Source organism: Pecten maximus, chromosome 18 (genome assembly GCF_902652985.1).
Source record: "Pecten maximus chromosome 18, xPecMax1.1, whole genome shotgun sequence".
Lineage (NCBI taxonomy): Eukaryota > Metazoa > Mollusca > Bivalvia > Pectinida > Pectinidae > Pecten > Pecten maximus.
The window spans coordinates 26,997,835-27,069,923 of record NC_047032.1 but is presented as its reverse complement, the minus strand read 5'-3'; the positions used below and the strand labels follow the sequence as shown (position 1 = coordinate 27,069,923).

Sequence of the window (72,089 nt, the reverse complement as noted above, 5' to 3'; positions counted from 1 at the left end):
AGTATTGGATAATTATTTGTAATTAAGTGGTTCATATATTTTAATCATTTGATACACAAATCTTAAATGTGTGAGTCTAAAATATTCAAAATCTTCATTTGATAATTCATAATAAAATGTACCTACCACAAAATATTAGTTAAATCAAAGTCTGATGAATCATATAGATAAGTAAAGAAAGTTATACCCACGTTTCTGATTAAATAGCACCACAGTTCGTCTCAACATATTCAGTTTTATCACAGTGAAGAATTACATGTATTAATATGGTATCATTGTATAAAATACCACAGTAATGACACAATTCGTTGTTGTTCAACAAGCAGACAGCCAGACAGACATTCTTTATTTCCTCTTCAACAGAGATTTTGTATGTCAAACAGTTTACATTTCATATAATGTGATCTGACTTAATATTGAACATGGTAATATACATATCCATTCATACATGTACATATGTATTTATAAAAATAGATAGATAACTTACGATATATTCCTGCATTGTAATTGTACAATACAATAAACTAATTTTAGAAAACAAAAACAAATACGCTGTTATCTTATACAATAATGGACATCTTATGATAAGAACTTTTATATTAATATTTCATATTTTAAGCTAATTATAATAAAGTCTCCATCAACATTCCATTGATATATCTAGACATATTTAATAACAGTGCTTCCCATTCTATATCTGATAAATATACATTTGAGCGATCACCAAGTAAAACACTATATTGATCTTCATTGCTTAATTCTGAAAATTTTACATACGATAGTACTTCTATAGCATTAACAAAACCATCCATCATTTTATCACGACTTAAATATAAACATGGACATTCTAGAAAGAAATGCGGAATAATATCTTCACTTATTTTATCACATAATTTTATTAGCTCTCCATCCTAAATAATAAAAATCATACAAAAATCTAGTTATGAAATGCTCTCAGCACGTTCTTGGGGGTACGAATATATTCAGGACATAGTCATTAATAAACGATTCTAGATTAAATTTAATCATTATGTTACATATATCAGGCAGGAATCCTGAATCTTGCTGATGAGCTACTATACATAAACTGGCAAAGCCTAGTTATAAAAATAGTTTTCCACAAGAACTTAACACCACCTAAGAACAATTTATTCCAAAACAATAATTTCAGCCTCTCCACTTCGCCCCACATTTCAAACGATCCTAAGCATTGGACTGTTACTGCTGACGAGGAAATTTTGGGGAGACCAATACAGCGTCTACATGCGTACCTATGTGTACGTTCTAATTCTTCTACAGCTTTCTTGGTATAATAGTTCCAAATCTCACAACCATAGAACATGCTTGAATAAACAATACTTTTAACAATATTAAAACTTGATACAGGGTTCAAACCATTAGGATGAATTCTGATACATAGAAGCGAGTTTAAAATAGTTCTTCCTTTTACACAAGCATCACTAATACTACTACTTGAATGTAAGCTACTGGTAAACATGATCCCAGTGTACGTTTTCTGTGAGGCTATTGGAATGTGATCAGAACCAATTTTACATTTTGATAAAACATCATTTTGTACGTTTGGATTGAAATATTACTAACGAGCTCTTAGCAGAGTTATAGTTGAGATGCAAATGAGTAGAATACGTGCACAATATCAAACTCACGTTGAAGAAGTCCTATTGATGCTGACAATACTAGGGTGTCGTCAGCTAGGAGTACACATGGTACACGAATATCTTTAATTAATAGACCATTACCTACCTAGTCTATCTAATTAATTTGCTAGATCGTCAATCATGACAAGGAAACACCAAGCAGAGAGAACTCGGCCTTGACCGACACCTTGATTTATGGAGTACATAAGACTTAGTTTGCCATCAAAGATCACTGATGCTTTAACGTCAACAAATGAATCATATAAGATCCTCAAGAATTTACCATTAAATCCTAATCTATACACTTTATACAGCAATCCTTTAATCCATACAGTATTGAACGCCTATTGAAAGCTGCATAAACTTTTGATTTTCTCTCAATATAGTAAGAGATAGATAATCTAACAATGAAAGCAGCTGTCATACTATCTCTTTTTTCCCTAAACCCTTGCTGCAATTTATGCGGGAAATTAATCTCATCGCATTTCTCAGTTAATCTGAAGAATAAAACTTTTTTTCTAAGATTTTCTGTAACACGGGCGTTAATTATTCATTGATAGTCTATCTCGTTTTTTACCCTTATATAATGTAACGACAATACCATATTTAGAGTGTTCTAGATAGCTCTCGCTTTCAATGATGCTATTAAGCATACATACAATTTTTCCATCATTTTGCTACTGATATATTTTATATGCTCTAATACTAACCCATTATTCCCCCCTGCTTTACCGCAGCTCATTTTAGAAATAGCACGTTTTACCTCAAGTAAAGTTAAAGGACGATCACATATGCCATCCAAATTATTAAAACTTTCATCACTCGTGTTACTACGGCATTTTCAATATAAATCCTAAAGTTTTCATTAAAATGTGGTTGTCTTTCAGGACATGCGAGTCTACTGAAATGCTCGTACCAGGCTTGTCTCAAAACATCTGGATCGCGCGATATTTCCCCGTTAACTAACAACTCACACGAGTGGTATTTCCCCCTGTAGATCTCTTCCTTCCAACGGCTTGATAAAAGGTTCCAATGTCTACTTCTGCCAATGACTCCAATTCCGCAAACTGTTTACGCTCGTATTCATCGCGAGATATATGTAATTCATCGCGAAAGTTTTTCTTCGCCAATTTATAATCCGAATAGGATTTGAACTCAAAGCCTCTCGGCCGACCTTCACTAATCCAGAGTAACCTGAGATTTCTCATCCTGGTGTGCAATGATTTGACCTGACGACAGTTCCAATACGGTTTTAAGGAATGCTTGAATTATTTTACAGGCAGTGTGCGTTTCACTGCAATGGAAAGCCAATCCACTATAGTTCCTACGTTATTAGACCGTAAACAAGTATTTTCAATCACTGTGTCAATTGCTTGTTTATAGTTATTTATATCTAACTCTGTGACTTCTTACAGTTATCAGAGTAAGTAGGAGTAATAGGTCGACACTTTGTATGTATAACGCGTAACGTAAGTTGTATAGGTCGATGATCGGATATATTTGTGAGTCTAAAATATTCAATATCTTCATTTGATAATTCATTATAAAATGTACCTCCCACAAAATATTAGTTAATACCACAGTAATGACATAATTCCTTGTTGTTCAACAAGCGAGAAGTTACGCACACTCTAAGAATAAAATCAATATATCTATAATACTGTGGGTATTTCACAGCAAGTTTCTATAGATAATGCGATTCAAGCTTATTAATAATTGATTAAAATCTGATAAAATCGATATCTTTTGACATACGTTCTAACCATGCATTTTCTTGTCCTATAGATCTTTTTATAAACAAGTTTTTTCCATTGTAACTTTCCTGAAGAGGACCCAAGTTTTATATAATTAACAAAAATGTCATACAATGAATATTTCTTCATGATACGTATAATATCGGGTATAAACCCCTGTTGCTTTCCACTATTGAAATTAAACATAAAAAATCTAGTAAGAAATATTCTATGTACAAATATACTACTATCCATATAATAAATTCGTCCTAGAAATAATAATTTCTTGATATCAATATATGATTCAATGCTTGTCCAGCCAAGCAATGGTACACACATATCTGTTCTGGTTCTTTTTTCCAATCCTTGGATAGATTCAACTATAAATTTTGTGCTCGTTTCAAAATTATAACTTCAGTTTTGGAAAGTAACCAAAGTTCACACCCAAAATAAAGCAGATGGATAAACTTTAATCTTAACTAACTTAGCTACTGTGGGAGGGTTGAGGGCACTAGGGTGAGCACCAGACTTGAGAAGAGACATAATATCAGTTTTTAATTTACAACATGCTCTAGTAGTTCTTTCAAACGCATTTCTTTACAATTTAACAATATCCCTACATGTTTAATTTCTTCAACTACTGGTAAAACATATTTGTATAAACATATAGTTTGCACGTGATGTAGTTTATTGGAAAACAATACAAATTTATTTTTGGCAGAAGAGAACATAAACCTCCACTTTTTAAATCGTCTCTTCGAAGAAGAGTGAGAGTTTATGTTGTCACTACGGCGTCGGTTTTTCAAATGTTAAGTTTTTGGTGCGGTGCAAGTGTTGAAAGGCATAGTAATTTATGGTAATATGGTCCCTGTGGGGGTTAAACTATCCCCTGCCGGAGTTAAACTAAAAGACTTTTTGGGGGAAAACCAGATTTTTGATTTTTTTTTGAAAATTTGTGCGTTAAGGTTTTGGTGCAAGTGTTGAAAGGTATTAATACATCACTTTATAATTGTACTAGGGTAGCTGATAATTGGCAATAGAGTCCTTTTGGAGTAAACTATCCCTTGCCGGAGTTAAACTTTAAAAAATGGATTTTTCCCTTTTAAATCTGTGTTTTTCGTTTTTTGTTTTTTGTTTTTTTTGTTTTAAATCTTTGGACTTTGTGTTAAGTTTGTGTTGCGAGTGTTGAAAGGCATAGTAGTACATGGTATTAGGTTCCCTGTGGGGGTTAACTATCCCTTTCCGGAGTTAAACTGAAAGATTTTTTTGGGGGAAAAACAGATTTTCTAATTTTTTGGTGCAAGTGTTGAAAGGTATTAACACATCACTTTATGATTGTACTAGGGTACTGATATTTTGGTAAAAGAGTCCCTCTGAATTACACTATCCCTTCTTGGAGTGAAACTGAAAAAAGCGATGTGAAAATGCTCACATTAGACAATGTATACCGGTCCACATGTTTCAAGGGAGACAACACTTATAAGGATAATATTTTATCAAAAAATTGAAGAAATAAGTCCAAAAAGCAATTACATACAACAGCATAGCTTGTCTCCCGAATAATAAATAATTTATATATATATAAATAGGTATGGTTTTGAAAATTGCATGGAGTCACAAAACATAATCTGATCAAGTAAATAATATAAATATTATTAAAGCAATTTGCGAAACCATACCAATTATTATATTTTAATTATTTATTGACAAACATTTGCGAGACGAGGTATGCTGTTCTCCAACAACTCTTGTTACTATAGTTTTCACATATGTCGACCATATTTTGTAAACTTTGAAAATTTGTACTTACGAGGCACATATCGTCCGCTTGAGTTGATACATTTACTTTTAAGTCAATAATTATAGACCCTTTACCACAAGCTTCTATTTCATTCAATAATTCATTAATAAAAATCAAGTACATTTTTGCGGACAAAGATCCACCTTGTAAAATCCATCTTTCCATCTGTACACTCTTTGACTTTAAGCCGTTAAACAAAATACAACTTTTCACATTTGTATACATTTCTTTGAGAATAACCCATATTTTGCCTCCGAGTCCCATTTCATGTATTTTGAACAATACACCAGCGTGCCATACCGTGTCAAAGGCCTTATTGCTGTCTACAAAAGCAACATAAACATTCGTGTAAGTTAAATGATGTACATAGGCTACAAAGGTTATTTTGGTAAGCGGACTTCTGTCTGATGGGAAAAGTGTTTGAACATATAACAGAGTTGATTCTACTTAATAGTGTCATTAAAAAAGTTTAAACATTACTGGTAGTAATGTAATGCCCTCATAACAATTAGTAACTCCTTTACACCGTGTACCCAATTAAAACATAAACCAGTGTTTTTACTTAATAAAAAAATCATATGCAGTATTCAAAATACAGTTTTTTGTGTCGAGTAGTTTGAACCAATATTTAATAATTCTATATCTGCGTGTATATTCTAAGGGAAAACGACCAAGTTCCCAGTAAACTGTTACATTATTTGTTGATTTTTTAACCTTAAGTAATTTCTTACAAAACAGAACATGTACATTTTCAATATCTCGTCCTTTGGTCGAGCCCCACACTTCACATGCATAAAACAGGATACTACTTACATAAGTATCAAACAAACTCAACATGGTTTTACAATTTAAACTCATATTTGAACATTTAGAAAATAGGGGCAAACATGGCTTTACGTCCTTGGTCTGCCAATTTTTTTTTTGTAAATTCGTTAATTTATTGTTGTATCTAAGGTTTACACCAAGGTAAGAAAATTCGTCAACACTATCAAGTTTTTTCCCCGTGGTAAGTCCACGATTCATATTTCGAATTTTACCGCCTTTACGGAAAACCACAACTTTTGTTTTTTCACTATTCACAGTTAATTGCCATTGTGAGCAATACTCGTCCAGGTTATCTAGTAGGTTCTGTAGACCTTCGACAGATTCCGAAAACAGGACTAAATCATCAGCACATAACATAAGAAATAAACTTAACTCTTCAAAATCATATTTGCTGTTGCATTTAGAGATGAAAAAAAGACTCAAATTCATTAACGTACATAGAGAAAAGTATTGGAGACAAAATTTCGTCTTGTTATAAACCGATATTGTTTTCAAAAAATTCAGACAGGTATCCTTTGAATTTTACACAGGATTTAACATTACTATAAATTGATTTAATAACATGTAGAAGCTTGCTTCAGACTCCTAATTTTGACAGTTTATACCACAGGTTTATTCTGTCTACACTATCAAACGCTTTACGAAAATCAACAAAACAACAATACAAGCGTTTATTTTCACTAAACGTTTTTGTTATAATTGAATGTAGAGCAAAAATCGCATCTACAGTACTGAGACCACTGCGAAATCCAAACTGAGCATCCGTGATAACATCATATGATTCAGACCACTTCAGAAGTCTCGTATTTAAAATAGACGTGAACAATTTACCAAGACGACTCAACAGGCTAATGCCTCTAAAATTATTAGGGTTTGTTTTTACACATTTTTTTTATAAACCGGAGTTATAATAGCGACGGACCACGTGACCAGCCAGTAGGGAAGCATCCGGAGTCCAAAATTTTATTAAATAATGTACATAAGGCAGGCAGTAATACATTTTTACCAACTAAAAAACATTCATTCAAAATTCCATCAATTCCATGTGATTTCCCCGATTCAAATTACGAATAGCTTGATCAATTTCATCAATAGTAATAGGGCAGTCTAATTCTTCAAACAATGGCACAGAGCTTTTATTTGGATCGTTTACAAAAAATATTCGCAGAAAAGTTTTCATCTCTTGCCTCAGCAGCCAGATCTTTAAAATGATTATACAAAACACTCATACTCATTTCAGGACCGGATGCTTTAGAAGTTGAAAATTTCTTGAAGAACTGTTTCGGACTAAATTTCCACATGTATTCCAACATGTTCCCTTCAAATCTAATATAGTTTTTCTTTTTAATGACTTCTGTCGATTTATACAACCTTTTTTTATCAATAAGATTTTTGTGATTTTCTGTAGATTTACATTTGTTAAATATATTCAAAGCGTTTTTGTAACTATAAAATAAACGTTTTAAATCAGAGTCAAACCAAGGTTTGTCCTCGTTGATGTGTGTGCCTCTAGACACATTTGTCTTGTCACGCCTCATTGCACCCTCGGTATTTCGATTCGAATTAACACGGGCAATAAATGGATTCATAGCACAGTTTAACTCCTTAGTAAAGCGGTCAACACATGTATCGATATATTGCTGTGTTATCTCACCGGTCAGTGTAACGGACGCGTTAATGTTTTCGATATTATTTGCTAAAGTATTCAAAAAGAGTTCGCTATGGTCGTCATTCCAGTTAAAAGTTGTCATCTCGGTACACACGTGCGCGTCCGCGTGCGGAGTACTGTGCTCATCCAATGAGAATCGAGTAAACATTTGCAAATGCAAGGGGGCGTGTTCAGACAACACATTGAAATTACACACTATAAAGTGTTTAATAACATTAAAAAGAATCGGTTTTAATAACAAATAGTCAATTACATTATGACCACAATATGTAAAATCATTAGAAAAACCATCCGCATCCCTACCGTTAAATATGCGTATACCTGTCGTTTTGCAAAAATCGATTAATCGATTCCCAAAATGGTTGACAGTGATGTCAGGATTAAATCGGGTACCATATTCATCGTCAGGGATGTAGTCAAAAACATTTGAGAGTCTCCTCTCTAAACTTATGTGAATCTTATCGTGTTGGACACAGTCATGCTTAGTCCCAGTACGACTATTAAAGTCACCAATCAACCCAATTTCACCTTTATTTGTGTATCGGTTCACACTATCTTCAAGTTCATGGAACAGGTCACAGTTATATTTGTTATAGTAAACAGAATTTTGAGGCGGTATATAAACACCGGCTAAGAAAACATCTCTATTTTCAACTAACAGACTCTTATCTATCTTTAATCAGTCATGTATGATTTCACAGATAGAAACAAATTGTTTTAAATTAGATTTTATCAAAATTACTATACCGCCACCCTGGGTAGCAGTAGTAAGCTTTCTAGGTATTATATATGTATCAAATCCGTCAATATCAACATGGTAAGCATTAGGGATCCAACACTCTGTTAGGATAATTATATTATAAGTTTTAATGAAATTAGTTAGACTAGAAGATTTCAGTTTTCTATCGAAGCCGCCATTAATATTCCAATATAGCAGGCTTATACATTCAGACCCTGGGTCGTTACAAGACCCGTGCTCCACGTTTTCCTATTAGTGACGTTTGCGTGTGTGTGCACCTTTAGGGGCACCCCTAGGGTTGCCAGGTGCCTGGACATTTGCGGACGGAACGGACGGGTCCGGACACTTGTACAAAACACCGTCAATATAAAGTTTGTCTTTAACAAATACTGCCCTCTTTTTGTCGTCACGGGCCTTCTTCCATATCGGCCATAGCTCCCTCCTCACCTCCTGTACTTCCTTTGGGTATTGGTCAAAGATATAAATGTTTGAACCTTTCAGTTTATTGGGGTTTTTTTTTCAATCGTTCCTTTTGCTGAAATTGATTAAATTTGGCGACGATGGGTATCACCTTCCCTGTTGTTTTTGGACCTATCCTATGGGCCCTGTCGATAAGCAGGTTCTCCGTAAAGTCCAGCTTCTGACTCGCTAGTGTTTTCAGTTTATCAATACAGTCCTCATTGGGCACACGTTCCGAAATTCCTGTCGTAGGATCAGATCTGTCGACAAAGTCGGGTCCCCCCTCCTCCGGGATTCCAAAAATAATAAGTTCTCTCTCATAGAACGACACTTTAGGTCAATGACATCATCGTGTAATTTACTGAGATCCGTATGGTAGACCCGGGTTTCCTCAAATTTTCTATTTATAAAAGTTGGAGACTCCTCTATATCGTCCAGCCGAACTTTCAAGTTCTTGACGTCTTCATGGAGGTCACGAAAAACCTTTTCAAGTGAATCTATATCATATCTAACCGTAGTATATCGCTTATGGTCACTGTAGCTAGCACAGTGACCTGCATAAACATCTGGTGTTTCCGTTACTTTAACCTACAAGTTTTTTAGTTACTAAATGTTACTGTGAAATGCCAGGAGTTATTTGTCAAAGAGGAGAAATATGTAATATGTGAGCTTGTTACGCAATGTCACCAGCGCGCGCATTACTTCACGTGCTGTAAATGATAATTGTTTTGTAAGGAAGGGACCATTACCAACGCTCAAGTCACTCCACCTCTGACCAGCAAATCCAACACAGCTAGTTTTCCTGGTAAGATACATGCATTATGCTCCATGTGATGTGTCTTCGTCCTAGTAGATATGAACCGAACCAACCAGCCTTTGTCATGTTCAAACAAAACGTCACAAGTACAGTGGACCCTCGATAATCCGAACACCTTCGTTCCCAGTCCGAACCGTCCGGATTACGAGTTTTCCGGACTGCCGAGTTTCGTCTACCAGGTAAAAAAAAAATGGTCGTGTAAGAGTTACCTCCCTTTACTATATACAATGTGGGACTTACTATACTACTCTGGTGGAACGTAAACATTACCTAGGCAGGACACTTCCTTAGGGTCATTTCAGACGGACAGCTGACCCTGTACTACATTCTATAAATAGTCGGTAGGAAGGCTGTGTCCTTATCTCTCCAGACAATCAAGCAGACGAAACAACAGAACCAGAAACTGGGCTGCACAGCGGGAATGTTATAGAGTAGGGACTTGCCTGAACAGGGCTTCACTCTGTCTGCAGTACCTGTAGCTAGTCATCGCCAGTGTCTCTTTGGGCCTGTGCAGGCTTGATTATAGCTGTAGTTTTTATTTATTTATTTATGGGTTTTACGTCCGCTATTACGGCCTTACGGCCTTTCAGCTGACGAGAACAGATAGGAAATTAAGTAGAGTGGGTACAGTATGGATTGAAAGGAGAGAGTGGGAAAGAAGAGAAGGGGGTCGGTTGGAGAACTTATGGGTAATTTTGAGTGTGGGGCACGTGTATATATTGTGAGTGTAAGTGAGACCCGATCTGACCCAGTTGAATATCCCCCCGAACAGCCATTAAGCCTATAAGGACAACGGAGCGGTCAGCAGTGCAGTGGGCAGTGTGTAATGGTGTTAATACATGTTATCACTGTAGGGTTTAGCAGTGTGGTAAAGCACTGTGCAAGGAGCGGATACTACTGAGTATATATGTAGTCCGTGGTGGGTGTGGACAAGCACCGGGTATCTTGCGGGGTCTAAACAGTTAGCTCTGTAGCTGTTTTAGCGTTCAGTTAGGAGTACAGTGGTTTAGCGCGGGGAGGCTGAGCAAGGGACGTTTCTGTCAAACCCGGTATATATCGTAATTATCATTGTTTGCATTTGTTATGATGTAAATAGGAAGAGTGTTCTTGTACTATTTGGTAGTCTGTAGTGGGAAATAGTTGTATAAGTTCCATCTACTGTATTTTCGTGTTTAGTATGTTCCGTATATATTGGCATAACGGGCTATTGTTGGGATCTATAGTGTGACGGACTATAAGATCGGACCCCCGATACGTTACACTTTCATAGATTGTCAGTCTTTTTAAAAATAAATATACTTATGTTTCTGATATGATTCTTGTTTTGTTTTATTTTATTGAAACTAAAAAATAAACAATGTTTTTAAAAGAACATGTATTAGGTGAAAGTTGTTTTATTCAAACCGATGTTTCTGAGCAACACCGTGCAATATAATCTTCACTTTGTTGTGCATTGTATAATGTGACCCTTATGAAGCGTTTTAACTATACCTGTACTTGTATTTGTGCCTGAATCGGGTAAGTCAGTCAGAACAAGCACTCGGATACCGATGTGACCTACAAACAACACACGTGTCACGTTCCGGAGGTTCACAAACGAGTAGAAATTACAAACGTTAAATACCTGAAATAAAAGACCCGATATGTACAACTTATTAATAGTCCATATTTTTACGGTTTTTTTTACCGTAAGTTAAAACACTGAGATGAAAGACCGGCTATTTTACAATGTACGTTTTTTTACGTAAATTAGAAGACCTGGTTTTTACAACTTACTAACAGTCCGTGTTTTGCGGGTTTTTTTTTTTACATTAGTTTAAAACCTGAAATAAAATGACACGTTGTTACCACCAGTCCATGATTTTATGATTCTTACAGAAGTTAAAATCCTAAAATAAAAGAGTCGTAAAGAAAAGCAATGTACCGTTATAAAAACAGAGCTACATTGTAACACAGGTAAACATCCGGGGCTACCTGGCAGCGGTCGCTATGACTACGCACAGTGTCAAGCGATTGTCTGGTACAGTTGTCGACACTGGTGACTTGCCCCGACATTTTTCTCTCTGCGAGGTGAAAAATTTGTCCGGATTATTGCGGGAAATTTACTAATGAAAAGTATGTTCCGTTCCAAAATTAGAGTTCCGGAATCGGAATCCGATTTTCCGGACTGGTGAGTACAAATAACATTACAGAAATCCGTTCCCGTGCATTTCCGTCCGGACTGTGAGTTTTCCGAACTATCGGCGTCCGGATTATCGCGGGTCCAACACAGCTAGTTTTCCTGGTAAGATACATGCATTATGCTCCATGTGATGTGTCTTCGTCCTAGTAGATATGAACCGAACCAACCAGCCTTTGTCATGTTCAAACAAAACGTTACAAGTATACCCAGTCAAAATGAGGCACCATCGTTAAATATAGTTATATGTTGTACATCGGCGTAAGAAAACACTCAGCTTCACTTCACATTTAATTCTATAAATGGATAACCGTGTGCTGTAAGCTCAATCGCAACATCTCGGGGAAATTTCCGGCAACACTCGGAAATCTAGATTTCCGAGTGTTGCCGGAAATTTCCCCGAGATGTTGCGATTGGATTCACAGCATGGCTTTCGGGCGCATGCATTCGAGGAAGTAGATTTCCGAGTGTTGCCGGAAATGTGTAAGCTGTAAGCTGGATCAAATCTAGTTATGGGCCGTCAGTGTGCTTAGTGTAAGTAATTAAGCATTGGACTGTTACCAAATGGTAGTATACAGTCGATATGGATATAATTTGGGTGACAGATAAATAGAATGTCGCCCGTTTGCTTATATTTACATTCATATATTTTATTTAATGCAGCTTATGACGCGTTTAAATTTGACGCTCACCGCTCACCATATCATGTCACTGACGCCATCAAGTTTAAATACCAGAACAGCCGAAATTTCCTGAAGAAAAAAAATATAGTCCCTCATGTCGTTATTAATAGCAAACACATAAAATGGCTTTGGTACAAATTTGGCTTTATTATATCTTTCGTATACGTTTGTAGATATCGTAAAATTGTTCACAATTGCATAATTGCTGATTGTTTAAAATTAAAGGGTTTTTTTTTCTGCGCAATGATATACGGTTATCATTTAGAAGTGATGCGGCGTTGGACGGGTATTGCACCGGCTAGACTCGATTCCTCGGAAACACTTAATTATGTTTCTATCGACTGGTTTACGCTATTTTCAGAAGAATGTCAGCTCGTAGATTCTAAATGTTAGTCGTATTGTTAGTAGATGAAAACTATTCTATGGATGTTTCGTTCGAAACAGATTCCAGTCTAACCCGTCAAATCAATGTCGCGGGCTCAGCTTGAAGCAGCTAGAATAATAACTGGTCTACCATCTTATACAAGTAAAGAATTTTTATATTTTGAAACATCTTTGGAACCACTTTCAGACAGAAGAGCTAAAAGAAATCTTCAATTACTTTATAAAATAAAAAATAATATGAAATTTCAGAATTCCAAATTACAGACTCTCTTCTACAATAAACTCCTTCTTTCCCTCTACTTTAAGAAACTGGAACAATTTAGACGACAATGTTAAATCCCTTTCTCTTTCTTCTTTCAAACTAGCTCTCTCTCAACCTATTTCTACTAATCTGCCTTGCTACTATAATTATGGTGAAAGAAAGTTTAATATAATACATACAAAATTAAGATATAAGTGTAGTTCTCTTAAGGATGATCTTTTTCGTGTAAATTTGGCAGAGGACTCTATTTGTGTAAACTGTGGTAACATTTGTGAAAATGTGCATCATTTCTTTTTTGAATGTCCAATATATGCTACTGCTCGTGCTGAAATGTTCCAATATTTTAATGATTTAAATATACATGTAAATTTAAATTTGTTATTATATGGTAATGAAAACTTGGCTTTGGAAGTGAATAGTTATGTATTTGGATATGTGCAGTCTTTCATAAAGTCCAGCAGAAGATTTTGAATATATACACTTGTATCTCTTTATTATGTAAATGTACATTGTATGTTAAATTATCCATTTTTCCTCCTAAATGTTACATGATTGACTATATATTATACCTATGTCATTACTTGTAAATATTAACATGTTGAGTGGAGAAGTCTTCATAAGTTGTAATAACTTGTGCCTAATCCTATTGTTCTTGTTTAGACAATAAAATGTGTTTAAAGTCAAGTCAAAGTCAATGTCGCTAACTTAGCAGACGATGTTCAACTTCACAGAGGTAAGGTAGGTCTTTGATACAGTGAATGACCACTGCACTAGAATCCTGTATACATAAACATTCAGAATCCATGCCGATACTCCCGATTTTCCCGATTAATTTATTAATACTGGACTTTTAATGTTGTCGTGTCTTGCATTTTTCAAAATTCTGACTCGAGACTGTGAGTGTGACGACGTTGACAATTTGGTAATTGTGTATAGATCAAGAATTGCGCTTATAATAATTTTGCGATGACTATATTTTTTATAATGAAATTTTACTGGGATAACTTGTGAAGTTGCTTTTTTCCTTGTGGTGGCTTATGTAAATAAGTTCTAGTATTCGAAAGCTCTCTATAGGCCGAAAGTAACTGGCGGCCATTATTTTAACCTACAACTCCTGGAGCTGTATTCCTACACTGACCGAATTACTGTAAATTGTAGTATACAATCTTTTATGGCCTAATTTCTTATTTAACTCTTTGAACTTCTTATCGAACCTTTTATGTATTATAAAGAAACCTAAACACTATTTAGTGTCGGGTATCTTCCAAGGGCTTCTACTTCCGTGTAGGACGTAAAAAGTAGTTCTCGAATTTTACATCCGAGCACGAATACACAACCGATAGGTTTGACATAATGTCTGTTTGTCTTGATCTCTATCGCTCTCGGATTGGTCTATTTTACCATTGTATTTATCCCATGCCGTTGGATACTTTTACTAAACTAATCAATGTGTATTGATATATTTGTTCTGACTTTAGTTGTTATAATCCATGTTAATGTTTGTAATTAATGTAATTGTGCTTTAGCCCGACCAGAATGATCTCTCGCGTTGTCCTTTTCTTGGAATATTCGAAGTAGGTGATCCTATTTGTTCATAGGTGTGTCAACCTAATTGACATTTCGATGCATGTAGTACCTAAGACACGTGGCACTTTGTGGATTAAATTAGCCGAATATTGACACAATACAAGCAATTTGTGTACAGTGAAACAATATGTAATGTGATTACGTTTACTGAACCTAATCGTCTCGGTGTCACACGCTCAATGTTCCTACACAAACAGGTAAAATAATTATATTAAACGATTGATACGGTTGGTCATATGTATATGTTAAATAACATAAGATGGTTAAGCTTATCAAACCTATTTACATATGTATATTTCAATTATCAAAATTTGCAAAACCGAATGCACTTGGTCGTTGGGGTATCTCGTTGAACGTCGTCTGATATGATAATAATCGAATATTCAAGATGCCAGCAAGGATGAAGACGATAATTGAGGGTAGAATTGAAAATCTCTAGGTTAGGCGGTGGCGCTTCTGTTTATGTTAATAGCAATATTTACGCGTCGAATTTATCTAAGATTACCGCAATCGAACTGATTTGAATACATTTATTCATAGGAAAGAGCAGCATACTTTTAAGTGACCTTTTCTAGTCCTCCGCATCCCCCTGTATCATGAGATAACATAAGTCTTGCTGTTGGTTAGAATTTAAACCCCCTTCAGAGAGGCTTTAGAATGCCACCGTAGTGGTACCAATGGTCACCTTGTAAGACTCGAGTCTTTTGTACGAGACGCATTTGCTAAGAAGGAACACCTTGTGGCAGATGGAACAGCGATAACACATGGCAGTAAGGCATCAGGAATGATCTGCACGAATACGGTATGCGTTGCAATCTCCCGGGTTTCATCTCCAGCCATTTGTCAGACAGAAATTTGGAATAGATTCAACTTCTTCTGAGGGAACAAAATAGGAGGAAAGTGTCTCCCAAGGGGGCATTCTATCTGTCACATTGTTTGGTCTGAAGTGTAGTATAGTTAAATGTCTGGGATCTTATACAGAGGAGTAATGATTTGTCACCGATCGAAACATATACACACAATCAAACGGCAGCTACACCACCAAATTACATAGAAATGCCAACTAACTTTCCTCTAGTTACCGGGAGTCCGGGACAAGTATCCCACAACAACCTTTTTGCGAAACATCGCTATCCCTAGCGGGAAAGGAAACTATATAATAGTGTCCATTCATATGGCAAACTAAACGTTTCGATCATTAGTATTAAGAGTTACTACAAACACTTCAGTTTTTCTTGTATTTCCATTAGGCGCGAGTTTCTGTACGTTTATGTTGTCAAAACTATCAAGGTCAAGTTGTTTATACAAATGACCTTAACCTGCATTCAAGGTCATAGTGATCAATATAAAACATATCTGGCTTGTTTGCAATAGCCAAGAGGCCCATTATTGATACTGGGTCTGTATCATGCTTGGATTAAGTGCTACAACGTTTGTTTAAATGAATTATATTGACTTACATTCAAGGTCGCATATGTGTTCAATTATTTAAAATCTTTAAACAACTTCTCAATAACCAAGAGGCCCAGATATGATACTGGGCTTGTTTCATGCTGCAAAGTTCGTTCAATGAATGACCTTGACTTACTTTCAGTGTCATAGGTGTCCATTGTGAGCGAAAGATATGGGCTCATGATAAGGCGCAGGCGTATGATAGGATGAAAGGCTTCGACTTTGTCGAAATTAATAAACTTCTAGTCTACTCTTATATTTAAATGAAGAATTATTCATCTCAATGTCCACATAAATGACATATAGATCAACTTTCAACTTGCATAAGTAGTAGGCGAGCAATACAGACCAATTGGGCCTCTTGTTCTTTATCAACAACGTGTTATTATTGTAAAGCTGGTAGTAATAAATAGTGCACTTAGCCAACAAAGGAATACTGACACTGTCTACTATACAGCTGTGATTATGAATATAAGATATACTAAATAGTAATATATTCCAAGCATGATTTAGATAGCCCCACTCAGGCCGTGACTGATAAACAAAGTAAATGACACACATACAACGCCTAGGGCAAACTGGTAATATATGATATACGGACACTGTGAGTTCGGTCCATTATAATACATGTTGTGCCCTCCGCCATCTTGTCATTCAAGTTGCAATATGTATACTTAAGCATTGAACTGCTTTCATTTGGAAGTTATGGGCTGATGAATGCCAACTGGAAAAAGGCAAATTTAATGAAGCGCGCTAGCGCTTCATGTTGAATTTGCCTTTGTTCAGTTGGCATTCATCAGCCCATAACTTCCAAATGAAAGCAGCTCAATGCTTATATTTACATTTGACAACGAATTTGAAAGACTATATCCAGGAATTTTACTCTGATAATGAATAAACAACTTATTATCGTCAAAGACGGAACAGCCTTTTCAACAGCCATCTTTCGTTATCGCCGACGTGACAATTATGACGTCACTATAATAATGACGTCATAATGAAGATTTGGAAGTTATGGACTCATAACTTCCAAGTGAGCTTGGTAAAGTTATATAGTGGGGCTGCAGTGTAAATGTAAATATATATATATGAATATTGTGTTATCCTATATGCTGTGTTGCATTTGGAATAAATAAATTGAATTGAAATACATTAGTACATTTTGTACATTTCCTTTTCTGAATGAAGAAATGCTAGAATATTCCTGTGTTTGGGATGTCTGCTTTGTACAAATGTCTGATTCCATAGAAAAGATAATGTCAAATCCTGTGTATCTTTTCAGACTTTTAAGAATAACATTTTTCGTTAACCTTCATGTGCCGGATTATTTGCATACTGGAAAACGCTACATTGCCGATGGACCCCGTTGTAGTAGTCTACGGTCAGATTTATTTAGAGAAGGACTCTGTCAGAATGTGCAGATCGATGTAAGCCTGAACTTGTATGTGTATGATTTTCAGAAATTCTGGAAGAGACTAGAGATTATAGTAAGTTAGGTGACATTTTGTTTACCATTTTGTAATACCGTGTTAATTTGTGTTTTAGCGACTACTTTTTCCATCTTTCCTAATAAAGTTAAATATTTTCCGTCAGTCCTCTGAAGGAGGTCTTGTTATTTCTAGGTCATCAGTTAATTCAGTATAATCTATATATTCCAATGAACTTGATTAGGAATGCATTTAGCTAAACTACTTTCCTATAAATTCGTTTTCTTGACCTTATTAAAGTTCTTACATATATGTATATCATTTTACATACAAGTGGAGTCGTGGGACACGGACAGTAATTAATTTGTTAAGGGTGCAAACTAAAGCACGTGCACTATGGATTCAGAAATTGACTGCATCTTGTACAGTAGACTGGCCACCAGCCTGTAGTATGTTAAGAGTTGCTCAGCTATATTCTAATACTAGGTTATTTCCCACTATTTTGAAACTTAGAATCAGACATTTCTAATTATACATATTTATCATGAAGAGAGGAAGATGATTCAGTCAAGTTTGTAGGTTCGTCCACTGTATCGGATGATAACGTCTAAATCATTGATTCTTAACAGCCTGTTAATACCTGTAGTATTCAACGAATGTTCATTAAAGTCTCGTGTTATAAAGATATTACTAACATTTGTATCCATTTATAGCTCGATCTATAGAGTGTATAATATGTCATACTTCATTCCTCGAGTTTCGAGGTGTGTAGAAAGTTCCAATGTGGATGCTGATATCGTTTATATTTAACCGTAGCCGAAAAACATTCTAAATTGATAAGTCATTACGTCTCCGTACAGTTATATAATTAGCATATACTGCTAATCCCCGGCTGTGCGATTACTTAAGTATATTCATCTAGATATATAGATAAATATTAATTAATATTATATATAAATATCAAAATTGGGAGTGATCTAAGATTATGAAATCAAAACAAGTTTATCATCAACAGGAAATGCGGAAAGCGTACTCATGTCCCATGCATACCAGTTCTAACGCGGTGATATATATATACATTGTATATATATATATACACATATACAGTAGTACGTTATTTTGTATTTGTGTTAAATGGTTCATAAATCAAGAACATTTACATGTAATAGTGTCTCGTAAGCCAAATTGACCCAACTTATATTTATGCTTAAGTGAATAACGTAATTGCATGTATTTTATGTATATTTTATGTATCAGTACGTGACATTTTATAAACATATCTGATCTGCAATACAGATAAAACGGTAAATTTCAAAAGTACAATGTACTTGAATGCGAAAACCACGAAAAAAAGAGAAGATTTGGACTACCTGTCTTTGCTGATAAATCGCCATTTGAGCAAGAGGACTAAAAAAATTTTAAACAAACTAGGAGGTGTGTCGTAATTTTTGCATCGCGCGGTTGTATCGGTCTCGAGTTCAAACCCAATTCCGTGTTCTAATCGCCAGTTTAATTAGCCACCCAATAACACGCGCCAGTCTCTTCGTACCTCCATATTTTAAGAAATTCACGCACTCAGGTTCTGGAGTAAAGGAGAAATGAGATTTTCATTAATCAAGTGATGAAGCCAATCACTTTTTTTAACAACTGGGCCCAGGTATGTTGCCCGTAAGTTATTTCATTCGTCACAGGAGTCCGACACGATTTGTACTCCTCCTATTCTCCTAGAAGAGTTCTTCTGGGCGCGCGATTTGAACTCTTCCGTTTCCAGAAGCTCTTCTGACTCTTCCGCGGCAAAGTTAGAAGACCAAGAAGAAAACATGGCGGACACAGTATACAAATGCTCAGAATGCAATGTCCACTTCTACACTCTCTCAGCATTTGATGCACATGATTGTGCAGGTAAGTTATATTTTATGAATGTTATGTCACTAAAGATTTAAACGGACTAGGGACCTAATATTAGACTGATATTAGAGTCAGGATCGTCGTAGCGGCCTTTATGCACTTCAGGCACGTGCCCGCACAAAACTTTATTATGTTACAATTAAAATATTATTTAACTTTCACTAAAAGTTGTATTTAATACATTGTGTATCAAGGGAAATTTAAACTATAAGATCATTTAATGATTTATGAACACATTTTCTGATTTCATAAGATCAAATTCGACCAGAATGTCAGCATATTGTTTCGACCAAGTCCAAGCATGTTTTTTTTTAAACAGACAAATAATAATATACATGTATATATGCAATGAAAGGGGAGGCAGGGTCAAAGAGGCATTACTTCTAATTATATTATAAAGTGCATCATTGCTAACACCTCCATCCCTAACATACATTAATTAGTAAAAGGTGTGTCGCCTAACTTCCTCGCCCCTAAAATCTTTGTTTCCCATTTCCTTACGTAACCATCAAAATCATGAAAATACTAGTAACTACCCACCCAAAAGATATTTCAATTACACTATAAAGTGGATCATGTCACTCGCATGTATTTGCGGACTAGGCCTAGATCTAGTTCTTAATTATAACGTTAAACCTTTTTGTATTTTTAAAATTTATGTCTCCAATTTCAGGACCAGAAGCCATGGAAAATTCATCAAATTCGAACATCGCCACATCCATCAGCAGTACACCCATGGCCAACATTTGGAACGACACAAAAACGAGAGAGTTGTTGGCTGAGTATAAAAACATGCAAGACCGATTCCATAACCCAGCTTTTAAAAATAAAAGGTTATGGGAGGAAATGACAAACTTTATAAACGCCACGACCAACTCTAATTTTGTCAGTACACAGGTGGAAGGGAAATGGAAAACAGTATTGGCCCGTTACCGCCGCTTCAAAGACTGCCAAAAGCAGACTGGGGCAGGAAGAAAAACCTACGAGTATGAAGCAGAAATGGATGATATAATGGGTGAAAACCATTCAACAACTCCTACATTTCTGTTTGCATCATCAGCACCTGCAACCTCGTCATCGTCAACTGCAGCTGCATCAGCGTCGATTGAGTCAGACAGCGACGTCGACACATCCCCTGAGCAAGGTACAAAACGCAAAGAAACAAATGAAAAGAAAAAGGAAAAGAAAAGGAAAAGTGTGTCAGGTGCATCACAAATGATCTCCTTTTTGGAGAAGTATACGGAATCAGTTGATGAATCCGTAAACGACAGGAAAGGAGGCATGAAGAACAAATGAATTTACTAAAGGATATGACAAATGCAATCACCAAACTTGTTGAAAAAAAAATGAAAAAATGATAAAGTTTAATATGAGTTTGTATAACACGTTTAACGAATTACCATTGTATGCGAAGTAGAGCGACTAGTAAAATATCTCCAGTGAATCTAAATCGCCTGCAGTTGTAGTGTAGGATATAAATTCATGCTATTTTCGTCTATCTCTAATGTCGACTGTATTAAACTTATAGTCTAGATCTATACTTAAATACTGTACTTACATAATACTCCGACTGTTATAGTAAAAAAAACAACATTAATTTCAGGTCCCATCAGCTCATGTGATGAAACCATTATGTACACTTCAGGAAGCGAGTACGATACTGATGCTACTATACCCTTTGATCAGGAACTAGTCGAGCAAGAAGTTTGACTAGAAATTCTAGTGCTCACTGACATTTAATATGTTTAATGTTACAAATTTACAACTCATATGATACATGTTTATTTTTTTGTTCATTTTCTGTTTATGAACAAAATCATGCTAGTCAATGGTGCTGTTTTATTTGCAGGGTCGAAGTAGACCAATTTAATCTGTTATTGTTATTTCAATGTTTCTTTATTCCTTTTATATTCCCGCTTTAAAAAAGTGGGTATTCATGATGTCCGTCTATTCGTACGTCATTCCATTGATTTGTCCGACTTGCATGTACACCATTAATAAGTCACTGCAAACTATTTTGACCTGTGGCCTCGATATTAGCGAAAAAAACTGTTTTCTAGAGCATACCTCATTATTATACGTAGGATCCACAAAACTTCTAACCTAACCAGACATAAGTCACAGTGACCCATATTTTAACCCTGGTTAGCGAAATTGGTTGTCGAAGAATATCCCCACTAACAAACAACATGAAAATAATAAAAAGGGGTATATGTAATGATGTTCTGCTCAGAATTACATCTAGTCTAATTCAATTTTACATATTTTAAATTTTTTTTTCAATATTTATTTTTGTAACTCATGATCAGGTGACCGTTATGGCCCATGGGCCTCTTGTTTTATACCTAATTTTGATCAGAGGTTGGAGACTGCAGTGTATATGTTGCCTTGTTGTTCCATACTGGCCAACTTTCCCCATTTTGGAGGGAGACTCCTGATTTTTACCTTCATTTTAAGCAAAATTGATCAGCAAAACTTTTTTTATTATTCAAAATTTTAAGATTCTATTCATCCACAAAACAGCAATACGAAAGATGTCGTTTTAAGCTATTAGTTTGTCAATAGGGGTTATATGAATGAGTTTTCAGTAGGGTTTGCGATTTTGAATTAGCACTTGGCCACACCACAATTTTTTTACAAAGTGTCTCGCTGAATACATTGAGTAGCCTGCGGTTGTGCGTAACAAATGTAGATTCTTGAACGTTGAATCGATCTGCAATGGACTTGATATTTTCCTGGGACCCAATATACCAAAGGGACATAAGAAGATCCTTTTCCAATGGAATTTGAGGTCTGCCAGCTCCCTTCTGACTCATGGCAAGCTCAGGACAATCCATTAAACATCTTAAGACAAACTGAAAAGTTTCTCGGGAAAGTCTAAAAATGCTCTTGAACTGATCAGGTAGATAGTTATCAACATCAACATAGCCACATATTTTCACTCGATCATCCCGGATTCTGAAAGAAAAAGTTAAATGATTTTATTATACTATTATTATAGTAATAATATAAAGTATATACAGTACCTTTCTAGTGGGAAATATGCAGTGTTACAACACTTAATGAATAATGATACAATTTTACAATTCACACTTTTGGTAAAACATGTAAATAGGCAAACATTTTCTATATAATTTTACTTATTTATTTAACTGGTTAAGTGGTTTTACATGTTTGTTAACGCTCTTTCAGAATTTGATTCTATGATAAGATAGATCTGCCATCACAGTGACCTTATTGGGTATAAGAGACACATTTTTGGAACTTCTTTGCCACTTCTTTTGACAACACTACCTATTAGGATTACCAATATTAAGTAGTAATCATGCCACAGTACATTACTAATTTGATTACATATGATCAAATTGCTATTTAGCATATATCTTAACATAAATAAATGCTCAAATATTTTTTTGTAAACAACTGATTTTTTAAGCGGACTGGACATCAATTGATTTAACCGATTTTATTATCTCCCTTGATTTTTGCGAGTTGAAATGAAAGATATATTGACAAGTGGAGTAGTTATGCTTGTACGTATGACTTACAAAGTGGCACCTGCGACCGTTAGAACGACTATATCTGTCTCATTGAATGCACTGTCCACTTCCTGGCCCTCAATCAGCAGAATTGACGAAAGTGCTACGCCAACACCCGTCAACACACTCGTCACATCCGCCATGTTGTCTTCCGAATACACACGATTTGATAACTCGGAAGACCTCTTCTCAGAAGAACGGAAGAGAACAAATCGTGTCGGGCTCCTTGTCTAGTGGGTCGAGCCACTTTAATATCCGTTTACGTCATGCAATGTGTGAGTAGTATATCCGTCTGTATAAACTGTGTGTTCTATGCGTCTTGTCCATTGCATGTGTAACAGTTTGTCTTTGTATGTTGCGACACGTAACCTGAGACTGACCAATAGTTAACCACCACCGACTAGGACGAGTGGCACCTGTATACCCAGGTGTGTACCGGTCAGACCATCTAGACTGACCAGGAACATTGGCGGGACATGTACAGGTGCTGTTATTCCAGCAATATCATCATTAATTCTGTGCACCATAGCTGTGAGGTGTGTTTAATGTTTTATACGTTTATTGTATCATTTGGTTTAAATTATTCTTTATCATCTATTTAATGTATTGTATTTATAAAAGTCTAAATATATTTTATAGTTAAATTACACTGAAAAGTCAGTACAGTAAGTGTTATGGGAAACTAGTTTATAATATTTTCTAGTTTATTAGGCAATATTTACCGTAGCAAATTATGTATTCATTATATAAGTAAGGTTCAAGTATAATCCTTTATTTCGCTATTTTATAATTTAAGTTTCTATATCGTGTATTAGGGATACTTATACTCTTATAGAGGTTGTTTCTCCTTTCTTGAACACGTGTGTAGTTTCTGCAGGTGCGTGCCCGGATGTGAAAGCGTCATTTTGTTTTATCATGGTTTATATCAACGGTCTACAATAAAAATTGTCAAAGAAACTTACTGGCCATGGAGTTTTCGTAGTTATTGCAAGAAAACGAGTTTCATGAACACAATGATATTCTATATGGAGTGAATTTCTAGCTTAAGTTGCATTTCAACATAAACTGTAACGAGAAATTTGGGGAAATTCTACAGTATGAAACTTTTGTATTACTATCCAGACTCGGTGCCAGGGAAGGTACATATGGAATTCCTAAGGAATTCTAGTACTTTTCATCTGTATCTTTCAACTAATATCATATTTGAATGTATAGTTTTATATAAGGAAAAGGCTTCTGGAGTTTCTCAACTCTTCTAGGAAAAGTTTGCAATTTAAATTAATTTCCTCTATTTTTCCCTAATGGGCCCCGCTCCTCTGGCCCCTGGGGGATTAGAGTCACCATTTATGCAAACTCTGTTTTCCTTTCCCCAATGATGTTTCTGACTAAATTGGGTTCAAATCATTTCATAACTTTATGACTAGTAGCGATTTAAAAGCATTATCTCTATTTCCCCTACCGGGCCCCGCCCCTTTGGCCCCTGGGGGATTAGAGTCACCATTTATGCAAAATCTGTTTCCCTTCCCCAAAGGATGATTCTAACCAAGTTGGGTTCAAATCCATCAATAACTTCACGACAAGAAGCGATTTAAAGGCATTACCTCTAGTTTAAACAATATTTATTTATATTCAAGACAAGTGTACATATACATTGCAAATTATACATTGGTGAGGGATTTAGAAACAAGCTTAAAGCTTATATTAATCCATTTCCCTCTAAGGTTCGGCATATTGGTGATTAGTATGGTGGTACAAATACTGTTTCATAATAATAAACAGAAAATAATTATTTTGAAAAAAAAAGGTAAATTATGGTGAAAAGTGATGAACAGTGGTGGAATACAAATAAATCTATGTTATAGCAATCTAATTGGAGAATGAAATACTTGGATATTTAATTATGTAAATTATTTATGTTAATTAATGATGTCGATGGGGATGTGGATAAATTACGATGAAGCTAAGTAGTTCATAAATATTTAGTCGAACCTTTTGGAATGTAATATAAAATTATGTACAGCTTCAATTATTATTTCATTTTCTTCATTTGACAAGTCTGGGTTTCCTGATAATAGAATATCAGTATTCAGATCAAAATTTAAACTAAATACAAACTGATTACGCTGATTAATAAATGTTTCACACATGAATAAAAAGTGAAAATTATCTTCAATATATCCCCTATTGGGCCCCGCCCCTTTGGCCACTTGGGGTCAGAGTCATCATTTATGCAAAATCTGTTCCCCTTCCCCCAAGCATGTTTCTGACCAAATTGGGTTCAAATCCATTCATAACTTTATGACTAGTAACGATTTAAAGGAATTGTCTCTATTTCCCCTATTTGACCCCGTCCCTCTGGCCCCATGGCGGTCAGAATCGTCATTTATGCAAAATCTGTTTCCCTTCGCCCAAGGATGTTTCTGGCCAAATTTGGTTAAAATCCACTAAGTATTTTATGACTAGTAGCGATTTAAAGCAAATGTTGACGGACGACAAACGGACGGACGACGCGCCATGGCATAAACTCAGGTCCAGGTGAGCTACAAATCGGGCGTGACATAACACCTACCTTACATATAAGGATAGCTGAGATATATAATTACCACATAGCACACATTTAGTCCCCAATCGGTGTTCTAATCCGTCCGTATAGACGGTGTCGAAGAATTCCACGTTTTCATATAGTAGTGCGCTCTGGTGTCAGGGCCAGATGGAACTGGGGCTAGTCTAACCCATAGAGTACATACAACAGGCCAATGTGGGGGAACAAATCTAAATAGGCTTAACATACATGTGAAATTATCAGGGATTTGGAGGAAGTTAATGGGACCGTTCTTTTAAATCTACACAAGAGGCCTACAATAATTAAGATGCAGAAAATATAAATGAAACTTTCAACAAAAACACTACTAAAATTCCCGCTCCAGAATGTTCCGAATAAGATCATAATTAATGCTTTAAATTTCCTACTTCCAATCCAAATAAATTCGTAATCATCACGCAGGGCTTTTTTAGGGGGCTTTTTAGGGCCGTTAATTGGCCCAATTCCCAATTACATGTAGAATTATTTCAGATTTAAGCCAAATTCCCAAAATTTTCAGCTTACTCCTGCAAAAATCTTTCCCAATTCACAAATTTTCTTCTTAAAATGTGATAAAAAGGCTCCATTCCAAACCAGTGAGAAAAAAAACCCTGTCAAGGTCCGATTCTATCCTTATCCTGAAAATCGTCCGAAAGACAGTTGAGGCTGGGAATAATTTGTGTCAAGTTCTCGTGTGACAGGCGGTAGAAGTATGCCTAACGCCTCCATTTGAATAAATGAGGCACCACGTAGCTGCGCTAACGTAGCTCTGGACGACGGACGGACAATTTCTGACAGATGGTCGTCGTCAGAGAGCAATGTAGGCAGGGTATGAATATTCGTTCTAGGCATCACGTACCACATCTTCGCTAGCCAAGGCTTCTGATTACGTTACACTACACGAACCCTTGGCGGATATAGGCGTCAGTTCTGGCCCTCTAGCGGAGATTCAAAATTACCACTCTTTACGCATGAAATTTTCGACCAATCAAAACGAGCGTTACCGATTTACTTCATCTGAGATGTTTACAAACACACATGGAGGCTTGGGTCATTTTGATGAGATATGTGATCAATGACTTTAATAGATTGATAAAACACTGCGAATGTTTCCCTAAAGATAGTTCGTCTCTGTATATAGGTAAAATACCATGACATAGTCGACATTGTAGCTCTGTACTGGGTGCCGCAATTTTTGTTTACTGCGAAACCAAGCCTGAACGTACAACGCGATTTGATTGGATGCCCTGGGATTCCAGGGCGCGACGGTTTGAACACGACTATATCCGCCAAGGGTTCGTGTAGTGTAACGTAATCAGAAGCCTTGGCTAGCGAAGAGGTCTATTCCGACCACCCCCATTACCCCGCAGGCCGTGGTGTCCAGCTACCTCAGGAAATCCAAGAGGTGTTGGCCCTCCTCCACATGATGAGGGTGCAGACCCACGGACACCACAAGTCTGGTGTCTCCGCGGATCTACGACCCCATCAGAGGCCACCTCCTCGGGAAGGCATAATAAATTACCCCCCGAGTAAGGTGACATCTGTCCGCCCCTTCAAACCTTCTGCCCTCTCTAGCTCAGAGAAGGAGCGGATCCCTGTCCTAGCCAGGAGGACATCCAGGTGGAATGACTGTGCCTGAGATAGGGATGGAGGGACACCGGAGCCAGGGACCAGAAAACGCCCGGGCTCCCTGTACCCCTCTCTCAGGCGTGGGGGCATCCTGCCCAATATGGTCAGCTGGAACCTCCAATGGAAGAGGCTTTAATTAGACCCAGCAACTCCCCTACCCCTCGCACCCACAGTCATGGGCCTAGGCGCAAAGCATACGTCTCAGGCCCGCGATCCATTTGGGCGCGTTCTCCTTCAGGGTCCCTTTGTGGCCTGAGTGGCCACTTCGATTCAGCACCCTGGAGGCTCCCCCCTGCCGGCAGGTGAAGCAGCCCCCGTCCACGCTGACGAGGAATTGCAAATGAACTTCCAAGGCACGGATACGGAGACCGGCCACCTGTTCCGGACAAAGGGAGCACAACTCACTGGTGTCCAAGCAAACTCGGACGGACTGAGAAGCCGCCGGCAATCCCTCCTAATATTGAGGCCTGCGTGCAAATTGGACACGGCTTCCTTTTCCTTTTTTCTGGTCCTTTGCCTGTTTCTTTTGTGTGTTTCTGACCCTCCTCTATGGGATGTGGGAGGAGCAGCCAGAGAAGAGGCAGGTTGTATCCTGCTTAGGGTCTGAGCTCTCCAGATCCCCTCCCTGTTGAGGAAGGATGGAGTGAATTGGCTACGGAGCTGGAGACCTGGATTTGGGAGTATTATCCCGCCTTCTGCGGGATCTCTTCCTGGGGTGGATAACGCGAGGGCTGTCCCCTCCGCTCCTGCAGGGATCCCCCCCCCCCCCCCCCCCTTATGTGTAGGGGAAACCCCGCGGCATAAACAGGGAGGACGGGAGAGGTTTCATGGCTCACGGGGGACGCCACCTGAGGTTCCAATGGGACCCCGGTGGGATGTGTCCTTCCATTGAGCCTAAGGATTGAGTGTCTGATTCGGCTTCCCGTTTTTTTTTTGTTGTTTTTTTTTTTGCGGTCCCGGGTTGGGGATGGGGTACTCTCCTCGGAATCCAGGAGAGTCTCTTCGTCCCCAAGGTCCGCCTTTTCCACAAAGGAGGGGGGTAGCATATGAGCGAGTGTGTGGAGAGTGCTCAATGTAGGCCTTGTCTTTTGTACATATCTTATCTAGGCCTAGTTCGTTGGTTGTTCCTCTCTGACTCAACCTTTGACAGTTTTATTGACCCACGGAGCCCAGAAGTGGTCACATGAGGTAAAACAAATAGCCACTTTACGAAAACTGTTACAAGTCTTTTATTGCAGATGATTTTCAAGGACATATACCGTATTATGTAGCAAGTTTTCAGTTATACAAGTTGGTACATTTAATAGTGGTTTTAATATTGTTACATTTGTATAGTCGATATGGCAGCAAGATGTAGGGTGGGCAAATGGCAACTTGGATTGGGTTTATATGGGTGAGGCATACTCCTTCCGACATCAGTTTATTACCTTTGATCAAACAGCGTCTAGAGGATCAGACTAAGCAAACCATATTTAATTCTTTAAGTATTTCTAGTAAGTGTGACTTATATAAGTATCTAATAGACAATATCACTTTACAATATTATTTAACCAAGTCATTACATAAACAACAAAGAATTGCAATAACTAAGCTACGTTTGTCTGCACATAATCTTGATATAGAAGTTGGTAGAAGTAGAAACATTGTTAGGAATAATAGACTTTGTAACAACTATACTCAAAACGAAGTTGAGGATGAATTTCACTTTTTACTTATATGTCCTAAGTATTCACATTTAAAGAAGAGAAACCATCGGTCTTTAAAGTTTTAAATTTACTGAATTCAAATAAAATAAAGGAACTGCATAGATTAGGTAAATTAATTGAACAGGCAAATAAACAGAGAACGATTTAATATGTGTTTAATTTATTGCAAATTTATTGATAGTACATTATACAATGTATATGTTTTAAAAGTGGTAAGATTATTCGATACAAGTAATAAATATCACCACATATAAGCAGAGACCTATGATATAAGTGTAACGATGTATATTGGTCTTTATATTACGTACCTTATGTAATATGTATATCATGTATGTTAATGTTGATCTCCATATGTTATCCTTTGTATTTTGTACAATATGAAGTATCATGTATTATGTGTGTACAAAACTGATTGGCTGTCAAATGTAACACAATAGGCTTGATTACGTAATAATTGCGTAATTGAATTGCGTAATTATATTTATTTATTTATATTGAGTTTTATGTTGATTAATTATTTATTTGTTAATTGTTAAAGTTAAATATTGCTGGTCATAGTCATGATCAGTATAGTGGGGACAGAATTGATGGGGGTTTATAATTGGTACTAATTGAGTACTGATAGCCAACGTTGCATTGCATGTCAATTAGCAATCTAACTCCAAGTGCTGGTATGGTGTGCTAAGTGAACAATGTCCCGGGGATGGCACGACCTTTTGTTAACTATTGAAGAATGTCATTAGTAGGTCGTATATCCCATTTTAAGTAATTATCATGTTGAGGTGACCGAAGCTCGACCGCTGGTCAGATGACCAGCTACGTGGTCAACTTTTGGTCAGGTAATGGGGAGACGTGGCGCTGTCGTGGCATCTACGTCACGATTCCTATAAAAACAGCGCCCATCTCGACTTAGAGAAAACGGGAGAACCGGGAGAGAGAGAGAGAGACAGAGAGCGGACAAAGCACACAGAGCACGGAGAGGGCTAAGACAGAATGCTCCAATAACGTCATGAACGGACATCTATACTGATGCCTCCGTTTGAACATATTTTGTACTATTGTATTTAGCATTGTGTAATGCTGAAGCTGTACCTGACTTAACGATTTGGTGGCGGTATGTCTCGTATCCTGGTGTAATAAACGAATGAATTGGAACCTGGGTTGAACTCTGTTTATTTAAGCACACGTAGACACATGAAGTGTTACACAAGCCAAAGGTAATAAAATGAATTGAAATTGAATAGAGTAACAGAATGTAGGATATAACATACAAAACTGAACACAATAATTATCTTTCAAATGTTGGTATAATAAACCTTTTGGGGAGACAGATTTTGCTAGTATATTTTGCTTGTTAATATCAATTAATCTCCGTTTTATTATTTGGAAAGCAAAGTTGACAGGAAAGGAAGTGTCAAACATATATTCGAGCCCTAGCAATGCCAATTAATTCATTCTTAGATTATCTATCATTCCTCATTTCCGTTCACCCGCTTATCATAACAAGTTTTTACAATTAAGGTATCCGTTTCCGCAATCTATTGCCGTTTCCGTTAGCTTAAACCAATATTTAAACACTCTTAATTTCCTTACAACATACATAGGTAGACGGCCCAATTCACAATATACCAAGTCATTACTTGCAGATTTTCTAACCTTTAGTATTCTCTTACAAAAAATTTAAGTGTACACTTTCTATATCAGGTGCTTTGTGCAATCACCAAATTTCGGCTGTATAACATAGTATACTTAAGAGATGTAGAAGACGAATTCTATTTCATTCTCATGTGTCCTTTTTATAATGATAACATGTTAAGCTTTATCAAAAAATACTATTATAACTTATATAATAAGAGACCATCTGTTTTCAAGTTAATTCAGCTTCTAAGTATTCATAATGTAAAGGTAGATACATGTATCTATATCTAGCATACAAAAGGCGTAATTGATAATTTCATTGTTCTTATAGTGAATACATCTAATATGTGACACAAATAATACATATTGTATGTAATGTGTATTGTGTACGTTACGATAGATTGGTTGTCCTTGTCACTTGCCTTTCATTGATTTAAATTGACTACATTTGTATTTACTACTCAATACAATAGTTGTTTCGGGTTTTTGATACTAAAATGAAAAAAAAGTGTTTTGTGTTGATCTACATGTTTACATATTAATTACATATGCTTAGTTATGACAATAGTCACAGTAATGAAATATAATAAATTATTTTAAAATTTAGTTAAAAATATATATATTAGATTTTATATCTAAAAATATTCCTAGATCTGTATTTTTATATAACACATTTGCCCTTTGACACCAACTCTGTTTACCTGTTGACGTAGTTGATCTGATATTAATGGTACATGTTGTACATGGTTATCTAATATTGTCTTAGGCTGTATGACAGACCTCTTCTGTATTATCATGTACCAATCAATCATATATACTCATACCTAGGACTTAGGACTATAAAAGGTTAGATGTTACTATATTATGTAGTCGGTTTCCAGGGAGCCACTCCTGGACACTCAGTCCTGGGCTGGGCTCTCGCCCGGGACAGGTCAGTACAGATACATGTATGTATGTATACCCTTAATAAAAATACCATCCAAGAAAGAAGAGTCATTTCATTATAATTTAGCATTTGAAATTAATCAAATTACCACTACATGCAATTGAATTCATAATATAATATTATTATTATGTTTAATATTACAATAGAACGTGGACCACTCCCCTTTCTACATATATTCGTATGATGTATTGATGTATACTCACATGCTGTTATTTTCACCTAAATGTATGGGCCGAAAGAATGAACAGTGATGCGCGGCCATGAAAGGGGTTATGTGTAGTGGAGTGTGGTAGCAATTAAGTGACTTATTACCTACACTTTTTCATTGTGAGGAGTGGGAAGCATGCGATAATGTAATGTATTGTATTGTATTACAGGTTCACAGGGGCAGGAGTCGTAGTTTGACACACGTACACCGCGCGCCAACATTATCGACTGCAGGGCCAGCTCCCATGCAGTGAATATTAGTCTGCAGATGGGCTTCACTTATAACGGCAGTTCGTTGTCATGTGTGCGTTAAGACATCAATAGGATACAGATAGCTGGGATTAGAGGATATTTTTCCGTATCACTGTGAGTATATTTTGTTTTTATGTCTACGACTGGTTATCCTCTTTTTCAGCGTCTCGCCTTAAATAGATACGGCGTTTAGTTGTGAAATCTCACACAACGTCACAAAGACTCGCAACAAAATTTATATATTCATGACAATTCGACCTGGCATCTGTTATCATAATGTAACGATTTTCCGTGAAAATCTAGCTGGTTGTCATAGCAACACTCCTTAATTAGCCTAGTTGCTGCTAATGTATGTTTATATACTTGCTCAGGCCTCATGCTAGCGACGGTAAAATCAGCTGAAAATATGGCGTAAGAAGACCGATCGTGAGCTCACCGGAGTTGGGACGTGTTCCCAAACGTTACCACACAAAAGGAATACGAGATGTGCTTGTTTTTTTAAAATACCATCTTGTATTTTATCACCTGATTCTTATTGTTCATCATCAACGTAAGCTAAATATAGGAATGACCACACATGTGGCATAGCCTATCAATATATATAATATATATTAATCGGACTGCGCATACTGGTGGCATGGCCCCGGATTTATATGTCGATAATTCCCAAGAGATGTTATGTTCCACACATGTTTTATCCAAAGCAAGTGCATGCACGTGTGTGACTGTATCTGGCTGTGTTTTATGGAGATTTCAGATATAGAGAGCACACACGTACAGTACAGCCATATGTTTTATTCATGGACCTGCATATAGCAAGCTAAGAATTTTAAGCCCCCATCAGTCCTTGGGTTCATGACCACACTTCCAGTAGATATTATTTGCTATTGAAATAGTTTGTACAAACATCAGGGTTTGCGAGATTAGCTATGGGTTTACCTGTGTTTCTTTTGAAAATGGAACACTTTGTATTCACAAAGGCCTACCAACTCTTCCTAATAAACCAAATTGTTGGTTCATTTACAGCGAGAATAAGTAGAAACTTAAAAATTGCACCGATACAACATTGGAATCGATTATAACGCGCTTTAAAAAAAAAACCACCCGTTTCTGGTTGTTATAATATAGAGTTATACAACCAGAAACAGGTGTTTTTTTAAAAAGTGCTTTATAATCGATTCTAATGTTGTATCGGTGCATAAATAGACATGAAATGATGTTGCAAATTAAAATTAGACAATTCCATAATAACTTTAGTTCCTGACCCCAAGTACCTGTGACACCTATGCTTGAATTCTAACAAGAAATACCTTTAAAAAAGATAAACGACATACCGTAGTTTTAATGCTGGTAGTTATAATGTAAAACTGCTGGTGAAATAAATTAACGAACTAATGCGTTTGAGCACGGATAACACAATTATATCAGTTTGAATCATATTTGGTGATAATAAGACTGCATTTGAATCAGGAATATAATTTTATTAATGTGTCATTTGAAAAGATACATCCACTTATTCAGCTTGCATTCAATCTTATCGTTATCTTTGTTTTGTTTTTAACTGCATATCTGCATTTTGCATCTATCGCTACATTGCCCTATCACATACTTCATCTTGACCAGTAATGCCACCTGTCATGTCATATCCGGGGCCGAAGGCTATGCCGAAAAATGCATTTTAGATTTTAACTTTCAGTGTTGTAAACTCACCTAGCGTATGTAACAATTTTAACAGACAACTTCAGAGGGGGTAGGTACATGTATCAATGATTACTTGGTATTTATAATCAATACTCAGGTAAAATATTGATAACAGTACCTTTCAAATGGATAAACAACTTTTTATATTGATGCTTAAGTTCCAGAAATGGCTCTGGATTTTTTGAAAAGGAAATAAATTTTGCCATTGGATTTGCTAATATTGGGCAATGTATAGGTGAAATACACAGAAAATACCGTTAAATGCAGTATGGTGTCTGCGTCAAGCATGACAGTGTTACAATACTGATTTTTTCTCTTGCTCTTGAGGTTTGATGCAAGGGGAGGGGGTAATGTCTCCCTTTCTGTACTCTATGTATGTTAATGATTTCGAAAATGAACTAATTAATTCCTCCTGTGACGCTTTGTTTTTAAGAGATGTTTCACTTTTTCTTCTTATGTATGCAGATGACACTGTCCTTTTCTCAGAAACGGCTTCTGACTTACAAAAAATGTTAGATTCCTTAAAACAATATAGTGACAATTGGCAATTAACAGTCAATACTGATAAAACAAAAATTGTTGTATTTCGTAATAGTGGTAGATTGCGAGTTATCGAAAATTTTTACTTTAATGGCAATGAAATAGAGATTGTTGATCGTTTTAACTACCTAGGTATAGTATTTAACTTTAATGGTAAGTTCACAAAAACTCAAGGTGTTATTGCAGAACAAGGCCGTAAATGTATGTAGTATGTGTTGAAAATTTGTAATAATTTATCTCTTAATGTAGAATCTAAATTGAACGTTTTTGATGTTTACAGTTTACGTCTCCTCTATTCTCAATTATGGTTGCGAAACATGGGGTTTCCATGTTGCAGACAAAGTAGAAAAGGTTCATGTTGATTTTTTGAGAAAGATCCTTGTTGTTAAGACAAGTACGCCTTCCTTCATGATATATTCGGAATTAGGACGTTTGCCGTTGCATATCGTCAGGAAATGTCGAATAATAAAATATTGGCTGAAATTGATAAAATGTGAGAGTATTGTTCTTAATTAAGTCGGTTTATGAAGAGATGGAGGATTGCAACCACAGAAATTGTAATTGGCGTTGCCAAGTTAAAAAATTATTATTGTCTTCTGGTTTCGGTAGTGTCTGGTTAACTCGACCATTATGTTGATAATGAAAAGGTATTTTTACGTTGCTTTAAGCAGAGTTTGATTGATGCTTTTATTCAAGCAAGAAATGAATTTATTGAAAGATCTTCTAAATGTTATCTGTATAAATATATTGTTGACACCTTCACACTGCAATTCTATCTGACAAAGTCTATTCCTGATCCGTATCGTAAACTTATTTCGAAATTAAGACTTTCATCACATAAGCTTTATATAGAAGAAGACTGGTATCGTAATATTCCAAGGTCAAATAGGTTATGTCGTTATTGCTACCAGAACCAAGTAGAGGACGAATTCCATTTCATCCTTATTTGTCCACTATATGTTGATATTCGTAAAAGATTCATTAAAAAATATTATTGGAATCACCCGTCTTCTTTTAAACTTGTCCAATTGCTTTCTGTTCACAATAAGAAAGAGTTATGTAATCTTGGAAAATATTTACAATCAAGCTGGTTACTACGGTCGAGATTCCAACCTTTAGTATAGATCAATATCCTATTGTACGTGTTTATCTCCAGCTATACATATTTTTTGTTCATACCCTAACTATTCATCTAAATTGTGTACACTTTTGTCTTTAGTGTTGAATTAACGATGTTAGTAACTTATCTCTATTTATATCTATTTATATATATATATTGTAAATGTTTGTTCATCATCTAATTATTCTCACAAAGTATATATTTGCATTTGAAAAATCCTAGATACTTATATTATCTATCTACTCTTACAAACTGTATTATTTACTTTTTATTATTGACTTAAGGTACTCGTCTCCAGTTATGTTTATTGTTTTGTCCACCCCCTGACTTCCTTGTCAAAGTGCTTTTGTTGTTAAAATCAATGTTTGCGGATGTTTTTCACCAGTTACGCCTACTGTTTTGTTCATCCTCTATAACAATTAGTTACGTATGAGCCGTAAGGCTTCAAGTTGAATAAACTATACTATACTATACAATAGGATTCACTGAGTGTTGTCTCGATAGCCCAGGGCATACATATGTATATCTATACCGCCAGGTGTAATTACAGTACAGTGTAGTCGCTTTGTGAGAAGCCCTGGGATTACAGGTAAAATAAATCTGAACTGAGATTTTATGTCAGAAGTGTGGTCATGTACCTTAAATCATATACCTGTACCAAGAATGTTAACTTAAGCCACATCAGTTTTAAACTCAATTACAAGAGGCCCAATGGGCCTATATATACCACTCCTGCTTCTGATGAGACCTGTCTAGATCATTCACACAGATACTAAGCTGATGATCACTGTTTTCATTCAAAGATACTACTGTCTGGATATATCAGGTATCTTTGTCTCTTTGTCATTAAGAAATCTCAGGCTAAAACTGGACCAAGAATGTTAAGCCCCATCAGTCCTAGATTCAAGTTATAACTAGTACAAAAATGTCAAGCTCCATCAGTCCTAGATTCAAGTTATAACTAGTACAAAAATGTCAAGCTCCACCAGTCCTAGATTCAAGTTTGAATCCAGAACTGATGGGGCTTAACATTCCTGTACTAGTCATGTTTTGTTTATGATCTAGAAATATGTTTTTATGTCTGTTCCTTTTTATGTCTCTTTTTTCTTTTTCCAACTGTTTCATGGGAGATTTAGAATTAACTTTTGAGGCTTCTATTTTCGATATAACATGAGTATCACTGTGCTATCGGCGAACTGTCAGGGCTTGGGGGATAAAATTAAAAGAAAAGACGTATTCTCCTATTTAAGAGATAAACGGTACAGTATTTACTGTCTCCAAGACACCCATTTCTCGTTTGACCAGGAAAATATTATAAGAAATGAATGGGGATATCAATGTTATTTTAGTTCTTTTAAATCCAATTCACGTGGGGTGGCAATCCTTTTAAACAATAATTTCGAGGCCAAGGTACATAGAGAAAAGTGCGATTTACAGGGTAATTTTCTTGCGCTTGATATTGATATTGATGGGTCTAGGACAACTCTTATTTCCGTATATGGTCCAAATCAGGATACCCCAGATTTTTACAATCAAGTAACTGAAATAGTGGATAGTTTTGGAAATGAGAACATTATTATATGTGGGGATTTTAACTTAGTTTTAAAACCATCATTAGATTATGATAATAATTATAGATTTGTAAATAATAGTACTGCGAGGGAAAAGGTATTGGAAATTATTGAAAATACTAATCTAATTGACATTTATAGGGAACACCACCCTGAAACTAGGCGCTATACTTGGAGGCGTGCTAATCCATTAAAGCAGGCCAGACTAGATTTTTTTCTTGTCTCCGAATCTCTCTTGTCAAGTGTAAATAAGTCATCAATAGAACCAGGTTATAGGTCTGATCACTCTACCCCTCTATTAACTATAACTTTTAACAAATTTAAGAAAGGGAAAGGTATTTGGAAATTTAACAACTCTTTATTATATGAATCAGACTATCTTGATTTGGTAAAAAAATGTATTGACAGTATTAAATTACAATATTGTCTACCTGTTTATAACCCTGATTCTCTAAATCTTATTCCTGATTGTGATATTCAATTTCTCATAAATGATCAACTTTTTTTAGAAACTTTATTAATGGAAATAAGGGGTAAATCTATTTCATATTCTTCTTACAGGAAAAAGCAGTTAAATCTCAGAGAGGAAAATATTAAGAAATTCATAGCAATTACTGAGGCTGAAACAAATCCTGATCATACACAATTAGATGAGAAAAGAAAAGAATTAGAGTCTATTCGTTTGAAAAAGGTTAGAGGTAGTATCATTAGATCTAGGGCAAAATGGATAGAGGAGGGAGAAAAACCTACTTCTTACTTTTTTAATCTTGAAAACAGAAATTATACTTCCAAAATTATTCCAAAAATACAGACAGAACATGATCATTTTATAACGAAACAAGAAGACATTTTATCAGAGGTACAGTCATTTTATGAAAATTTATATAGATATAGGGAAGTGGAAAATATAGATTTAGAAGCACATCTCCAAAATTGTAACATGTCAAGGTTAAGTAATCATGATTCTGACAGTCTAGAGGGTATTATAATTATAACATTTGATGAAGCTGGGAAAACACTAAAAGAGATGAAAAATAATAAAAGTCCAGGGTCTGATGGTTTCACATCTGAGTTTTTTAAAGTATTTTGGAAGTATTTAGGTAATTTTGTTGTTCGATCATTAAATTATGGGTTTTCAGTCAGTTAATGTTCAGTAACTCAAAGACATGGTATAATTACTTGTATTCCCAAGGGAGATAAACCTCGACATTTTTTAAAAAATTGGAGACCCATCACACTGTTAAATATAACTTATAAAATAGCTTCTGGTGTAATCTCACATCGTATAAGAGCAGTTTTGGGTAAAATTATTAATGAGGATCAGACAGGGTTTTTATCAGGTAGATATATAGGGGGAAATATTCGTACGGTCTATGATGTAATGCAGTATGCAGAGGAACACAACATACCAGGAATGTTATTGATGGTAGATTTCGAAAAAGCTTTCGATTCGGTTTCATGGGCGTTCATAGATAAGGTTCTAGGCTATTTTAACTTTGGGAAAGATATAAGGAAATGGATAAATACTCTTCATAATAATGCAAGTGCATCTATCAATCAAGGTGGAAACATATCAAAACATATTAAGATTCAACGTGGATGTCGACAATACATTTTTATTCTCTGTGTCGAAGTTTTAGCTGCAAAAATTAAAAATAATAATCTCATAAAGGGAATTAATATTGAAAATTCTCCTATTCTAAATGTACAGTATGCAGATAATACAGGTCTGATATTGGATGGATCTAAAGAGTCGCTGAGAGAATCTATTTTTGAACTACCTACTTATGCTAAGATATCTGGTCTAAGAATTAATTCTAATAAATCTCAGGTGATATGGATAGGAAGTAGGAAGTATAGTGAAGAAACATTTTTGCCTGAAGTAAATCTGTTGTGGGGACAACACAATTTCACTTTCTTAGGGATAGAATTTTCTGTTGATCTGGATAAAATTCCTAAAATGAATTTTGACAAAAAAATTGTAAAACTTAAATCTGTTATTAACTTATGGAAAAGAAGGAATTTGACACCATTAGGTAAGATTAATATTATTAAATCTCTGTTGATTTCTCAACTTAACTATTTGTTCATTACTTTGCCAAACCCTTCAGAAAAGATGATTGCCCAGTTAAATTCTCTGATTCTGGATTTTTTATGGAATAGTAAATGTCATAAAATAAAAAAAGATGTTGTTATTCAAGACTATATTGATGGGGGTTTAAAGATGATTGATGTTCATTCTTTTATTGACTCTCTAAAGTTAGGTTGGGTAAGAAGATTATTTCACTCATCTGGTAAGTGGAAATTAATTTTAAATACATATGTTGATTTTAGAAAACTATGTAACTGTGGAAAGGAATATATTGATTTGTGTAGATCCAATTGTAAAAACTTTTTTTGGAGGGATGTGTTTAAATCATTAAATAGGCTTAATAATTCAGATTCTATTAGGCTTCCAAAACCAGACTCAATTTTAAAATCACCCATCTGGTATAATAATGATATCAAGGTAAACAACAAGTATGTTTTTTATCAAAACTGGTTTGATGTGGGCATATTAACAATAAATGATTTAATTAAAGATTCAGATGATTTAGCTTTTCTTTCTTTTGAAGAGTTCAGACATAATTTTCGAACTATAAACACAAATTTTCTCCAATACCATGGACTAGTTTCAGCTATCAAGCGCTTTTTGAAAAAATTTGATTACCTGATTCAAAGACCTCAACAGCCTTTTATACCTTTTCTATTTGACATATTTTTTAAGAGTGAAAAGGGTTCAAAGATTTTTACAAATGCCTTATTGCGCCAATATCCATACCTACTGGAACAAGAAAATGGAACCAAGAATTCATTATTGATCAAAATAAATGGGCCAAAATATTCAAACTTCCTTTTTGTAGTTACCAAAAGTTCTAAATTACAGTGGTTCCAAGTAAGAATTATACATCATATTTTGGTAACAAACACTTTCCTTTTTAAAATAAACTTAAGTCCTAGTATTTTATGTAACTTATGTTGTATGGAGCGTGAAACAATAGTGCATTGCCTATGGGAATGCCAAGAGGTTCAGTCACTATTACAGAGATTTGAAGCACTACTTGATATACTTTTAATTCCGTTTGCTTACAATAAAGAATCCTTCCTGTTTGGTATAGTATCACAGTACTGCAGTAATGTTGATAACGAAATTTTAATTCTTATCAAGCATTATATTTATAAAACTAGATGTCTCAGCAACTCTTTAAATCTTAATGCGCTTATTAATGTCATCAAAGATCATTTTTCTATTCAACAATACATTAATTACAGTAAAAGTGAGAAAATTAAAAGGCAATTTGAACTCAATTGGAAGAAATGGAAACCTGTTCTAGATTTATAGTCATCTGAAAAAGATAGTTCCTCTTTGCATATATAGCTTTAGGTCCCCAAAGACTGACATCGCCTGTTCTAGCTCCTTTCCATTACTTTTTATTTTTACCATTTAAAGAAATTTTCTCCCATGCTTCAGTCGTGTTTATTTTTGTCTGTCTTTGTGTGTGTGCGTTCTATGTGTGATGGTGTGTCCGGTTATGCGTCTGTCTGTGCGTGTGTCTGTTTTGTCTTGTGTGATGGTGCGTCTATGTGTGTGTCTGTCGGTGTCGAAGTGTGTGTGTGTGTATGTCTGTGTAATGGTGCGTCTGTCTGTGTCTGTCTGTCTTGTCTGTGTGATGGTATGTCTGTCTGCTTCTTTCTCACTCTGTATAAATTTAGGTTAGGTTATGTATGTGTGTTAATTAATATGTAAATGATGTAAGTAGATGTGAGGCTTGTGGTTCAAGCTATAATCATGATGAAGATGATGTTTTTTGTGTGATGATAAGGATGATGATGTTTTATTTTGATGAAAAAAATGATAATAATTTATGTATGGATAATGATATCATGATAGATGATGATGATGATTAAGTGTGATTCTTTTGATGATGATGATGATGATGATGAATGGATGGTGATGAGGGTGATGATGATGATGATGAACCGATGATGATGAGGAGTAAGATGATGATGAAGATGATGATGCTGATATGATGATGATTATGTTTGATTATGTATGATGATGATGATGATGATGATGTTATTGAATCATGAGTATAGTTACTGTGGGTGTAAGAGTGAGAATGTGTGTGCATATATGTTTCAAATGTTTTGTATTTATGAAAAAAATCTTGAAAAATAAAAAAATTCAAAAAAAAAAAAAAAAAAGAATGTTAAGCTCCATCCGGGACTCAAATTAAACTAGTACAAGGATGTCAAGCTCCATCAGTCCGATACTCAAGTTATAACTAGTACAAGAATGTTAAGCCCCATCAGTCCGAGACTCCAGTTAAACTAGTACAAGAATGTTAAGCCCCACCAGTCCTAGATTCAAGTTATAACTAGTACAAGAATGTTAAGCCCCATCAGTCCTAGATTCAAGTTATAACTAGTACAAGAATGTTAAGCCCCATCAGTCCGATACTCAAGTTAAACTAGTACAAGAATGTTAAGCTCCATCAGTCCGATACTCAAGTAATAACTAGTACAAGAATGTTAAGCCCCATCAGTCCGAGACTCAAGTTAAACTAGTACAAGGATGTCAAGCCCCATCAGTCCGAGACTTGATGATAATTCGACCAGGAAGTTTGGTCCCATCAGGCCCAGATCTAGATTCATGATAATTTATAACAGGAATAAGGAAGATAAACCCTGTCAGTCATCGCTATATTTAGACCTTGTTACTAACTTGATCAAGATTGTTAAGCCCATCAGTTCCAGACTCAATTATGACTGGAATAAGAAAGTTAAGCCCCATCAGTCCTAGCTATAATCTCAGTTATAACTAGATCAAGAATGCTAAGCCCTATCAGTCCTATCTATAATCTATTATTATATTATTATATATTATCAATATTATTTTTGTTTTTAATGAATTTCTAAATAACCAAGAGGCCCAGGGTCTTCATAAAGGGAACATGGCTTGCTTTGGAAACAGATCTAGAATAAAACATGCTGGGATGATGGGCTACCCAATTTGTTAAAATGAATGACCTTGACTTATATTTAAGGTAACAAGGGGTCAAATAGGCTAAACTGTTCTAATGACATCTTCTCAATAACCATTAGGCCAAGGGAGTTTATATTTAATCTATAGCATGCTAGAATGAAGGGCTACTGGGTTTATCAAAGATCACGTACATGGGTCAGATAGACTAAAGTCTTTAAACAACGATTTCTCGATTTCTCGATAGCAAAGAGACTCGGATACCTTATATCAGGCTATTAATTAGTATGCTTGAATGAAGGACTAGAAAATTTATTGACATGAATAAAGGGACCAGAGGGAGGGGGTCTGAAAGAGGAAATAGAGGTTATTCCTTTAAATCACTACTAGTCATAAAGTTATGAAGGGATTTAAATTCAATTTAGTCAGAAACATCCATGAGGGAATTAAGAGGGACAGATTTTGCATAAATGGTGATTCTGACTCCCATATTGGGTCATTAGTATGCTGGATTGAAGGACAGAAAAATTCATTAACATGAATAAACTTAACCTCAACTGATATTTGAATAAGTTGTGATTAGCTTAGTATCTGCATAAATGACCTAGAATTCGAAGAACATCCTAGTTTATCAAAAAGCTGGTGAGCCATACAGGCCAATTGGGCCCTTATATTAGAAATACATGTATATGAAACATGTCACATGACACTTGTCTGGCTGTCCGACATCAACTTTTCCTTTGAAAAACTTCTTTATAACCAAAGGCCCAGAGACCTGATATTCACCCGGGCTTGTGACATGCTGAAATGAAGAGCTATAAAATATTTTTAAATGAAAAAAACTTAGTCTACTCTGATATGTGGATAAAGTGGTTATCAGCTTAGTATCAGCATACAGCAATACTGCATATTATTTAGCAAAAGAACTAACAGTTAATACTTTGTAACCCTTTGATGTCCCACACAGCTCGTCGACTCTCAGAAGGCAAACGTTTCTGATTGGTTGACCAATCAGTGAAATACTACAAGTTCGAATACAAACGTTCGATTGACGTACAATGTACTTGAAGTTTTGCAAGTAGGCGGGGCTAAAATAGTCGGTCAAGTGTTCAACATATCACAATCACATTTTAAGTAGCGAGTAGCTTAAAAGTACGCGTTGATTTGCAGAATTTTAAAAAGAATACGAGGGAAAGAGTGTTAGATAGGCTTTTATAACCATATAAAAATAAATATTCTTTTAATAGATAAGCCTACCCAATAAGTTAAAAAATTGATAACACAGAACGAAACATGATAAATATAAAAAAAAAATTGAGTATATGACAATTGCTTGTATGGTATTTTGGCCAAAAACATGGATAGTCTATTATTTATAGAACTATTTAAAATGTAACCTGTTTTTGTTACTATTTTTAAAAAATTGTGAGAATGAAGAAAACGTTTCGGAATATCAAAATATGTATATTAGAAACAATAACTACAATATTCCGTTTACTTTTTATTGTTCATTAATTGCGTTGAACTTGAGGTCCAATTTAAACATTTAAATATCCAATATTTCGATAATACTGGTGGATGTCAGCCAATGATATTTCACGCAGTGCTTCGGAGATGATGGTCATTAGTTATTGGCATATTGCCGTGAAAAATCACATTACTGTTGATTTTATTATTATTCAAGATTTAATTAAAAAAAATTATCATGTTAATTGTAGAAACACTTCTACAATAAACTGCATTGAAGTATCCCGATCCACGGTTCAGAACAGAAATAAGGGATGGCACTGTGTGCGAACTCAACTGTACGGCTACCGGATGTTGCGATAGCAGAAGCGAGGCGGAAAGGTAAACGGAGAGAGCGAGATAAGTTTCAAAGCTGAAATTGGGTAGTTATTTTATGTGTTGTACATACCCCAGCGTTACGGTGTCTCCTGAATAAACTCTTGATATTATGTAGATTTATAAGTTAAAAATACACATGGGAAATGATACTTTTATATCAAAACTCGGCGTGAAATCAGCTGTCGATATGACTGTCGTATCAAATTAGCACATTTTACAGATAAACACGGATAATAAATAACTTTCTGACTGTTTGAGTAGAAACATATACGTCTCCTAAAATGAAAATGACATTCAGCATGATTCTGTCTTGACTACGTTTTGCAAAATATCGAAATAAAGTTAGCATCGACTGTACGGGTTGTAACACAAACAAATCTAGGATTGTGTACGGCCTATAGCGATGTGATTGAACGGTGTGTTGTGATTTATGTAAGCACCAATATGTTTGCCTGGTAGTGTACGTACAGCGTACAAAATTCAATACAACCGCGTGTCAAGAAAATGTCTGGTAGTTTCTTTGGAGGTAAACTTTCCTGACCTTTCCTGACGAATTTTGCTAGGAATGTCGTTGTGCTTTCCGTGGTGTAGCATAGAAATAGTAAACGAACAGAATTTGAACGACGTAATACCATGGTAATGAATAAACAACTGGTGTTTTGGATAGTTGATCTGGAAAGGGACATTTTATTTCAATAGCATACGTTTTTACCCGTGTGGTCTTTTAATTACATCTGTCTGTCTGGCAATGCAATCTGGACTCACAACAGCAAAGGGAGCATCTTTATAATGAATTATATCACATCCTTCTTCTACATAGGACAACGACGGAATGAAGATGGGTAAAACCTTTGATACCAGTGTTGCAATGGCATTGATTTCATTTGACGTTCCATACTTCATCCTTTACATTGTCTCATCCTCGGGGGCCGGTTTTTCTTTTGAGTTGAAACATTTGCATAACGTTCTTTCATCTTTTTTAAACCGTAGAATCCAAGTGCTGTTTGGTCAGTGCTTCCTGTCACTTTGGCGTTCTTTCGCGTCTCTTACCAGGCATCTGTTCATTGCTTAATGAAGGACGAGTTTATGAGATCTCCGCTTCTTATTCCATTAGGTCCTGTCAAGCAAATGTAGGTCTTTTGGGATGGCAAATTGCAATTTTGCCCACGTTGATACACGTGTTTCATGTCGTTGCATTCAGGGACTATACTCCCAACTAAGTCAAACGCATTTATAACCCTACTGATGGTCTTGTTCAATCTGTAAACATGGGTTTTGATGGCACTGATGGCATATGTATACTTCTCTTTCAACAGTGGTGTTGCGCATGCCGTTTGTAACTTTGTCAACGTGACAATCTTCCTTTGCCTTACAGTCCACAGTTTGCAAACACGCTTGCTGAACATTTGCAATATGTCCCTACCATCTACATCTGGTACACGTTTGGAATTTTTGGTCTGAACTATAGTTCCTTTTGGTGAGTGTTTTGCAGTTTTGAAATTAAGCATTTCATGTCCATGTAAAGTTTGACTGTGCTTAATTACGTCTTCAAACAGCAAACATTTGAAATCACAATAATAGCAACGGTATTCCATCGTGATCTGAAACGGTAGACAAGAAATCTCATTAGAAACATTTTTTTAATATCGAATAAATTACATAAAACTCGTGGACATTGAGAGTGTGGATCAGACTACTTATAATGCATCGATAACCATCACAATTACCCGTACGAATTATTTTTCATAAATCGCTACAACCCTTACAGTAGTTTCATAACAACCCGTACATATTCCCGCATTCAACTCCGTGTATTTTTCTCGTAAAATGTAAGTTTGCATAATATTACATTGTGTAGGAATGTTGATATAGTATAATCGGAGTTCAAACTTTCGTTTCAGAACTAAGATAGAAGAAATAACACATAACGAGAGGATATAAATGAAAAAAATAACATCTTTCGGATGAAATTTTCGACGAGGAGCAAGTGATTTTTAATCCTTGCGACAGTTTGGTTATAGATAACAGACATGTTGATAGTCTCAGGGCAAGATTGATATCTAAACATGTACCATAACTTATTCTTTGTATCATTTCACTCTTTATCGGTACATAATTGTTATTTTCTTCTCACCTCTGCAATAAGCAGCCATTTTCAACCGCTTCAGCTATCGCAACATCCGGTAACCGTACAGTTGAGTTCGCACACAGTGGATGGGGATTACCATCAGTCCGCCATCGAATCACAGCAACCCTCCGTCATAACGACATCAAAGAAACATGTGTATTGCACATGATACCAGGAACATGTATACGTCGCTGATTTAGCCGACCTCACTCTTGAAAGAAAACATTGTTGTAGCATCTTGATCATGATTAAAAAAATCTTGTTTCGATCAGCGTCAGAGATATCCTCGACTATTACTTACAGTAACATTGTAAGTGAAGAATCGAGGATTTGCTTTCCATTATAAATACATGTATATAATAGAATTGTCAAAAGTTACATGCAAGACAAATTAAAGTGAAAAAAAGTTTATCTGTGATATCGTGTGTAAGGTTTACATTTTGTAAGATGGGTAGCAGACTTCGCGTATTTAAAAACTCCTGTAGGAGAACACAAGTACTAAAAGTTTTCCTATGGCTCACTCTAGGATAATAGTCTTGTCTATTATGATATTTACCGAGAAAAAAAATCACCATATAATTCTTTATTTACGAACAAAAAATCATCCCAGTTGACTACCTATATTGGACCTTACTGTCGTTATTACTAACTAGACCCTATGTATCACGGAAAGCGTATTGTGGTCATAACCCCGCGAGTTTCAATGATAATACCACTTCATATTTGTACCTCTTTACCAGAAAGAGTCATGGTTTGATTAAAGAAGAACATGAATCTTAAGTCATAGACGTTGTGTAGATTATTTTAATTGCCTATCGACTGTGCTGTTACGTGTTGGTTTGGCGTCGATATTTGTACACATATTCTTGACCGTCGATGTGAAGCAATATTCAATTCAGTATATTTTTTTTTAATTCCAGCCAAAATGGGGCAACACAGAATACAATACAAACAAATAAAATTAGAGTGACCAACAGACAGGTAACTGACATGAGATTACATATACATGAACATATGGTATACATTTTTTAATTACATGTATGATACCCGATATATATACACGGTTTGTGACTTCACTAAATTTTGACAGTGCTTCAAAAATATTGTTACAAGACCCTGAACAGGAGCTAATTAATGCATGATGAAACAAATCGCCTTATGCCAAAACCGTCAGGTGGAAGAATTCGATGTGATACGCGTGTAACACTGACGAGTCCTTTGTAGTTGACTCCGATGGGTAGGATGTTGCGATTCGTTAGTGGGCTCGTCTCTGCAATTTAACGTGATTTAAGAAACTTTTCCTAATGGACCGATGAATCAGAACACTTGAATGCACTTGAATGTAAATAACCGAAATTTTATAAGTGTTTTTTTTTTTTTTTTTTAACTTTTGGGTAAAACTGTCAAATTCATGATAATTTGTCCTTTATGTAAAGAGACAAAATCCGGTTAAATACCAAATAATTTCAAACTCGGACCTGATTGACAATGCTATAGTTGGTGTTTCATCGATGAATTTCTTGGGTAAAGCCTGCCTACTGGAAACACTACACCGATATCGTACGCCAATTAGGATGTTTGTATTCGAACTGGCGATGTACACTAATTGGTCAACCAATCAGAAACGTTTTGCCTGCTGAGAGTCGCCGAGTTGTGTGGGACATCAAAGGGTTCCAAAGACAAGTATTTACCGTTAGTTTTGCTAAATAATATGCGGTATTGCTGTAAATGACCTACGTGTAGATCAACTTGAAGTTGTTAAGCAATGTAAACAAATATTAACATGAGTCTCGCTATAATAATGAACCATAATTACCCAATTGTAATTTCCTGGTACATGTATAATGTCTGAAACAAAAAACTGGCTATTAATGCGGCAGCCAGCTTCCCCATATTGTATAGGATATAGAAGGTGAGCTAAAGTTGAAAGTTGATTTAGATATTGTAAAGTATGTCAGTATATAGTTATGAGCTAGGATCGATATTATAAAGCTTGTGTCCTAAGTAGCGATCGAGGCTTTGGAAAATGTATTGTCTCACTGTTTAAAGTATTAAATATACATGTATTCATATTTTAGTATAATTATATCTATAATTTAGATCCAGATTATGGGTAATATCAATCTTAAAAAGAAGGCTTTACATGCTAATTTTTAATAGCTCATTTAAATAGCCTGTGATTTTAGCTTACCTGGTCTGATAACTAGTGAACATTAGCTTATGCCATGATGCAACTACCATGTCTTTTTCAACTTTTCCTTATAATTGCTGCTATTCATGATCACCTCAGTGAGTTTTAACCAATTTTGGTCTGAAACATCACTGGGTGAAGGTGAGTCATTTTTAGGTCACCCGAGACGAAGTCTCAGTTGACCTATTGCGATTGCCTTTTGTCCAGGGTCGTGCGTCGTAAACAATTTACATTTTCAACTTCTTCTCAATTACCAACAGGCCCAGAGACCTGATATTAGGTCTGTATAATGCTGGGATAAAGGGCTACAAAGTTTGTTCAAATGGATGACCATGACCTTCAATCAAGGTCACAGGGGTCAAATATATTAAAATCTTTGAACGATTTCTTTTTGATAACCAAAAGACCCAATATTAGGTCTGTAGCATGCTTGGATAAAGGGCTAGTAAGTTTGTTCAAATGGATGACCTTGATTTTTTATTCAAGGTCACAGGGGTCAAATATGCTAAAATCTTAAAATGACTTCTTCTTGATAACCAAAAGGCCCAGAAACCCAATATTAGGTATGTAGCATGCAGAGTTTGTTCAAATGGTTGACCTTGATCTTCATTCAAGGTAACAGGGGCCAAATGCCCTAAAATATATCTAAACTCAGGTGACAGTTAAGGCCCATGGGTCTCTTGTTATATAAATACTAGACCGGATGTAAGGGCCTAATACTGGTAAAATATCAAATTCTTGAAAATCTTTACTTCTTTTTGAATGAAGGATTTGGTACAAATTTGTTCTAAAACATCCTTAGATGAAGGGAAAGAATTTTGTATTGATGAATACAGTGTAGGTTGAACTCCCCATGGATCCAAAGGGTATATTAGAGTAAGACCATTTAAAAGTACTTCTGGAAGGCTTTATGTAGGTTTGGTCACATCATTAGGGGAATTATTGGTTGAAGGATTCAATGTATAGAGGAAAAGAGTAATGTCTTTGAAATACTTCTTCTGTAAACGCAGAGGGATTTTGATGAAATTTGGTATGAGTCATCCTTGGGCAACATCAACTGATTATGGTTTAACTTTAAAAGTGTATTCCCCCAAAGGCAGAGGGATGTGGCCTAAAGAAGGAAGTCAAAATTGGTTATCAATGTTGTGTGCCTTTCCACTTAATTTGCTTTTAATCTTGTTTGGAATCAGAAAGCTAAATGTTATAGTTATATATATTTACATATATAAAGGAAAATGTTTACTGCAATATATACATGATACTGAGAGGCAGAACCCAAACTCAGTAATTATAAATCACTGAAATATCCAGGTGAGCAATACAGGCCCTCTGGGCCCTCTTGTTGTAATACCTACATAAAGAATGAAGTGTAGTAAGGGTCGATAACTCGTTATCGTTCCTTACGGTAGCAATGCTCAACCATTTTTTCCCTTAATATGTGTTTATATAAACTGTATCTTATTTTGTTTATCTATGTTTTCTCATTACAAAACAGAAAACAGATTGGAAATCGGTTCAAAAACAAATTTTCTATGCGATTTTTAAAATACGAAAATCCACTGTCCTAAAATGGCATTTTTTTTCAAATATACAAAAACGCGTACTCCATGCATCTTGATAAGTTGAATATGATTTTGTTTGTATAAATGGTGTAAGAATTGGCCAATTGTAATATTCAAACTAAAAACAGAACATTCTTCTATTTTTATGTAAGATATTTTAGGTAAAATGTTCCATTATGACCATTCTAAGTGGAAGTTACTCCGGATCCCCTTCTTAAATTTTTAACAAGTGAAACTGAAAGTATATAGATTCAAATATCTTAACGAGGTAGTAATAACACCTCAGTGTAGCTATAACACGATTTAATTAGTTGTGTTTTATACATAAACAAATGATAGTAATGTTGGTATGTGATAAACTGCAGTCGACACAAAAAATAAGTCTGTAAATGCGTACATTCAAAACTAGGTCAAGTTGACTTCGATATGACGTCGAGTCTTCGTCAATGAAATGGTGTGTTCATCTGTTATTGTAAACGTTTCATTTGTTTAATATTGATGCTTAAATTGATTTGATTGTTTGCTGTGTAATTCAAACTAATGGATTCGGATCATTCCATACAAAACTAGACAGAAAATGTGTATGGTGTACCGCTGTGATCAGGGTCTCTCGGCGCTACTTTCGACCGCCATCTTTGATTTTACGATTTTTTCAGTGACCCCCGTCTCGAATAAATGACATTTTCATGTGTTTCCCGGGATTGTCATGCATATTATTATATACCCAAAAAATCAGAAATGCCTAAGTAATACAGCAAGTATGGTCACGCCGTTTGACTCGGCCGGAATCACGGTAATATTCATAATTCAGTTTTTCAAAAAATCGGCATTCCTTACCCTTTTGCCAATTTTAATATACGAAACATAGTTAAATCAATAGGATTCCTTATGGATATTTTTAGGTAATTTATGCGTTTGTACAGAATGATAAAGACAGTTAAATCCTCCGGATACTAAACCCTATAATTGGGGTACGTGTTTGAAAGCGTTTCTAAGATATTGATACGAGTTACCTTGCCCTTTGCTTGAGCATTGCTACTTACGGAACGTAATGATATAGTATGAGCTAATTCGCGATTTTTGCCGGCTATTGTAGCGATTTGGGAGTGGAAAAAATGGCACATACTATTTTGAAGAGGTTTTGAACCACAGTGAAACTCGGCTTGATCTAGGTCTGGATGTATCTGGTATCCCTGTGGAAATTCGTATTTTATGAGATATTTTGGGTCAAACATGCCAAAATCGTCATTTTGACTAAGAGGTTCTGTTTAAATCGCTCTAAAAATTACAAAGAAGAAAATGGTCTGTTTTGTTTTTCGATATCTTTAACAGAACGGTCACAAGATTGTTTTGAAAATGGCCTATTTTTCGACCTCAGTATTTTTCCACTCGACAGGGGTATTTTCCTATAAATAGGCTGCCTGTTTTGATGACGTAAGACCGGGCGTTTCCATTCCGTTTAGCGGTTGAACAGATAGACCATAGGCATATAAAGTTGTTAGCATTAAAATAATTATGGATCAGCCGGTTTTATATTTGTTTGTGGCGAATCAACTTCATGATGTCTTTCAAAGCCTGCAGCAACATAAACAGGTCCATTAATATTGATGTATGAAATTTATACGGAATATACTATTGACACAACTGGTTTGGTCGGCTTGTCAGCATATATAAAGGACAACTATAGAATAACGCCATCCTGAACTCATCGGGTATTGTCTAGATCTCTGAAATGATTCCCCGAGGAATTCTGGATGGAATAACACCGGGGACTTCACGCCGCTTACTCGTTCGACTCAAAGGCGTTTATAGCTGCTGTCTAAGTAAGCTGTAATACATTTTCCCGTCAAGACTAACAGTTAGGATTTTAAAATATTATATCATATTAAAAGTGACATTTGAGGTTATAGCTGTTCTACTATGACCAAATTTGTTGCTTGACAGGATCAGTATTCATCGTCAACCCAGACCAGCGTTCCATTGTTTTCGATAACAAATCTGTTATCTGGTAGGCTAAGCTTCCAGTAGATCTACAGTCAATGTCATACGTGTTCATTTAAGGATTGAATCTTGATTTGGTCGATTTCATGGGGTCATGAATTGAGTTGCTCTTAAGACAAATTTAATGAACTGCGAAGCAGTTCATGTTGAATTTGTCTCAAGAGCAACTCAATTCATGATCCCATGAAATCGACCAAATCAAGATTCAATCATTATATTTCAATTGTTTTTTTTTAATAAAAAAAGTCGGTCTAGATATTAATGTCTGGAAGCTTGTGCAAGTCCAATTGCGGAAAGCCCGAGGAGTTCCGGATTGTGCATGTCTAGTCGGTCGAGTAAAATAGTCCGCAATATTAGGATTAAAAACAGCATTAATTTGTCAAAATAGAAGTATTTAGCATATCTGGTCTTTCATAAAATACAAGAATGCATTATAAATTTGATAATTTTAATAATTATTCCATGTTTATACAAAACAATGTAGAAAAAGTGAAATCGTTTCGCGGAAGGATTTTAACCATGTATTCATACGCACTGATCAGTGTTAACCTGGTCAAATTCATGAGCAAATGAAACAGATTAAGTTTGGTAGTTTCATTGAGTCCAACTTGAGTAGAAATTGAAATATGAACGTTTTAGAGACAGGCGACGTTTAAATATGTTACATGCATATTTATTTTCTTAATTGTTTGTTTGTTTAATGAAAATAGGCCTACTGTTTCGTTACCTTTAGTTGATGCATGTTTATGTTTTGAAATCTTGACCAGCTGATATTTTGTTTATGTCGAGGAGCAACGTTTCGAGAATCTACGAAGACACAAACTTTCAAGGAACTACTGACTGTACATGTACTTCAGTACACACTAACAGTGTATTGAACAATTTGTTTTCTATAATAGAAGTTTTTTTTTCTCAAATTTTGAATGAAATATCTATATTCAAATGCTTTAAATTTTGAAACAAAAGTCTCTGACCTGCCCTTTACTGAGATGGTTCTTAGGACAGGGTCAAATTATATCATCTTTTGCATTAATAGATAAAATTTAATGAAGTAAATTTTCAAATATATTTGCCTCAAATACCATACGACATATTTAAACCTTTCACTTTTATACACCGCAGAAACTAATATGCAAGAAAGCTGTTCTGACAAATTTAAGCTAAAATACTGTCAATTATTATGTCGCATTAAGTAAAATTCGGTTACTTTGGGTGTAGAAAGATGTCATGTTTTTTTTTTTTTTTCATCTGTTGAAATTAAATTAATTTCGACTTATATTAATACAAAAGGTATAAGATGGAAAATTATTTGACAAAATCAAAGAGTTTCCAAGTTTAAGCTATCTCAATTTAACTAAATAGTCGGGGATGTAGACATTTCATAAATTAGTTAACTTTCAGATATCTATAAGTTGCGTTATTATAAATTCCATATCAACATATTTCAACCTTTTGTTAGCATGTGCCAAAGAAAACATTGTGCGGGAAACATGTTCTGACAAAATTTTACTAAAATTATAATTGTTTCATTGCATTAAGTTAATTAACTATAATTTAGTGTGTGGAACCATGTTGTATTTTTGTTTTATATATCTTTTGAGGTTGAATCAGTTTCAGCTTATTACAAAAGGTATTGTAGAAAACTACTTGACAAAATTATGGAATTACCAATATTTTATTATCACTATTTTACAAATAGTTTTTCTTCAAAATGTCATCTGCATACAAGTAGCAATAAGTAAATTTTGAAATATCTTTGCTTTAAATACCATACCAACATATTTCAACCTTTCGCTTACATATACCAAAAAAAAACAATATGCAAGAAACCAATTCTGACAGATTAATACTAAAAGTTTTTGAACTATTATGTATATATTGTGTCGCACAAAGTTAAATTCAATTATTTTGGGGTGGGGAACCATGTAGTTGAATTTTTTTTTATCTTTTGAATTTAAATTTATTTCAACTTATTGCTAAAGGTATTATAGAAAATTATGTGACAAATTCAAACAATGACCAGGACTTAATGATAGCAATTTTACAAAATAGTCTTCTTCGAAAAGTCATCTGCACACAGGTAAAATACAGTAACACAGGGACTAGTGTAAATAGTTAATATGTTTCTAATTTTAGGCCAATGCCACAATAGGCAAATATTTACATTAGGAAGCATGTTCTAAATTGTTGGCCAAAGACCATAGTTAATTTCTCTCTTTGTTCTATTGAAGAAACATATTCAGAATTTTGAAACTTTACATAAAATCTGGCTTTATTTTTATATTGTGGAAAAATTCTCTCAATTTCAAAGTATTTTGATATTGGGTAACATAATTATCTTCAATATTCACATCTTTTACAATTGCAACTGTGACGAATAAGAAGAATTAGAAAGTTTAGACAGTTATTGTAATTGCAGACCTCAGACTGCATGAAATTACCTTCCATGATCTACTATTCTCTCAATTTCAAGCCATTTAGATATATTTATAAAGAAACACATTTTCCCATAATTTTCACTTCTTTGGTACTTTTGCCACTGTGAGACAGTTTAATAATTATTAATTATTGTGGGGCCGAGTGGTTAAGGTGTCCCGATACTTTAGCACTAGCCCTCCACCTCTGTGTTGCTAATTCAAAACCTATGGTGGGCAGTTGCCTGGTACTGAACGTAGACCAATGGATTTTCTCTGGGTACTCGACTTTCCTCTACCTCCAAAATCAGGCACATCCTTAAATGACCCGTCTGTTAATAGGACTTTAAACCAAATACACCGAACAGTTTGAACAGTTATCCTGCAAAAGAAAAGGGAAGCTGACAATCAGGCCAGTATGTGCTGTCATGGTTGTGTCTTTGGGCAAGATCACTTTATCCTTATTGCCCTGGATGGCATGCAATGGGCCTCTTGTATGTTGTTCAGTCAGGTAGTCACCAACTACTACAAGGAGACCCAGCCACAGACTAAGATGCTACTGATTTTTCAGAAACCAGGCAAACTGGCCTACACTGCTACCTTATAAGAAGTTTTAAACATTTATTTGAAAAGATAACATGATTTTTTTTTGCTTGGTAAACTTCATTTTCATAAATTATTGTTCCATTTCCTGGATGGCATGTGGACAGACAGGCTTCCTGCATGTTGTTCAGAGGTAGTCACTAACTACTACAAGGAGACCCAGCCTCAAACTGAATCTGGCTATTCACAGGGTGATAACCAAAGCTAACAAAGCAAATATATGTAAGATTAAGAGATAATTGCCACTTAATTTTCAGAAACTGGGCAAACTGGTGTACACTGCTACCTGATAAAAGGTATTGACAAATAAAAGCATGATTTATTATGCATGGTTAAGCTTACATAAATTATTGTTCAAATTCACATAAAACAATTTAAAACTTGCTAATGACCTTATTTTCATCTGTGATAGAAGAAGGGAGATAACTCGCTCACCTGTTCTTGATATTTGATTAATTATAATGTACCATTCATATTAATTAAATGCTTTTCCAGATATTTTCCTTAAGTTCTATCCATGATCGATCAATTATCAATATGATGATGATCGATCATGAACTCAAAAGTGATTCCCAACACTACTGAAGAAGTTGCAAAATTTTAAAATAAAAAAAAAATATGTTATAAACAATTTCCGAATCTGCTCAACATTGACCACTGACATTGTCTGACAAAGACACTGATACTGACTTTGAACTATAGGGAAAGTCTCGAAATACCATTTTAATGAAATGGCTATTTCAAACAAAGAAACAAGTTTCCTTCTCTCATTTGTATAATTATGTTCCACTGGGGAATTAATACAAAAATGGGATTTTCCTCATGCAAGTGTGATTTATTAACAATTTTCTCCAAGATTAATATTGGGGCGAGCAAATTCCCCTCAAATCCTGGATATTCCTATCTGAATGAGTTAATCCCAATTTTTCGAGGATATTTGTCCAGAAATTGTTCGATTGCAATGAATTTTGGTATGTAGGTACATCATGGGTCACCGGTTACTCTTATAACCTCACTTTAACTTTTGTAACAAAATGGTTGTCATTTCCTGGTCTTTAATCGGTCCAAATTAAGATATATTGTCTGTCTGATTTTAATGACATTTGATATGTATATATATATAGATACATCATGGGGCACCAGTCTTTCTCTTAAACTCATTTTCACATTTCAACAAAATGGTTGCCATTTCCTGGACTCTGATTGGTCCAAATTTAGTTATTGTCCGACTCTGATGAAATTTGCTGTGTAAGTACATCTATGGACACCTGTCACACTTGTAACCTCATATTCACATTTAAAGAAAATGGCCGCCATTAACTGGCCTCTGATTGGTCCAAATTAAGATGTGGGATTTTGATGAAATTTGATAATGATACAGGTACATAATGGGACACTGTTTACTCTCATCACTTCACTTAAACGTTTTAACAAAATGGCCGCCATTTATACTGACCACTGATTGGTCAACATTTAGATATTGTCGGATTTCAATGAGATTTGGTATATAGGTACATATTTAGACACCGGTCACTCTTGTAGCCTCACTTTCGCATTTAACAAAAAGACCGCCTTTTCTAGGCCTCTGATTGGTCAAATTTAAGATATTGTCTGATTTTGATGACATTTGATATGCAGGTACATCATGGGACAGCAGTTACTCTTGTAACCTCACTCTCACATTTAAACAATATGGCCACCAATTGCTGACGTCTAATTGGTCAAAATTAAGATATTGTTCGATTACGATTAAATTTGATATGTAACACATTAGGGGACTGCAAATTCAACTTTATGGGTTTCATTGCCATGTGAACAACACAGTCTTTTATTGGTCGAAATGTATCTATCAAGCGGTTTTGATGAAAACCGTGCTGAACAGGAGTTATCGCCCCTCACTACACTTCATTCTTTCTGTGACACTCCTTTAGGTGTCACCCCACTAGTATGATAAGACTGTTTTTTATTGGACACCAAATCGGACATTTCACACCATTCTTCAAAGTTTATACTTACGTCATCCAACATTTTATTGCTGCTGAAATGTTATGATTTAACCTTTCATATTAAAAAAATGATAATAATATTTTAATGTTGTGTTTTTCAGAACTTGCTCCAAAACTTAATGAAAATCTCATCACGTGCCACACTCCAGCTATTGTGAATGACTTCATCTTCCTAGTTCCATATTTAAGGCTGCTTGTTGACCACTGACCCATGCTCAAATTGTGATGCAGACATGTTTGCCATGCACAGAAAGCTTGTCCGTTACGTTGTCCTAGTGCTTACAGTTTTTCTGTTAGTATTTATTATTCTAAAAAGACAAAGTGTGCCTACATCACTCTCTCAGTATTGGTATGATCCGGCGCCTTTGACTTATTCAAGTCGGGATGGAATTGAATCAAAAATCAATGAAAAGTTGAATCGTCCACTCAAAGGAGAAGCCTTTAGTCCAGTTATTACACAGTTTTTAAAGGGAAAGGGCAAGTCATCACCAGGACTAGAAATTCAGACGCAAGCAGTCAGTTTATTAAAAACAAGGGACACCTTGCTGACGCTCAAGGAACAGGATATGGTTCAGCAATGCAAGCGTACAGCGATTAAAGACAGGTCAAGAGATTACGGCAGGTTCTTTAATAAGGAAACAGAAGGAATTCGTCGCACACACCATACATACCTAAACGAGAACTCTCTAATGATGGAGGTAGGAGGAAATTGGGGATGGGATGCCGGGAACTTCACCAAACTCTATAACCCAAGATACATCATTCTGGAACCTTTGGAACCCTATGTTGAAATATTGGAGAAGAAATTTGAGAATAAATCCAATGTTAATGTATATAATTTAGGCCTAGGAGCAAAGAACGAGACCATAATGGTTAAGATTGAGGGGAACAATGCGTGCGCAACATCTAAATTTTCTGGGAAAGGAGGAAATGTTCCTATCTTCATCATAGAGGCGACATCATTCATGACAAGTCTCGGGGTAGGAGTGTTTGATGTCGACCTCCTCACTTTGAATTGTGAAGGATGTGAATTTGAGGCTTTGAACAATCTTCTGAGTTATAATATTATAGAGAATTTTAAGAACATTCAGTGGGCTACTCATAGTTTACTGAAGGGAGTGAAAGACCCGATAGGACAGTACTGTAAGATAACGGCTCTACTCTCACGCACTCACCGACCTACTTATCAGTATAAACTGAACTGGGAGAGCTGGCGACGAAAAGATATCAAGTAAAAACCTGATAGATAATATACAGGTTGGACGCGAGTGACAGGGTGAAATTGTCTTGTGGGCAATATTTGATTGAGGGATTAAACGAGTTAGTTCTACAGAGGACAGACTTATGGGTCCTCCAACAATAAAAACCTGTGAAGTTCAGTTTAATAATGGCCGGTTATACCATCTGCGGGTAACTTTCATCATGTGAGTGATTTTATCAATGTTTTTTTTTTTACCATGGCGTAATGCATAAAGATGTCCATTGATCTAATAACAGTGATTCTGTGTGCAGTTAACAAGTACACATCTCGGTGTGTGTATATTATTCACAGGTATTTATTCCATTGCACTATATTCAATGGCCACAAATACAGCAATCCATTTATACAGTTTCTCGGGATTTGGTTTCGCTTTATTCGCGGTCATTACATAAAGTGCAAAAATATTAAGCATCAAAACGATTAAGTACATTCACATTCCTTCGACATGTGATTTGGTTGTTGACCCTGTAAACAAGGAATGATGTAATTTTTGGCTCTAAAAAATCATCTAAAAACAAATTCTAAATTTAGGGGATTTTGTGAGATATGATATAAAATAATCAAATGTTTTCACAGATGGAAGTGTCTTCAGGTGATATTCTCAAATTATGAATTTCATTACCCTTGGGTCTCACATTTCCCTGGCAGGGGGCAGAGACATATATATCTGTATACAACTTTTATATGTCTCTGGCAGGGGGCCGGGGGAGTAAATTTACAATAAGTTTATATAGGGAAATCACATTTTTGAGCTTAAAAACTCCGTATGGGATGGCATTTTGATGGTATGTATATATAATGGCCGGAGTGAGTGAGGGGTGGGCCCTAGTGTTGTCAGATTTGTGCTGAATTTTCCACAATTTCATTGCTTACATTGTATCAGGCTGTCATGATCAAATGCTTGATCAAATGCATGATCATGACCTTAACCTACTTTCAAGGTCACATGACCCTGTTGGTGGGCAAATGCAGACCCACTGGCCGCTTGTAAGATTTAATAAACAAGTACAAGTACATGTATATTTAATGTTGTGGTAAATAATGTTCACTAGTGTGAAAATGTGTGAGTTATATGTATGTTTCATTTTTAGCTCACCTGCCCGAAGGGTAAGTGAGCTTATGCCGTGGCGCGGCGTCCGTCGTCCGGCCGGCGTCAACTTTTCCATTCAAGCAACTTCTTCTCAATAACCAAAAGGCCCAGAGACCTAATATTGGGCCTGTAGCATGCTGGGGTGAAGGACTACCAAGTTTGTTCAAATGAATAACGTTGACCTTCATTCAAGGTCACAGTGGTCAAAAAGGCTAAAATCTTTAAACGACTTCTTCTAAATAGCCAAAAGACCCAGGGACTTGATATTGGGTCTGTAGCATGCTGGGGTGAAGGACTACCAAGTTTGTTCAAATGAATGACCTTGACCTTCATTCAAGGTCACAGGAGTCAAAAAGGCTAAAATCTTTAAACGACTTCTTCTCAATACCCAACAGTTCCAGAGACCTAATATTTGGCCAGCAGCATGCTAGGGTGAAGGGCTCCCAAGTTTGTTCAAATGAATGACCTTGACTTTCATTCAAGGTCACAGGAGTCAAAAAGACTAAAATCGTTAAACGACTTCTACTCAATAACCAAGAGTCCCAGGGAGTTGATATTGGGTCTGTAGCATGCTGGGGTAAAGGGCTACCAAGTTTGTTCAAATTAATGACCTTGACCTTCATTCAAGGTCACAGGAGTCAAAAAGGCTAAAATCTTTAAACGACTTCTTCTCATTAACCAAGAGTCCCAGAAACCTAATATTTGGCCTGTAGCATGCTGGGGTGAAGGGCTCCCAAGTTTGTTCAAATGAATGACCTTGACCTTCATTCAAGGTCACAGGAGTCAAAAAGGCTAAAATCTTTAAACAACTTCTTCTCAATAACCAAGAGTCCCAGGGATTTGATATTAGGTCTGTAGCATGCTGGGGTAAAGGGCTACCAAGTTTGTTCAAATAAATAATTTATATATACAGTGTATATAAATTGGTATGGTTTTGAAAATTGCATGAATTCACAAAGCATAATCTGATCAAGTAAACAATATAAATATTATTAATGCAATTTGCGAAACCATTCCAATTAATATATTTTAATTATTTATTGACAAACATTTGTGAGACGAGCTATGCTGTTCTCCAACAGCTCTTGTTCTGCTGGAGGTTCACAAAGAAGGTTCTACCTGTATATCCGTCCGGCATATCGAAAGTTATGGCGACACATTTCCTGATGTGGTTTTGGAAGATCACTTCATTGATCTACTCCTGTAAGTTTTCTTTCTATTCTTTACTAACATGTATTTCACATACTCTTGTAAATAGTATGAAATTGTCTATTTTTGATGTTGGTTTGATACAAGTCTGACAAAATGTTGTAAGACTGATTTTGTAAATCCATAATAATCTATCAAGTGTATATCAAGTGTATACAATGTATTATTGTAAAGACATAATGTCAATATTGTATTTTATGTGGAGATACCTTAATTATTGCAACTTTGCTAATTATTATATTTTATTTGTGTAATTAGTATATTTCATTTGTGTATAGGACCCTGGGTCAACTTGTTTAGATCTAATTAGAAGATCAAATTGCCAGAGAAAGTTCAGCCCGACGTACGTACGGTGAAAACGCAAAATTAATCTCTCGCACACTTGCCGTCGAGTTTTCGCAATCTTATGATGTATCAACAAAGATGGGGTACAAACGATAGCACTAGATACATGCAATGGATAAAACACATGTAGCTCACTGTTCATCATCACCCCATGTACCCCATCTTTGTTGCTACATCATTATATTCAGTAAATACAATGTGTTTTTTCCATAACATCAAACATTATTCATGTTGAATAATGATATATTGTGGACTCGCAAGAGTTCATCAGTCATTCAATAAATGACCTTTTAACAACAATATATTTTTTGTTGTCTTTGCGAGTCAACTTTTTGCAACAAACAAGCTTCAGTCTCTGAACATGATCCAGGCTTACACAAATGTAGTTACGTATAGTTCTGTTAACAATGTATCATCCTTAATATAAATTCATCTTTTGTTATACAGTACAAATATTATACAGAGAAAGTAAACTGTTGGTTATGATATAAATAGTGCTCATTTGTTAAGTATGTATGAATGTAAATGTGGTGCTTATTATATTGTATTTTGAAGATAATAGTGCATATTAGTTATCCATTGTACAAGTATCATATCATCAGTAAAAAGTATATATATATGTGCATAATTTTAAACTTTTTAAAGTGTAGAATATGTTTGAAAAAAACATATATTCACATATATATGATTTTGTCAATGAAATTTAATATATAATTTCACATCTCAAAGTATAACATTAAATTTACATTTTTGTAGTTCTATCACCTATCTTCCTGTATTCATATAGAATAAGCGAGAAATTCTACAACAAAATATTCCTTTTTGCTTTTTGTCTTTGATGTTTTTGTATTTCAAGTTAAATTTCCAACTTAAATGAAAGTTAGATGATCGTTAAGGCCCTTGCGGCCTTTTGTCTTTACTAGTTAAAGTATTGGTGGTAGAAAACACGGTAAAGGGAGAGCACTGATGATGATACCAGTATTTATTTTGTACTAGACATATTGCTAATGGTTGTCTTGTGCTTCAGTTCTTTTGTACACATTTTCAATTAAAAGCTTTGAAAGTAAACTTGTGAGAGGGTTAATTTTGTCATCTCTTTTGCAATACATCTGTAGCTAAAGGAGGGAGGAGTGCATACGTAGCGGAGCTGATTGGGCTGAATGCTGTTCAGTCTAGAGTTCTGAGATCCCAGCTTCAGGTCTTGTCGTTCGGTGCATATTCCTTCTCCTATTACATTTATCGCATTAAGTACCCATGGAGGACACATTGACTTGATAATTAGTTACATCTACATGTATTTGGACGTCCCCGAGTGTGTATAGCACATTTTGAGACGTTTTGGGGCACAGGTGTGACAGAGTTGAGAAATCATGTTGATATTGTCCCCAGGTATCATTCGTAACAAATACTTATACCACGTAACCCATGGGTATCGAGGTATTTCTAGATGTAATCTGATTGAATGTATGCTCAGGGACTTCCACAATGTTGGCTACATCGGTAAAATTACCAAAGTGAAACGAACATGGTGAAAATGACATTTCCCGGATAACTGCATTGTTTCAAACAGGTATAATACTAGAAAAATTTGAGAATGATGTAAATAAATCATTTTAAAACACGTTAAATGCCGATTTTTAAAGAGAAACCCTGGGATTGCACATTTACTTAAGCATTGATGTCATTTTTTTTAGTTTCATCGGTGTATGAAACAAATTTTGTTTGCAAACTATGAATCCGCGTAGTGGATTCTTACAGAAGTTTGCAAATAAAATTTGTTTCATACCCCAATGAAACTAAAAAATAATTGACATCAACGCTTATAATTAATTTTTGAAAATGATTTTCTAACTTAAAACATGTTTTATGTACAATTTTACTGATTTTATATGGGATTCTTTTTCTCAAATCAATACGCAACGTCAATTGTCGTATTGTGACGTCACGTTTTTCGCGCCATTATTAGGTCATCTGAGACGAAGTCTCTAAATTCAATGAAATTTTACAGGAAGCTTCCATGGCTGAGGGTGAACCAAAATTGTGAATTATATGGTCCCCACCCCCGAGGGGCCTGAGGGGCGGGGCCAAAAAGGGTCAAATTGACTAAAATTTCAAAAATCTTCTTCTCTACTCTCAGATATGGTAGAATCAAATACTCTTCATAGATGGAAGGGTCTTAAGGTAAGTTACCCAAATTGTGAATTTCATGACCCTGGGGTCTCACGTTTGCCCCTGGGTAGGGGGTAAACTTTACTATAGTTTATATAGGGAAATCACATTTTTGACTATTATTTGTTGGATTTCTATTGGAATTTATTCTAACTTGGTTCAAATTATCAGCATAGGATGACAGTTTGATGGTATGTACATGTTGGCCCTGGTTGACCCCCAGGGGCTGAAGGAGCGGGGCCAAAAAGGGTCAAATTGACTGAAATTTCAAAAATCTTCTTCTCTACTCTCATATAGGTTAGAATCAAATACTCTTCATAGATGAAGGGGTCTTATGATGCTTTACCAAAATTGTGAATTTCATGACCCTGGGGTCTCACGTTTGCCCCTGGGTAGGGGGTAAACTTTACTATAGTTTATATAGGGAAATCACATTTTTGACTATTATTTGTTGGATTTTTATTGGAATTCATTCTAACTTCGTTAACGTTATCAGCTTGGGATGACAGTTTGATGTACATGTTGGCCCTGACTGACCCCCATGGGCTGATGGGCGGGGCCAAAAAGGGTCAAATTAACTGAAATTTCAAAAATCTTCTTCTTACAACCCAAATAAGGTAGAATTAAATACTCTTCACAGATCGAAGGGTCTTAAGGTGCTTTACCATAATTGTGAATTTCCTAGCCCTGGGGTCTCGCGTTTGCCCCATGGGAGGGGATAAACTTTACTATAGTTATAGGGAAATCACATTTTTGACTATCATTTGTTTTATTTGTTTTGAAATTCATTCTTTCATTCAAATTTACTGAAATATTTCAAAAATCAGGTGACCGTTAAGGCCCATGGGCCTCTTGTTTAATTTTCCTTCATAGAAGAATGAAAAGAATTTTTCGACCAATCAGATTTGAGTACTGTATTACCATGAAAACAAAGAAAAAATAATTATTATAACATGTGTTGGGCATGAGGTCACGACTGTGAGTGGCGCATGCGGTCACGACTGTGTGTGGCGCGTGAGGTCACGACTGTCTGTGGCGCATGAGGTCACGACTGTGTGACGCATGAGGTCACGACTGTCTGGCGCATGACGTCACGACTGTCTGGCGCGTGAGGTCACGACTGTCTGGCGCATGAGGTCACGACTGTCTGGCGCATGAGGTCACGACTGTCTGTGGCGCATGAGGTCACGACTGTCTATGGCGCGTGAGGTCACGACTGTAAGCAATTTATAAGATCGACTTTATATTTGTTTACAGATGACTTTGTGAACAAGGTGATCTGTACGGAAACATACAATTGGAATCATCGCTGGCACAACACGTCAAGAAGTATGATGGTATCCAAACTTCAAACTTTTTTCATTTCTCTTCACAAAACTAGATGTACAGAGAAAAACGTATTTACAACAATGTATAAACAAAGCAAATTTGATGCATGTGGAGGACGGATCATGAGACCTTGAAAAATATTTTTTTTATAAATCTACATAAATTTCTTGACATGTTTTGTGTCCATTATTTTTGAAAATTTAATGACATTTGGTAATTCGTATACATACTTAGAATGTATCTAGATATATATTTCTTTCTGTATTAAAATAAGGACATTTCAATAAACCACCACTAATGCTGTCTCTGCGGTAATTCCTTCACACTAGAACATTACTTCCAACAACACAGCAAACGTAAACATGAGAACATCCCAAGGAATTATGTCAAAAATGTAGGAAATCTTTTCAAGTCCTCGTCGACGTCAAATTCAAACTAGCACGACGACAGAGGTTATTCATGTTCACAATGTGATCAATATTAGACATTGGATCCGGAATATGCTATCAAGGTGATAACAAAAAAAAAATTCTTTTGTATTGTATGTTAAGATAAATTTAAACTGTTGGAAGAAAAGTATTTGAAATATTAAAAACAGTAGTAATTCGAGTACAAGATATTTCCAGTACACAATCAAACTCTACAATTTGAGAGACCACAAGCAGCTTGCCAAATATGTTTTGTTTATTACCAATTTCTATTAATTTACGTGGCTTGTTAAAACTCTTCAAATCAAAGGAATGCTATCATACATTTTTCAATGAAGTGCCAGATCTATTCATTTTATATAGGGTTTACTAATAGAAAAAATCTATTATATTAGATATTGTTAGTTAACCAACTAAAAATGAACCAACAAAATAATAAGATGATATATACAAAGATAAAACAGTAACACATATCTTATTGTTACATGTTTAAGGAGTCTAAATGTATAAGAGTATACATCTATCTATAAACATTATGTATATATATGTACTTGGTTACAGGTACATGTGATACATGTGGACCCAGGTAGGATTGGGGCCTGATAGGACTCCAGGTAAACTTGGAGTGCACTCCGAGTGCACTCCAAGTTTACCTGGAGTCCAAACGGAGTGCACTCCAAGTCCAAACGGAGTGCACTCGGAGTGCACTTTGTGTAACCTTTAGTCTACACTCAACTGTATACACTTGTAAGACATATGGGAAGCCACTTATCGAAAACTATACAATGCAATAAATGTGCAAAGAATATCAAAACCTCAGTTGTCCATTCATGTTCTAGTGACTCCTGTGTGGCCTTTTATTGCAAAACGGTACCTATTGAAACAAATGAAATGTAAACATACCAATACGGATCAATACCGATGTTATGGTTGCAGAATATTGAACATATGTAAATCAGTAAAGGTTAATTGCGGTTCAAAAATACAATCGGTATTTTAATGTGTGGTTTTGAATAATGCCTTTATCAGATAATCACATACTGTACTTTCAAATTGTATTCATCAAAAGATAAAGGCTACATACCCAATTAAGTCTATTTATGGAGTTAAGAAACTAACGACTTAACTAACAACAACTACCCATATGCTGCTGGTTGGTGTTGTTCTTTAGTTCCACTTTTACTTAAGTATCAACACGGAGTGTTAGTTTTCGATCCTCTTCAAAACCAGGATATTGTGTTTATAAAATGAAAGCATGATTCATTTCTGAATATTCATAGCATCTTTTGCATTTTCAAGATTAATTATAGACCGTATTGACAACGTAGATCGTTATATCAGTTTAGACATTGCGGTCAAAACAGAAGGCCTGACCCCAAGAAAATCTGGCAATCATTCGAGTATTACAGACAGACAGACACAGACAGACAGACAGACAGACAGATTCTTTATTTCCTCTTTCAAGAGATTTGACAATACAAATTCAAAACAACAAAAGAATATTTACAATATTAGAATGAATGGAATGTTACATTATCATTATGTCAGGTTATGAAAGTTTAGATTTCATATCGTCCAGCAACATGTCAACACCATCCGCAACTACCAGCACTAAACGTTCCCATTCATCTCCTTCTAATTGAACGTGTGTACGACTACCAAGTAAAAAGTCTGTTTGATAATTATCTTCCAGAAATGAAAATTTCACATAATCTTGGACATTTATAGTATTTACCACTTTATCAAGAAAAATATCACGCGTGAGGTATTGATAACAATATCAGGTCAACTATTTTCCAAGTATATTTTGGGAACTTTTTACATATACTTAGGAGTGGGTTATGACCCATTGACTCGTGAATACCATTATATCTTCTTAGTTCAACTTTTGTTGCGAGATCATGTTTCCATTTACCATAATACCAATCTGACACAACATTTTTAATAAATTTCTTCCATGAAGTCTTTGGATAAAACACATAGTCTGTTATCTGTTCCTTAAAAAACATATCGATTTAAAATTTTACCATTAGTTTATAAACGTCTTGTATAAAACCCATTTTTGGTTTCAGCGTTTCGCCATATAAAAAGCTTCATAACCTGACAATAATATCATGTACCAGACAAATGACACATTCCCATTAGCAAGCTTATTCCAAAACGTCATTTTCCTCTCCTCGACCACACTCCATAGATCCATCAGACCAATGCATTGAGATGTAACTGCGGTGGATGATCTTTGCGTGCCTTAGGGTTATATTTACTTGTTCAAACGTTTTAGGTGTATAATGTATAATGATTCCACAACTCGCATCCATAAACGATCCCTGGAATAATAACAGATGTGAGGATGGTCTTACAGGTAAAGGGATCTACACCATTATATTGTAGTCCAACACCTACAAGCGAGGTCTTACAGGTAAAGGGATCTACACCATTGTAATGTAGTCCAACACCTACAAGCGAGGTCTTACTGGTCAAGGGATCTACACCATTGTAATGTAGTCCAACACCTACAAGCGAGGTCTTACTGGTCAAGGGATCTACACCATTGTAATGTAGTCCAACACCTACAAGCGAGGTCTTACTGGTAAAGGGATCTACACCATTATGATGTAGTCCAACACCTACAAGCGAGGTCTTACAGGTAAAGGGATCTACACCATTATGATGTAGTCCAACACCTACAAGCGAGGTCTTACAGGTAAAGGGATCTACACCATTATGATGTAGTCCAACACCTACAAGCGAGGTCTTACTGGTCAAGGGATCTACACCATTGTAATGTAGTCCAACACCTACAAGCGAGGTCTTACAGGTAAAGGGATCTACACCATTATGATGTAGTCCAACACCTACAAGCGAGGTCTTACAGGTAAAGGGATCTACACCATTATGATGTAGTCCAACACCTACAAGCGAGGTCTTACAGGCAAAGGGATCTACACCATTATGATGTAGTCCAACACCTACAAGCGAGGTCTTACTGGTCAAGGGATCTACACCATTATAATGTAGTCCAACACCTACAAGCGAGGTCTTACTGGTAAAGGGATCTACACCATTATAATGTAGTCCAACACCTACAAGCGAGGTCTTACAGGTCAAGGGATCTACACCATTATAATGTAGTCCAACACCTACAAGCGAGGTCTTACTGGTCAAGGGATCTACACCATTATAATGTAGTCCAACACCTACAAGCGAGGTCTTACTGGTAAAGGGATCTACACCATTATGATGTAGTCCAACACCTACAAGCGAGGTCTTACTGGTAAAGGGATCTACACCATTATGATGTAGTCCAACACCTACAAGCGAGGTCTTACTGGTAAAGGGATCTACACCATTATGATGTAGTCCAACACCTACAAGCGAGGTCTTACAGGTCAAGGGATCTACACCATTATAATGTAGTCCAACACCTACAAGCGAGGTCTTACAGGTCAAGGGATCTACACCATTATAATGTAGTCCAACACCTACAAGCGAGGTCTTACAGGTCAAGGGATCTACACCATTATAATGTAGTCCAACACCTACAAGCGAGGTCTTACAGGTAAAGGGATCTACACCATTATGATGTAGTCCAACACCTACAAGCGAGGTCTTACTGGTCAAAGGATCTACACCATTATGATGTAGTCCAACACCTACAAGCGAGGTCTTACTGGTCAAGGGATCTACACCATTATAATGTAGTCCAACACCTACAAGCGAGGTCTTACTGGTCAAGGGATCTACACCATTATATTGTAGTCCAACACCTACAAGCGAGTTTAGTGCCCTTCGGCCTTTTTTACAGGAGTCAATTATTCCTTCATCGTCTTTAAAATTAAATGCAAATCTAACCCCCGCGTAAACGGTGCTAGTCACCCATGATAGTTCCTTCTCACCGAGATGAACAGAGCGATTAAATTTCAGCTTCTTACGATTTAATGCAAATTGCATAGCGCTGCTCTTTTGCGGGTTGTAGTTAAGACGCCATTGACATGCGTATTTATATACAATGTCTAATTCCTTTTGAAGATGGTCTATGGAAGCGGCCAACACCATGGTGTCGTCCGCTAGAAGAACGCCTGGAACGTGTACATTTCCCACTTTCAGACCATGGTTGTAATTGTCGAGTTCGGCAATTAGGTCGTTTAGAACTACCAAAAAGCACCAGGCAGACAACGTTCTTCCCTGACCGACCCCTTGCATCACCTGATACTACTTAAGACTTGATTGTAGAGTACCGATGCCTCGACGTTTAGAAAGGAGTCAAACAACAGGCGCCAAAACTTCCCATTAAGTCCAATATGGTAGATTTTGTACATCATGCCCGTGATCCATACACTATTAAAAGCCTTCTGATTGTCCAAAAAGGCAGCGAATACTTTCGAATCCCTTTCTAAGTAATGTCCAATGGATTCTTTCGCAACAAATGCAGCAGTTATACTACCGCAGCTACTACGGAAGCCCTGCTGTAACGGATGAGGAAAATTCATTTGAGAAAATTTCTTCCATTATCTGTGATAGATGATCTTTTCAAACAATTTTTGGATAACAGGAGTGAGAGTAATGTCCCTATAACCATTCGGATCACGTTTATCTTTCTTCCCTCCCTTGAAAAGACTTATTACAACACCATATTTGAAATGCTTAGGGTACCGTTCGGAAAACATTATTCCATTGTAAAGTTTATATCAGTTTAGACATTGCGGTCAAAACAGAAGGCCTGACCTCAAGCCCAAGAAAATCTGGCAATCATTCGAGTATTACATGTGCACAGTGTGGAAAAAAGAAAGGCATGAAGCGTCATCAAAGAGATACAAAATGTATTTCATTGTGCTGTGATTTCCCGTTTCACTGTCTTCGATTACGATAATGTCATTGGCGTCTACAACTAAATGTTTTCAGATTCTTCCAGTAACGAAGATCTGTATCGCAGAGCAGTATCTGTGTGGTAAATCGAAGCATGATCTATAACTTCTGAACATTAGTACGGTTGGTATCACCTGGAATCACACATGTAGAACATGGATTGATATATACAAGATGTGCAGTAACACAAAATGGCAGAGTCAGCAGAAAATCTTAGCTTTTACAGCATTTTGTTGATTTTTGGAATCCAAAATTACCGAAATATTGAAATGAAACAGCAAGAACTCGATCTTCACTCTTCCTTACTCGACGGTTTTCAAAATCCACTGATTATATTGATGTTTAATACATTCTTCGTTTGTTATATTACAATGCATTTTATCCTATTTGTTCACTAACAATATGTTTCGGTATTAACGCCAGTCTCATCTTTATTTATAATGGCGTGAAAAGTGCCAAAGTACTGCTCAAATATTGTAACAAACAAACAAAGGAATGCCAACTATTCTCTCTTGATTTTCAATATCACTTCAAACCACTTTTGCATTTTAAATTCTACAACAACAGTCTCTCTGGCTTCACGTAAATGAAAATGTGTGGTCAAAATAAGTCATAAGAAACATACATAAATTATGAAATAGTGTTTGGATTCTATTGTGATCATGCTCATTTCTCAGCCACATTATATATCCATCAGCTGCCCATTACATTACAAACTCGCAATGGTTTTCTCGTGTGTACATCGTGATAAAGTCCACAAAGAAGATGAGATGAAAGACCCTCCTGAAGGAATGTGCCAGTGTTGTCTCTTACATGATACACGGAGTGTAATAAACATTTAACTATTTCTATTTGCTGTCTGTCCGCTATTTCATTTATACAGGTGTAATTGGAGAACGATCGATGAAACTCTTCCTGAGTAATAAGCTATACATTCTCAGGAAATAATGATAACAAAGATAGTTTATTGACCATTTAATCAGCCGTCTAATCTGATGTAGACTGAAATACAGTTGCTTACAAGACGATGATAATTACATATATCCCAACACTGTAATAGCCCCTTGTATTAAGGATATGAGAATTTTGCACTTTGCGATTTGGATTTGAGGTGCTGATTTTTCCCCCTGATTACATCAACTCTGGGAACTCAACACAACCAACGATCAGGAAAACAGTCTAAGGGGCCGGGGTACAGCATTAGCTCACGGTTACTGGTCCGAAAAGGGGGGAACCCCGGGACACATCCCCCCCCCCCCCCCCCCGGATGTGGATGGATGAACAGTACTTGGCTAGATTATACTGATGAGTATAAATGCAGAAGAGGACCACATCTGAACATAGCTACGATTGAGCTGAATTCGTCATCACAGGGTAGCTTGCTGAGCTACCAGGTCTGAATGTGGAATCATTTATACAGCAGTAAGATTATATAATTCATCCCGTTTGTACTATTCCTCATCTCGGTGCAGCTTGCTGAGCTACAGGTCCGGACAAGGAATGGCGAGCTCCAAAACTATTAATGAATTTGAACAGGCTGAAAACAATATACCTAAATCTCATTCGTTGTAGCTTGCTGAGCTACACGTATGTACACACTTCCAAATAAGATTTAAGTAATAATTAATATATAACTTAACTTGTGAATGAATTCCTAATTCTCCACCTATGTACCTCGGATGATACATCAGCAAAAGCAGTAGATATATCTATGATAACAGTATAATACTTGCAATATAGTGTAAAGATTTCTCATGTATTAATTTTTGGGGATGAAATGAAAAATTGAATCTATTAATAATTTTGAATGAGAGTCCAAGACTCAGTTAAATGATACTTGAATTGAACTGAGTGCCCCAACATGTATACCTCCTACAAGGCACCGTTGGATGCCGTTACCATTTCACCCTTATCAACCACATTTAGGAGCGTGCGCTGTGTACAGGTACGCCAGCTCAAGTAGGGGTCGTTTTGACTGTTGTTCCTCGCTATCTGATAAGGTCTGTGACTAAAATTTCTTTTTCTATAAAAGTAATAAATATAAATGTATTTTGAATAATTTTAATTCCCACAATTGTAAACATGCAGATACTCAAAATGTCCACTATAACTATAGTTTATAATGTACAAATATTGACATTAACATCATTCGGACGACGACAGCAAGCTACGGTATATAAATAATCATAAATGGTACAAGGTTATAGACTTTTGTTTGTCATCGAAAAATTCAACGTAAGAATAAAGCGTACACATAATTCCTAAGATAATACTATGATACATAATAATAACCTTTTTAGCAATGATCAATTATTGCATGATTTCCTTCAGTTATCGATTTTTGATTGATGATAAAATTCAATCGGTTATTCGGTAATAGATTGATTGATGGTCGGTTGATTGTTGATTTACGAATGCCGGCTGAGCGGAAAGTTTGAAATTTTAGCTCAGAAAGTCGTAAGAGCTGCACTGTAAAAGATCATTTACAGTTGAGATGTTGGTTCTAACAAATTATAATTGCCAAATTCAAGAAAATTGACAACAATAAATAGAACAATAATACCATGCCCAGAGAACTACGTACGTGGTCATTGGCCTCTTGTTCC

General features: G+C 35.8%; 2 protein-coding genes across 5 annotated transcripts; one reads left to right on the top strand and one right to left on the bottom strand.

The window, feature by feature from the left end:
• Window positions 1-22,069: 22,069 nt before the first annotated feature.
• On the bottom strand, window positions 22,070-23,416 carry LOC117316463. Its single transcript, XM_033871059.1, has 2 exons — window positions 23,132-23,416; window positions 22,070-22,541 (listed from the first exon to the last, which is right to left on the bottom strand). The coding sequence occupies exons 1-2, from the start codon at window positions 23,263-23,265 to the stop codon at window positions 22,142-22,144; spliced, it is 534 nt and encodes a 177-aa protein (XP_033726950.1). The 5' UTR covers window positions 23,266-23,416; the 3' UTR covers window positions 22,070-22,141.
• A 37-nt stretch (window positions 23,417-23,453) lies between these two features.
• On the top strand, window positions 23,454-59,216 carry LOC117316462. 4 transcript variants are annotated; one of them, XM_033871056.1, is made up of 3 exons: window positions 23,454-23,606; window positions 32,000-32,195; window positions 56,888-59,216. In XM_033871056.1, exon 3 carries the CDS (start codon window positions 57,020-57,022, stop codon window positions 58,019-58,021), a length of 1,002 nt encoding a protein of 333 aa, XP_033726947.1. In that variant the 5' UTR covers window positions 23,454-23,606; window positions 32,000-32,195; window positions 56,888-57,019; the 3' UTR covers window positions 58,022-59,216. The 4 variants fall into 4 exon arrangements, with proteins under 4 accessions (XP_033726947.1, XP_033726946.1, XP_033726948.1 ...); XM_033871055.1 differs by having other exon boundaries at window positions 23,574-23,658; XM_033871057.1 differs by lacking the exon at window positions 23,454-23,606 and adding an exon at window positions 29,553-30,255.
• Window positions 59,217-72,089: the final 12,873 nt, after the last annotated feature.

What these genes read in the sequence shown, in the direction of transcription:
- LOC117316463 (XM_033871059.1), bottom strand. Translation starts at nt 23,265, where the DNA reads ATGGCGGATGTGACGAGTGTGTTGACGGGTGTTGGCGTAGCACTTTCG. An exon ending in ACGGTCGCAGGTGCCACTTT is followed by an intron (nt 22,542 to 23,131) that starts GTAAGTCATACG and finishes TTTTTCTTTCAG; the next exon opens with AATCCGGGATGATCGAGTGA.
- LOC117316462 (XM_033871056.1), top strand. Translation starts at nt 57,020, where the DNA reads ATGTTTGCCATGCACAGAAAGCTTGTCCGTTACGTTGTCCTAGTGCTT.